Source organism: Cololabis saira, chromosome 21 (assembly GCF_033807715.1).
Source record: "Cololabis saira isolate AMF1-May2022 chromosome 21, fColSai1.1, whole genome shotgun sequence".
Classification (NCBI taxonomy): Eukaryota; Metazoa; Chordata; class Actinopteri; order Beloniformes; family Belonidae; genus Cololabis; species Cololabis saira.
This window is the reverse complement of record NC_084607.1, coordinates 14,664,939-14,725,886: the sequence shown is the minus strand read 5'-3', so window position 1 is coordinate 14,725,886 and position 60,948 is coordinate 14,664,939. Positions and strand designations below refer to the sequence as shown.

The following is a 60,948-nucleotide window of genomic DNA, read 5'->3' as shown; positions in this document are numbered from 1 at the left end:
TTAAAACGACGGCGTACGTTACGCGTACGAACGCGTCGCCGCGCAACCTACGCCGTAGGTTCTGCGTTGGTGTTACGCGGAACCATAAATCATTGGCTCGGCTGTACCTGCTGCGTCCTGACGCGCGGGGGCGCTATGCGTATTTGTGACGGTGAGCGACCTATTTGAAACTAGAGAAGAAGTCCGTGTAGCGCTTGAGTCCCTCAGGTTTGGTCGAGACGGTAAATTTGAACTCTTTTCCAATAAAAAACGCTTTGTTTCGGGCTTCTACAGTCAGTTTCATGAAATGCATTGAAAAATAAAATAAAAGTGGAAGGAAAAAAGAGGTTGACTACCCCTTAATGTTAATTATCGAGCCCGTAAAGTTAGCCAACGTAGCTAAAAGCAGTAGCTCGTTAGCGGTGTTTTGTTGTCAGTTTCTTCTTTTTGTGATGTAATACAAATGTAATAAACAGAACATAGCCTTTCTGTTGATGCTGAACCTTTGATGTGACTATAACTGTTGCAAACTATGCGTTTTTAATTGTCTCTTTTATTCACAGGCTCCTGGAAGTAAAGTAATGTAACCGGCTCACCTGCGGTGAATTGTTTTGACTTGTCTGTCAATAAACATGAATCGTCCAAAACCTACAACTCTCAGGCGGCCCAGTGCTGCCAAATCATCAGGTACAACAACTTTAGAAAAAGAGGTGTAGTAGTATCTTTGCTGGTTGATCATAGAGCCATACCTGTCACGTTTTGGATTTAAAAATATGGGAAATATTCCGCTGCTGTCCCACCAGCTCAACCGAGGTCCAGTATCTTACATTTTAAGACAGATTTACGAGAAATCCAAAATATCTACCTGTCAAACATTAATAAACTACAATTATGTGCTCATAGCCTGATAGGCCGACCTTTGTTGACACTGAAATGCTGTGGACATTCCTATGTATGTAATTCCTATAATAGAGCCTAAATGAAAACACAAGTGAACTAAAGCACATTTATTTATTTTAAATATTTTCAATTTATATACACATTGATTGTTTTCAAGTGAAACATTTACATTTTCTTTTAATTTGTCATTTTCACTCATGTGGCTCTCTGGTATTCACTGACTGATTACACAGATGTTTCTGTCCTGCTCATCTTTGGGAAAGTAAATTCAGTTTTCCATTTTTAGTGATATTAACACAAAGTCTTTGCTTTTTTGGCAGAAATGTCTTCTCTCTCATTACATCCATCCATCTCTGATTTGTTGTTCCGAGTTTGCTCCCGTAGTCACCACTAACCTCGCGAGAGCTGCCACCCCGACTACAGCAGGTGGCAGTTCTCGCGATGTTAGTGACAATTCAGTTTGCAGTTTAAAATTTATTATATTATAAAATGCGAAATTTACGGGAAAATACTAATACGGGAGGATGGCGGGAAAGAGGGTAAAATACGGTAGTTTCCCGGCCAAAACGGGAGACTTGACAGGTATGCATAGAGCCCAGTGTAATTGTGACACTATGTCTGTTTAAGGTCATCCTCCACCTGGAGATTTCATCGCTCTTGGGTCCAAGAGCCAGTCTGGAGAGGCCAAAGCCCCCGCAGTCCTCCTGAAGCCCACCTCCACAGGTTTACCCACTGACCGTAAGAGAGAGGCCTCCTCGTCTCTACCCTCCTCATCGGGCCTGTCCACCCTCACCAAGCGCCCTAAACTGTCCACCACCCCTCCCGTGAGCGCCCTGGCACGACTCAGTGATGCTGCAGCGGTAGACAAGAGGGCGATATCCCCATCCATAAAGGAGCCGTCTGTGGTCCCCATTGAGGGTAAATAAGCAGCTTCTCATCTGTTGTTCTCAAAGAGGTTTTATAAGTTGGACTCCGTCAATGACGGATGCAGAGAGTAACATTTGTCATTGTTGTGATAGTGTCTCCTGCGCTTCTGCTGGATGAGATTGAAGCTGCAGAGTCGGAGGGAAATGATGATCGCATTGAGGGATTACTGTGTGGAGCGGTGAAACAGCTAAAGATGAACAGAGCCAAACCTGACATCACACTGTACCTCAGCCTCATGTTTCTGGCCAAAATCAAGCCCAATGTCTTTGCTACTGAAGGGATTATTGAGGTGAGTTTCCTAATACTTTATGCGCAGATAGCCCAGAAACTAGTTATAATGGCATTTAGTACACATTAATCTTGGTCATCTCGGCCTTACATTTGCTGTAAAGGTGTCAGAAGTGAATCTTTATTGTGTCTTACATATACAATAAAGGGTCTTACATACTGTACAGTTTTAGTATTAAATGAAGTGTGTCTATCCAGCTTTAGTCTTGCTGAGTAAATCTACTATGAACAACAATATGTCTTTATCAAACAAACCTCACAGATGTAAAAATTTAAATACATTTTTCGTTGCGTTCCACCTGTCTATTGTCACAAGGCTTTGTGCAGCCTCTTGCGCCGGGACGCCTCGATCAACTTTAAAGCAAAAGGAAACAGCTTGGTTTCTGTCCTGGCTTGCAACCTGCTCATGGCAGCATATGAGGAGGATGAAAACTGGCCAGAGATCTTCGTCAAAGTAAGAAATTTCATTAAATTTCAGCCCAATTTGATATATTCCTTTGTATAAGCTTTACATTTGTCTGATTTCGTTACAATGTTTCCATCTAAATCTATATTTCAGGTGTACATTGAGGACTCGCTGGGGGAGAGAATCTGGGTGGACAGCTCTCACTGTAAGAACTTTGTTGACAATATCCAGACTGCTTTTGGCACAAAAATGCCTCCAAAGAGCATGCTGCTGCAGGCGGATACTGGCCGCTCCGCTGGAGATCTCAGCGCAGGTTGAGTACTTTCTTAAAGGACAAATGGAAATGGTAGGAGTTGTGATGTCAGACACGAGTGCTTATTGGTTACTGGGCTTTCTAGGTAGCAGCCCTCATCCATCAACTCCAGATGAAGACGACAATCAGACGGAGCTGCTGATAGCAGAAGAGAAACTCAGTCCTGAGGACGAGGGCCAGATCATGCCAAGGTATGAGTATATCTGATCTCCATGTGACAGAACCTGCCGTACATTGTTTGCACGCTTTCTATTTTTGTTTCATTTAGTGTGTCCTTTTATATGATCTGTAGAAAAAATGCTTTGATTTGTTGGATCGTGATGTGTTTTTTCATCCACACTGTAGGTACGAGGAATTAGCAGAGAGTGTGGAGGACTACGTGCTGGACGTACTTAGGGATCAGTTGAACCGCAGGCAGCCGATGGACAACGTGTCCCGAAACCTGCTCCGTCTTCTCACTGCGACATGTGGCTACAAAGAGGCTCGACTCATGGCTGTTCAGAGGCTGGAGATGTGGCTCCAGAACCCAAAGGTGAGCGGTGTTGCACTGAATAACACCAAACAACGGCCAAGTTGGGAGCAGACGGTTCAGACTTTACCTGCTAACGAGTGTTCCTGGATGCAGAGATGATGCAGCGATCAATCGAGCCATTTTTATTGTACAAAGAAGGATACAATAAACAGATGCAGAGCACTGAATAACGAGGAAAAGCTCTGGTTTATTCATAAAGACAATTTCCACTTAACAAAACAAATCCAACCGCAAGCAACTAAGTGAACACATCATAAAAAAGAAAAGAATGCAGCACGCCTCATAAAACTAGCAGTAGCCAACAGCTGTTACATGCTCCAAACACCAGCCTGTTATTCATTTGAAGCTGAGACTTCACATGTTACAGCAGCGTCAGGACGACCACCCTGCAACACAAATACACTGAACCGGCAGCCAAGGAACATCAAAAAACAAAAACAATGCCACTATTTGCAGCCCGTGTGTCAATTTGGTCTTACTTTGGTGTTTCACCATCATAAAGCGTACCTCAATTTTAAACTCGACTCAATTCATGTGGGTCAAAGCTTCTGAGGATAATGAAAATGATTTTAGCCGTCTCGGACTGTTTCTGTTACCGGTAGAATCGTACATTTTGGGAAAACAGATAGTATGCACTCTGAATATGTGATGATTTGTTGGACAGGTTTGTTACGACCTGGTTTTCTTTGTTTATTTTTACACTTCAGCTTTAATCTCACATGTGCTAGGTTATAAACATTTTAATATAGATGTGTCATTGTAGAACAGGAACTTTCAACGCTCTAATTAAGGAAATCCAAACTTTGTGAAACCAATCAGACCCGTGGACATGTGGAGAGTCTATATGCTGTATCTGTAGCTTTAAGTCAGAGAGGAACATCGTCTCTGCTCGCACCTGCCTCACTTGCCAGATTTGAAAACAGGACGAGATCCAGTTTGAGTCACAGAAGTTGACCTGCAGGGCGTCAGAATGGAAGTTCCAGCGGGTCATTTAGTGTGGCAGGAAAGGTGTGGACGTGTAGGTGTATCGCTGTGTAAACACGCTGATTTGAATGGAAGAAGGGTCAGATATTAATCAGGGTTTCCACATGTCGTAAAGTTTGTCTGTAACTTTGTGAGCGGGAGGTCAAATGTAGCCTCACATGGCAAAACAATCCAAAATACAGCTGCTGTTTGTGATCTTAACACATTATTTCCAGATTTCAACACATTATTCTGTTTGAGTGTGTTTGTATTCTTAACATGTTTGCATTGGTGTGTTCAGCTGACTCGGCCGGCCCAGGACCTCCTCATGTCGTTGTGCATGAACTGCAACACACACGGAGCAGATGACATGGAAGTGATCTCCAACCTGATTAAGATTCGACTCAAACCTAAAGTCCTTCTCAACCACTACATGCTGTGTGTCCGGTGTGTAGAGCTGTACTCGCTGTCATGTTCCCATCATCTTATTGCTCAGTTGGTTCATCATTCCTTCTTGAGCTTTGGGTGTTTTTTTTTGTCCTTTTTTTCTCCAGAGAGTTGCTGAACGCGCACAGAGACAACCTGGGAACGACGGTGAAGCTGGTGATCTTCAACGAGCTGTCCAATGCCAGGAATCCCAACAACATGCAGGTCCTGCACACGGTGCTGCAGCACAGCCCCGAGCAGGCACCCAAGGTGAAACGAAACCACATGAAAATGATACGAGTTTTAGGTTTGTTTTCCTTAAAGTTTAAACCAACTTCCCTCTGTTATCTTTGCGTCTGCAGTTCTTGGCGATGGTGTTCCAGGACCTGCTAACAAATAAGGATGATTACCTCCGGGCTTCCCGGGCTCTGCTGAGAGAGATCATCAAACAGACCAAGCACGAGATCAACTTCCAAGTCTTTCTGTTTCGGTTTGATGCAGGAGAGAAAAGAGGCCAGCTACGTGGACATGGAGTTCAAAGTAAAAGGACATGAATAATTCCCAGTTCTGCCTCATTTCGGCTGTTTAGTTCATGTATTTGAACCTGACTCTGAGCCGTTTGGCCTTATCTGCCCCGTAGGAGCGCTTTGTGATCCAGGTGACTGACTTACTCACCGTCTCCATGATGCTGGGCATCACTGCTCAGGTCAAGGAAGCTGGGATTGCCCTGGGACAAAGGAGAGAAGAAAAGTTGGTGTTTTGCATTAGCTTTAAGGATTTGTTTATCCCATGCGTGTGACTGGCTTTGACTGGGACTGAATCTGGTTTTGATTTGTTCAGACCTGGAGGTCCTGAGGTCATTTCAGAATCAGATTGCTTCCATCCAGAGAGACGCCGTGTGGTGGCTTCACACGGTGGTTCCTACCATCAGCAAAGTCGGCGCCAAAGACTACGTTCACTGGTGGGTTTCTGGTAGGGATAGGCGGTATGGACTAAAAAATGTATCACGATAATTTCTGGAATTTATCCCGATAAAGATAAGAATGACGATAAAAAAATACCAATTCAACTCCATCTTTTTAACTATAAATCTATCACCACATTCAGTCTTTGGAGCCCCCCAAATCACTGCTCTAAAAGATACTAAATACTACTGAACGTCATCAATGGGAATTTATCATTTGTTCTTTCTTTCTTTCTTTCTTTCTTTCTTTCTTCTTTCTTTCTTTCTTTCTTTCTTTCTTTCTTTCTTTCTTTCTTTCTTTCTTTCTTTCTTTCTTCTTTCTTTCTTTCTTTCTTTCTTTCTTTCTTTCTTTCTTTCTTTCTTTCTTTCTTTCTTTCTTTCTTTCTTTCTTTCTTTCTTTCTGGCTCATCTTTCTTTCTTTCTGGCTCATCTTTCTTTCTTTCTGGCTCATTTCCTTCCTTCCTTCCTTCCTTCCTTCCTTCCTTCCTTCCTTCCTTCCTTCCTTCCTTCCTTCACATACGTTGTGCGTCGATTTAACTCAGAACCATAAATCAGCTTTACACAAAAATGTCATCAACGGGAATTTATCGTTTTTACCGCAAGATGACAAATTCTTACCGTGGGGAATTTTTTTGACGGTATATCGTGAACAGTAAAATATCGCCCATTCCTAGTTTCTGGACTTAGTTTATTCCCCGAACTGTACCTGGTAGTTGTGTTTCTGTTGCTGATCTTCTTTGTGTCTGCAGCCTTCACAAAGTGCTGTTCACCGAGCAGCCAGAGACGTACTACAAGTGGGACAACTGGCCTCCGGAGAGCGATAGAAAGTGAGCCTCTCTCCAGCTTTCAGTCATAGCTACTGTTGCCCGATCTGATTTGGTTTTCTGCTCCCCAGTTTCTTCCTTCGCCTCTGCTCCGAGGTGCCCCTGCTGGAGGACACGCTCATGCGCATCCTGGTCATCGGGCTTTCACGCGATTTGCCCCTGGGCCCAGCGGACGCCATGGAGCTGGCGGATCATTTGGTCAAGAGGGCTGCCGGGGTTCACTCCGACGGTGTGTAAAGATCCACTTTGACCGTTAATGTTTACTATTAAAGTTAAAGATGTTTATTTAAGCCTCTTTCAGAATGTTTGGACATTTCCTAAACAGTCATACTTCAGTTTAATGAGCTTCCTGAAGTCATCCCAGAGGAAACTTTTCATTCACATTTCATCCTTGCAAGTTAGGTAAATAATGCCAGGCAAGTATGAACAAATGAAATATGGTTTGTCTTAACCAGATCTAGAGGTCCTGAAGGTGGAGCGGATCCAGCTCATTGATGCCGTGTTGAATCTGTGTACATACCACCATCCAGAGAACATCCAGCTGCCAACAGGGTTCGTTACTAGCTTTAAATACCTTTTTGAAAAACACAGATGGATCATGGAGACTAAAATAACAAATAACTCTCATTCTTTAAGGTACCAACCTCCAAATTTGGCAATCTCCACTCTCTATTGGAAGGCATGGCTCTTGTTGCTTGTGGTGGCTGCCTTTAATCCTCAGAAGATAGGTACAACAAGCACTTTTCCATACATATAAAAGCATGGGATGAGCAGTTATGCATGTATCTTAAGTGTATATTCTTTTCTGACATGTTTTCTTCTTCAGGTTTGGCTGCCTGGGACGGCTATCCTACGCTGAAAATGCTGATGGAAATGGTTATGACAAAGTAGGTTCTGGGGAAGAGTATAGATTAAGCAGTTCTGACTTGAACAGCAGCTAACACACGTGTCCCTGCCTTCCTAGTAACTATAGTTACCCTCCTTGCACCATTACTGACGAGGACACGAAGACGGAGATGATCAACAGGGAGCTGCAGATCTCTCAGAGGGAGAAACAGGAGATTTTGGCTTTTGAGAGCCACTTGGCCGCTGCCTCCACCAAACAGACCATCACAGAGAGCAACAGCTTGCTGTTGTCTCAGCTCACCAGTCTGGACCCACAGTGAGACCTTTTTTTTTTTTAAAGCAACAATATGTATTCTTTCAATGTTTCTGATGGCAGCAGTATTAACGGGCGTTGCTGGGATTTAGGGGTCCTCCCGGCGGCCTCCTCCTCAGGTCCAGGAGCAGGTCAAAACCCTCAACCAGTCTCTGCGTCTGGGTCACCTCCTCTGTCGCAGCCGCAATCCAGACTTCCTTCTCAACATCATCCAGAGACAGGTGATGGCAGTTCACGCTAATGTTCAACCCTCAAGTCTAAAACCGTAGATCAGAAATGTCCATGTATTGCTTTGGCAGACTGAATAGAGCATCACTTCTTGTAGGTGTTTCAGCCCCGGTGTTCCGCACTTTTGTTCAGAAATGTTAAGATATTTCTGCATCTCTATGTCCCTTGAAAGTAACATCCAGTAAATTGCCTTTTTAAAAGAGAGATTATACTTCAACAAACACGTTTGTCTTTCCCTGGTGCTCGAAATACCAGGCCAATAAGTTGCATAACTTTTCCTTGATATCAAAATACCTTTTTGTTAAAAAAAACAAAAAAAAACGAATTCTCTTTGTGGATTCTTTAACCATAATTCCTTTTCCATCTTTGACAGGCTTCCTCTCAGTCCATGCCATGGTTGGCTGACTTGGTCCAGTCCAGCGAGGGGTCCTTGGATGTACTTCCAGTCCAGTGTTTGTGTGAATTCCTTCTGCATGATGCTGCTGATGACAACCTGCCAGTAGAGGATGATGATGAAGGAGAGAGCAAAGAGCAGAAGGCCAAGAAGAGACAAGTACTTCTGATCATTCTTTTCTTTGTATCAAATGACTGAGTGCCAGATCTATGCACATTATCTTACACGTAATGCATCTAGGTACAGAAAAGGACTTGCAGACTCTTGACGATTCCTCATTTATAACCTGCTTACGTTAGAGGCAGCAGAAGCAAAGACAGCTACTTGGACGGCTCCAGGATCTTCTCTTGGGTCCTAAAGCAGACGAGCAGACCACGTGTGAAGTGCTGGACTACTTCCTGCGTCGCCTCAGCTCTTCTCAGGTGGCGTCAAGAGTTCTCGCTATGAAGGTACTGTAACTGAAAGATTAAAAAAAAAATGGGGGGGGGGGTTTATTAAGTTTCTTGCAGATACATGAAAGTTAATGTATGGTGCATATTTGTTCAAAGGGTTTGTCGCTGGTGCTGACTGAAGGAGGCCTGAAAGACGGAGAGGAGCGAGACCAGCCCATGGAGGAGGATTCTGCAGACGCTGAACTGTTGCCGGGATACCAGTGGCTGCTGCAAGACCTGCCCAAGCTCCCGCTGTTCGACAGCGTGCGCGGGATGACGTCCACCGCCCTGCAGCAGGTGAGTCCGTCTCAACAAGCAGCCGTCAGCGATGGGGATTTTAATTTAAACATAAACTCTGTCTACTTCCTTAAAGGCCATTCACATGGAAACGGACCCACAGACGATCAGTGCCTATCTCATCTACCTTTCCCAGCATGCACCAGTGGAGGAGCAGGCTTCCCATAACGACCTAGCTCTGGTAACCGCAGCAAGAGACTGAGATTTGAGTGAATACGCTCGTCTTTATCCTCTGCTCACATTTGTCCTGCCGACCTGACCTTTGCTCTGCAGGACATCGCCCGGCTGATCGTGGAGCGCTCCACCATCATGAACAGCCTGTTTTGCAAACACTCCTGCAGACCTGAGTCGGACGCCGTGCTCTCTGCTTTCCTCACCATCTTTTCCTCCTACATCAGGAGGATGAGGAAGACCAAGGAGGGCGAGGATCTGTACAGCTGGGTGAGCACCGGCGAGACTCTTAACGCTAACGGCTGAAATGACATTTGCACTGGTTGTTTTGCTGATTTATTCATTTCTCCTTCACAGTCCGAATCTCAAGACCAGGTTTTTCTGCGTTGGACTACAGGAGAGACGGCCACGATGCACATCCTTGTGGTCCATGCCATGGTCATCTTGCTGACTTTGGGGCCTCCCAAAGGTCGTCCCGTTGACTCTTAAGTTCAGAGTTTAGGTTGTCAAACGGACTATGCATGTTTAACACTTTGTATTTTTACAGGAGAGAGTGATTTCTACAGTCTCTTGGACATTTGGTTTCCTGACAAGAAGCCTCTCCCCACCGCCTTCCTCGTGGACACGTCTGAGGAGGCTCTTCTGCTGCCCGACTGGTTGAAGCTCCGGATGATCCGATCAGAAGTGTCTCGATTGGTTGATGCAGGTAAAACATCTCGATATACACACAAATATGTGCAAGTTTTTCTTTCTTTCTTCCTTTTTAATGGGCCAACTTGTATGTTTTCTTAAGCTTTGCAAGACCTGGAGCCTCAGCAGCTGCTGCTGTTTGTTCAGTCCTTTGGCATTCCGGTCTCCAGTATGAGTAAACTTCTCCAGTATCTGGATCAAGCCGTTTCTCACGATCCACAGGCGCTGGAGGAAAATATCATGGACAAACGTAGGAATTCCTTTAAAATATTGTTCTTTTCAAGCCTTAAGAAAGCTTTTAATTTAGTTTGAAGCCTTCATAATACGTCTTACTGAGTATTTCTTCTTCTGCAGACTACATGGCTCACTTGGTTGAGGTGCAACATGAGCGCGGCGCCACTGGGGGGCACACTTTCCATGGTTTACTCAGCTCTTCCATTCCTTCAGGCAGAGGTCTGACTTTATTATCCAAAAAGTTTTATAGACACACTCATTAGATTTTATTTATTTTTTCAGACTTTAACTGCATTAAAATGTGTTATTTGCACATAAATCTGACACGTCTGACAGATTCGTCTGAAACCAGCAAGGTCACAGTTACAATGGAAACATCTCATAGCTCCGTGAAGATGAGAGCAGCCGCCCAGCTTCCCATAGTTGGGCCTGAGGATGATCTCACCGGCATGCTGCTCCAGGTATTGTTTACATTTTGAAAAAATCATCGCATGAATCAGACTTTTGGTGGAAAATTTTAGTTTTGTGCCAAACTGATTCTTTTTTTTTTGTTTTTTTTTTTAACTTCCCCAGATTTTCCCCTTAAAAGTGGACCCTCGCTGGCCCGGCCCCCCTCCCACTCAGCTCTCGCTGGCCCTGCAGCAGTCCCTGGCAAAAGAACTGATGCGGGCCAAGCAGGGTCAGATTCAGCAGGGGGGTCTGGCCTTCCGTCTGCTGCAGGCCATCGCGGCCCTGCTCACGTCGGCCCACGCAGGGCCCATCGTCATGTCCATGCACCGCAGCCACGCGCTCTCCTGCCCGCTGATGCGCCAGCTTCACCTCTACCAGGTGACACACGCTAAAAAGCATCGCATCATCTTTATTTCACTCCACAAAGCAGTTAAATATAAGATCTCTGCCTCTTGCTTTCCCTTCCAGCGTCTCGTGTCCCAGGACATTCCTTTTTCTTCACTGTTCATCAAAGTCATTGTCGAGATGTTAATCTGGTTGGACAACCCGACCGTGGAGGCAGGACCACTGAAGACCCTGCTCAAATCCTTCGCTGGTCAGAGCTCTCACAAACACAGGCACAGTGACGGTGAGGCCCCGACTACCGTACGTTTCTCACACGCTGGTTGGAGTCGTTCTCACATGAATAATTAGCGATGATGCTCTCTGCTCTGCAGTGCGTACAGGTTTCATCCACCTCGCCGAGGCGTTGGCATATCGCAGAGACACTGAAGTGCCACTAAGAGGCATCATAGCGATGCTGAAAGCCGGAGAAAGATGTAACGCAGAAGCTGAGCTCATTGGCAAAGGTAATAATGGGGTCATGCCCACTGAATTCTGGCTGAACTAAAATTTGATGCAATGTAACGAAGACTCCCCAACGTAATAATCCTGCTCGTGTTCCTCGCCTAGTAACTGTTAAATGTCTCTGATCACTTGGGTCTTTTAATTACAGTGAAGTTATGTTAATGGTCCTTTGAGATGCAGCCTATCAAAGTGATTTATTAACCCAATATCAGGCAAATCACTCGACAGTGGCAGCAATCTATGACTGGAACAACATACTAAGTTACAGAAGCTGCTGCCACACTTAAAGTCTCGTCGTGTTTCAGTGTTACAAGGGCTGATGGAGGTGAAGTCCCCGTACTTGGAGGAGCTTCTGTCTCTGCTGATGACAGTCAGCACTCAGAATGGGACGGCCGGCCCTGTTGCCATGGTGATATCGCTGCTCCTTCTGGAAAGCGAGGAGCTAGCTGTGAAAAAGGAAGTGGATTTGAAGAGGTAAGCGCCGCCGCTCCGTTTCTCCTTCAACTCATGCAGGCAACATTTACATCCGAGCGAAGTGACAAACACGGCGGGCCGAGACGGAAATAGCAAAACGGAGGCCGCCGCCTGTGCCTGCGTACTTGTAAGCTCTTATTGGATTTCCTTCTTGGAGGTTTAATCTGTGCTGCGCAAGCTTTGAAAACCACGGGAAACGGTGTTTACATCCATCCTGCCGGTGCAGGCAGGCAGGTGCATGCAGAGACGCTGCTAAACATATCAAGCAGTGTTTGATCTCAGGAAGATCGTGAGACAGTTGCAGCACTTTATATGTAGAATCCCATCTGTAAATAGTGTAGAAATTGCATTTACGCTTCATTTTTGCACGATTTTTAGGAGCTGGAATTGGCATTGAAGGCCAGGCACTTGGTTAATGTTGTTGAAATGTTTATTTCAGTGTAATGAACAATTATATTAATGTGCAAACCTCAAAAGACCCTGAGTTAATTAGGTTGTTTGAAATTAGGTATATTTTGAATAAATGAATGGTTTATTTCGGACAGAATACATTGAGACATTTACATGTTCATTTTACAAATAAAATAAAAGGTAAATAGAAATGTCCGAAAAAGGAGTAGGCTGAAGCCAAGGGCTTATTATAGCCTATCCTGTGCAGTGTATATCATTCACACAATATGGCATCCGGTGGATGATAATACACAAATAAGAAAAGAAATATATAAAAAGATAACAAAGAGAAACTGTCATTGCATTATATTATATAAAAATAGTAATACCAATAATGCAAAAAGGGGTATATAGTGGTGCTATTTTCATGATAATCTATAATAGGCTATACCAACATAATTAACAGATTTCTTTATAACTGTTTATCGTTTTATATTTAAACATTTTTTTGAAAACATAAATTGAGGTACTTTTCTATCGAAGTAACGCATCAGACGTACCTTTGACAGTGGTCCTGAAGTAACCAGGTCGGGACTGAGCTCGGGGCTCCTGGTTGATTGGCTGGAGCATCTTGACCCTGAAGTTACGTCTGTGTGCTCGGACCTTCAGCAGAAGCTGCTGTTTTCCCTCAACAAGGTAAGATAAGCATCGTCCCAAGTCTTTGTCTCGTATCACATAGGAGTAGGTGACATTCGTGATCGTCCTGACTGCGTATCTGTTCCAGGCACGAGGCACCCCGGCCTACAGACCTTATCTCTTGGCCCTGCTGACCCATCAGTCCAACTGGTCCACGCTGCTGCAGTGCATCAGCGCTCTCCTCAACAAACACAGAGACTACAAGTACATCATTGCATCCAAATCGTCTTCACATTTTAGACTTGATGGGTGTTTTTACAAAGTGATCTAAATGTTTTTTTTGACTGTTTATTCTGTCTAGACTAGATCCATCTTCAGCCTTGGACTTCCTGTGGGCGTGCAGCCACATTCCTCGTATCTGGCAGGGCCGCGACCAGAAGATCCCTCAAGTAAGAGGAGCACGTCCCGTAAATAATAATACCAAAGTGGAAAGTCTGCCGATGCTGACGGATGTTTTCATGTTGAACCGCGCAGAAGAAAACGGAGAAGTTCGTCCTGCGACTCAGCTCCGAGGAGCTCATCAGTCTGGTGGACCTGATGCTGTCGGAGTCGGAGCTCAACAGCGGAGACTCGGCCCACAACGACAAAAGCGGTCTGGACCAGGCCTCCTGCTCCCTCATCCAGTCCAGGCTGCCCCTCCTTCGCTCCTACTGCGACGGAGCGCTAGAAAACATCAAGAAAGTCTCAGAATACCTCATCAGCTGCACAAAAAAGTGGGAAGACAGGTAAGGTTGGAAGCAAACTCTCTCTCTGTCTCTCTGGTTTTCAGGTTTTCTCCTCTCTTAAATGCATTATTCAGATGCTTCAATGAAACTGTCTTCTACCTTTGTTACCAACCGAAGTGTGTATGGCAGTAGGTGTTTGTGATTTAGTGTGATTTAGTTGCCAGTTTGCCGCAAAACAAGAGAGCAACTGTAAAAGGCTGGAAACAAGGCAGCTGGATTTCCTTTTTTTCTTGCTGCTTCATCATTGACGCAATTATTTTCCCTCTAAGGAGATTAAATGTATTAATCAGTTACAGTTGGTTTCTGACAAGCCTCTTTGGCCGAACACTTGAGCGGTTTCATCTGCGATGACTTGGTCTTCCCCACAACCAGCCGGCAGGCGCTTGATTTGGTCGCCACCCGGGTTCCGAGCGTGTTCCTGACCGAGCGCTAAGATGGATTGTGTGGTGCTCATTTGTATCAGTGACTAACGTTATTTATGTGATCCTGCTTTTCAGTCACAACATGCTGAACTCTCAGCTTTGTTTCAGACTCGGGGATTACCGTTAATCATGCGGCTCGGTTGTGAGCCGGGCCACTTTAGTGTTTTGGACGCGTTCCGACCCACCCTAGTGAGACATTAGTGGTGTTCATTGTCCGTCTGAGATGGGTGTTAGGTTTCTTCTTATAAGCTTGTTCACATGTGTGTCGTCAGCGTCGTCTTTGCCTCTCATTCAGCAGATCGACACGTGACGTTAGGAAACGTAAAGTGTTCTTCCCGTTGTTCTAAATACACCTCGCTCTGGCATCACAACACCGTCCTCTGCTGAAAGTAGTTTGAATGTTTCCAAACCTGCTGGATTTGTCATTAACTGCCTTTTTTTGTATTAAGGGTGAAAGTGGGGAAAAAAAAAAAAAAAAAAAATTTCGATTTAAAGTGTTAAGGAATTTCATCGATACACAGTTAAGCCCAGAAATATTTAGAAGATGACGCAGTTCTCTACAAAATTATGGTATTTCCACTTTAAAAGCTGCAACCATTTTAGGCAATGTAACTCAATGTTCAAGAGACTGAAGGTATTTGGACCAAGGGACATCATTGTAAAGGACAAAACTGAAGCTCATGGACGTCACCATTCTTGAGTTTTCTGCTTGGAGATGCTTTGCCAGGTCTTCACTGCATCCACCTCCTGCTGCTCGTCCAGTTTTGTCCTCAATCCAAGACGTTTTATCGGGTTGATATCAGGCAACTGAAGACCGTTAAAGAATATTCAGTGTCTTTACTTTGTGTTATTGTATGATGATGAGGGTCTTATGCACGTGCACTGTGAGGGTTTCAGTGTCGCTCGCCTCGTGCACCTCAGGATTCACCTCGCTGCTTCTGCCAGCAGTCACGTTGTCAATAAACATTTCACTGGCACTTGTACTCTATATTCCCCTGCCGTGGTATTGTTCGACACACCTAAGGTTTTTCCTGTCTCTTTAGATTTATGTTGTTTTTTTTCGGTCTGAACATGATCAACTTTACTTACATTTACATCTCCCTGAACGTCACACGGGGCGATATAACCCCAACTTAATATCACGATAAATTGGGCGGTTTTACCTCGATAACGATAAATGTACGGCCGGTAACTCCAGACAGAAGCTCTGAGTTGAGAGCTCAGTGCACAGTAGCGTGCCGTGACTCGTTTGTACGATGGGCTGTTGGAGTTATCGTGCGCTGAAGTTAATTTCTCAGCTTGAGAAAGGCCGTGTGTGGCGTGAGAGTGTGTGAACTTGTTGAAATGCACGAGTCTCACATTAGACAGCCCTGTTATGTCAGCCGCTTCTTCGTTTGAACCATCAGGCATTTTCCCTTCTCGTTCAGACTGGATGGGTGGAGTCACGTGATTACAGACTCGCCGTGTTAAAGGGGAATGAAACTAGCCTATCAGCACACAGTCAAAACATACAAAAAGACGTTTATTTTATTTCTTTAATCAAAACGCTGAATTTACCGACATGAGAAAATTGACGTTGAATGTCGGTAACGGTTTTCGGTTTATCCCCCAGGCCGACTTCACACTGAGGTGTCCAGTTAAACAGCTGTACTTTTCTGGCTTTTATGGCTATAATTCTTAAATAGCAAGTACCATATTTCGGTGAACCCTCTTAAATTTGAGTTGAAAGTCTGCTTTTCTCAGTTAACATCCATTGTGGCAAAATTATTGTCCCAATACTTCTGGGCCTAACTGGATTAGTCGGATTCATGCCGTTCTACATTGAGGCATTTTATTGCGTAAGGTATTTTAGAAATAAATGTGTATACATTTGCAGTTCTGCGCCATGTACTCTCCCAGGTAAATTCCCCTCCTTAAGCTTGTCGTATTTAGTTCGGTTCGGTTTACCACAGTGCTCAGACAGTCCCTCTTGACAAATTGTATATTTCTTTCTAATTAGTCCAAATACAGAAAGTTATGTTTTTCTCTTCTTCAGATAGACTTTGGCTAAATCGCACAAGATTTTCCTTCTCAGTGCAGATGAACTTTTTCGACTTCCCCTGTCAGGCACAATGCTGCGGACCAGGGAAAACTCGATAATTAGGTCTATTGGTGTGAAATTAAAACCAGCAGAAGTCGTCTGTGCTGTGATCTCTTTAAAAGCTCAGTGTATTATAATGAAGGCAAGAGGATTAAGGCTGGAGCTCTAAACTTGACCGTGTTGTGAATTCCTGCTCTGACTGAGCTGTCAGAGATCAGGGTGCAACTCTTTGTGGAGGCAAACCCTCCTTTCATGAATGTGTCTCTGCTTATTAAAACACTTTAATGAGGAAACTTTGGCCAAGGTCAAGAAAAATTAGCTTCAGAATTACAATATTTTAAGTACTGCTAAGCTTTCTGGTAAAGTGGTTGCGAGTGAAAGCATCAGCAGGATAAAAAAAACACGTTGAAGGCAAAGAGTTCCGGCCTTGAGTTGAATAAACATTTGAGTTAGGCATTCTTCCTGCTGTCAGATAAGATGCTGTTTATTCCAATTACACACAAACTGTTGAACAAACGGCAAACTACTTTTGCTCAAGGTCGCCCGGATCTTCTTAAAGTATCTTCGTAATAAACTCCTCATTTAGGGGGGATGCGTCATGCGAGTCTGACAAAAGCCTTAGCCGGTAAGAGGATTTTATAAAAACCACACAGACTTGATCTGAATTACATTGGTTTATATTTATGTACTTTCATAAATGTTTCTTCAAGACATAAACAATAAAGAAAGGCTTTTTTTGCCCCCTAATCTCTGATTACATATTGGCTCTTGTGATGGCTGGTGGAAAAGATGAATGAAAGCAAAATTGAGAAAAAATTAGAGCAGTTTCTTTTCTGAAACTGCTTTTTAGTGTCAGTGGGACAATAGAATAAAGCTCACAGGACTGGATCAGCTTTGGTGTGGTTACTATGGCAGCATAAAACCGGTCAATAAGCCAGAGTTATTATACTCTGGACTTCTGGCTTCAGGACGGACAGTTGAACTGTAATGAGATTTAGAAAGTGACTGGCGTGCTCGCTTGTCCCCTAACCCTGGCGGACAGAATACTTGACTCTTGTTGGTGTTTGCTGTCAGTGCGATGAGCAAGCGGTGCCAGAACCTGCTGCTGCAGATCTACCTGCACTTCCCAGAGGTCATCATGCACGTCGCCCTTCCTGAAGGAACATTCAGCAGCGGAGGGGCCGCCGACGTCAGCAGCTGCAAGGTAAACGCGCCTTCCTGGCTTCAGAGGTCACAAATATACGACTGAAATATACATTTACATACATACATATACATACACACAAACACACACAAACACACACACACACACACACATACACACACACACACACACACACACACACACACACACACACACACACACATATATATATATATATATATACATGACTGTCTCAGAAAATTTGAATATTGTGATTTTCAGTAATGCAATTACAAAAACAAAAATGTCATACATTCTGGATTCATTACAAATCAACGGAAATATTGCAAGCCTTTTATTATTTTAATATTGTTGATTATGGCTTACAGCTTAAGAAAACTCAAATATCCTATCTCAAAAAATTATAATATTCTGGGAATCTTAATCTTAAGCTGTAAACCATGATCAGCAATATTAAAATAATAAAAGGCTTGCAATATTTCAGTTGATTTGTAATGAATCCAGAATGTATGACATTTTTGTTTTTGTAATTGCATTACAGAAAATAAAGAACTTTATCACAATATTCAAATTTTCTGAGACAGTCCTGTATACACACACACACACACATATATATATATATATATATATATATATATATATATATATATATACTGTTTCTTTGGTATAATTGTAAACATTTCTTTCACTTCCCACTAAGATTTTCATATACTTCATGTGCTCTAAGTACAAATCTTGCCTCACAGTCAGGTGTTTGACTTCACTCGTACTCTAGTTCATACTCTAGTAAATATTAGAAATGGTTTCTTTTTCATCTTAAACTCCAGGAAGATACAACTTCTGGCCGACTAGATTTATCGGTTTGACACAACGTTTTAGGAGTTGGCGAGTAAAGTCTAATTACAGACAGATGACTGCTTTCCTAAATTATCTGTCTATGCAGACGGCAGCATTTTGGTTATTTACGTAAAGACTAAAATGTGTCTGAGAACATGTATTCATCGAAATGTGTAATTGACGTCAGAAATGTTTGAAAATAGACCTTGAAAGTGCTTGAATGTGGCCTGGGAAAAGCCGTACAGGCCTTGATGCTGGATGGCTTTCTGTTTCTCAGCTCGATGTCCTCGTCCATCGCCTGGTCACGCTGCTCGCAGACCCCGGAGACTCCAAGTCCGCCGAGGGCCGCGCGTCCGACGCTAATCTGGCGTGCAGGAAGCTCGCCGTGTCACACCCTGTCCTTTTACTCCGGTGAGTTTAGAAAACAGTGAACAACTGGATGTTACAAGGTTTCCTTTTTGGTTTACACTTTCCAACGAGTTGAATCTCAATGTCTTTCTTTTTTCTTCTTCCAGACACCTGCCCATGATTTCAGGACTCCTACATGGCCGCATTCACCTAAACCTGCACGAGTTCCGGCAGCAAAACCACATGACGTTCTTCAGCAACGTTCTGGCCATCCTGCAGCTGCTGCAGCCGCTGGTTTTCCACAGCGAGCACCAGAGGGCGCTTCAGGACTGTCTTCTGTCCTTCATGAAAGTCCTCCAGGTGCAGCTCGCAAGCTTCCAAGGCTACAGAGGAGTAAGCATCAACTCAAGCAGACATGACAATGTTTTCATGAGCAACAAGGCCAAGTTGAACAGTTGTGCACATCTTGTTTTGCAGAACTTTCAGAGGAGTCGGTCTCCACTCTTCTTCATTAATAAGTTTCTGCAGTTCACACAGAAGTACATCACCCACAACGCGGCGGCCGCCATTCCTTACCTGCAGAAACACTCTGACATCTTGCAGTAAGTGGGAAGAGCATCTGTTGCTTTAACAAGTTGAAGAAATCATTCTACAGCTGTATTTTTTGTTCAGAACTAAAGAGTTATTTTGTTTGTGTATCTTCTTAGGAATTTGTGTGCAGAAAACCCAGACCTCGTCCAGCTGAAATCTCTGCTAGCTGGACTCACTTTGCCTGTAAGAAGATCCTCTACGGATGTTTCAGCAGAAGAAAGAGATGGTAAGTCCAGCTGCTGTTTGCTGTCAATCCTCTGAGCACATGATTACGTCTAGTTTACAACATGTACATTTCAGGTAGTTGTGTATATTTAGCACAAACTTACTTGCAGATGCTTGATTTAGTTTTTTGATTAACCAAAGTAATTCTTTCTGCTTTTTTTTGCTTTTCAGATGACTTGTCGACTGGTACTTTACCACTGGTCAACATATCTACCTCGATTTCACTAACGCCTGCAGACATGACGATGTACTTGAAAAAGATGTCCAAAGGAGAAGCAGTGGAAGGTAAAGTCAGAGGCTGTTAAAAGTTCCTGATTGAATCTCTACGTTTATAACTGAATACCTTATGTGGATTCCTTTTGGTAAGTGACCTTAAACTGCTTTTTCTGCAACTCCACAGTGTTCTAGTAACGGTCCTACTTTTACTGGTCATGTTGCAGTACCAGTTTATGTCAACAGGTGGTGCAGTTGAACCATTTAGTGAGATTTAACCTCTAACCTCAACTGTGAGACACAGAATGACTTTTACCATATCAAATTAATTGTATTGTGCAAAAAAAAAGTTAAAACTAAAAATGTTTTTAGCAACAATCAGATATTAGGAGGAGCTGATAAAGCACCAGAGAAGAAGAGATTCTGTGGGTGCTGGGATATGCTAAAAAGGAGCGAGTAAAATATAAAAAAGGGTTTTTGCAGTGTGTTTTAACCTTAAGAAAACAAGCTGCTGCTGCTGCAGTTTCACCTCTGTTCGAACTGTTTTATCTGTAATGACTAATTTGCTGGTTTCCTCATCTGCTGCAGACGTGTTAGAAGTGTTGACAGAAGTGGATGACAGGTCAAAGAGGAGCCCAGAAATCATACAGTACTTCATTGTGAGTCACGATCGGCGGTCACAAGAAAAAGTGGAGAGTGGTGCATGTGCTTGTGTCAGCCATCAGTCACCGCCTTGTCTCGCTGTTTGCAGAACGACCTGCAGAGACTCATGACGTCGTCGGAGGAGCTGTGTCGGAACATGGCCTTCAGCCTGGCCCTGCGCTGCATCCAGAACAACCCCTGGTAGGCTCTACATCACACATCGCACACTCCTAATTAGACGGCTGCTTCTGATTATCTAGTTCTCATTATGTAAGCATGCATGTTGTGTTGTTTTGTCTGTAGCTTGGCAACAGACTTCCTGCCGACGTTCATGTACTGTATGGGCAGCGGTAACTTTGATGTGGTGCAGACTGCTCTGAGGAATCTTCCAGAGTATGTTCTTCTCTGTCAAGGTGAGAAGCAACTTCCTTGTTGAAGCTGATGTACTGAAAAGCTGTTATTTAAGTCACATGACCATGCATTTAAGTTTTTAACCTGTGGATGTTACAAATGTACATACAGTAATACATTCACAAAAAATCCATAACCGCTTTGTTTAATGTGCTCTTCCCTCTGTGCAGAACATGCAGACATCCTGCTCCACAAGGCGTTGTTAGTGGGCATCTACGGACAAATCGACACCAGCACAATGATCGCCGAGTCCATGAAGGTCCTCCACATGGAGGCAACGACGTAACGGCGGCTCCACTACCGACTGAAAACAGTATCATCCCTCCTCTCCATCCCAGAGCTCTGTTATTAAGATATTTTTCTTTTAATTTCTCTTCCGTTCAAGCACGGCTCTAATTTGATCATTGCAGATTAACAAAGTCACTCCTCAGCGATGCAGATTAAAAACTCTCCACTGAGCCGTTATCGCATCCAGTAATGTAATCATTTCTGGATAATTCAGACGTTTCACAGAATGCGTTAAAATACCCCCCAAAGAAGTTCTTAAAATTAAAATGTAATGTGATTGTAATGTTGTGACCAATACTGTATACCACATTGTCACGGGTATAAATAATTTTGAATTGGTGATGTAATAATTCATCTATAAAGGATGAAAAAGAAAAAAGAACCATAACTGGATCAGTTCCGTTGTTTTCACTCAACACATCAGAAGAGGAAAAACATTATATACGTGCAAAATGGAAAACTGATACTTTGTAATTTTTCAAATTACTTAATAATAAGAGTGAATTTGAATTTAAGACGGATGTGTTTGCATTTCTGTGGTTAGTAATTAAAAACAAATATGGTTTTACTTCAAATCTGTACTTGATACTGGTTTGGCTTCCTTTATTTTCTCTTTTTATGAACTATTAGTTAATTAATTATTGACTTTCTATACCAGTGAAATGGAATAGCCGGGCCAGCCACGCTCTTTCCCTTGGAGGAATAAGTCTGGCACCTTCACCCACCGCAGCCATTTTCAGTGGTACAAAACTACCGAACTAGTTTTATGTGATGGCCCTTACAGGAGCCACAGTTCAATACTGCCATCACATGTTAGGTTTGATTTGGTTTGCTTGTATCCCTGTCCAACGGCCTCCAGAGGCAGTTTCCTCAGAGATCAGACACATCCAGAGCAACCAGACTTAGTCTTTATATCTGAGAGGGAAGGAATCAGTCGGGCTCAGTGCATCTCATGTTACATTTGTTGGTTACTTCTTCCATCCTCATCACAGCACTGAGGTATTCCTATTAATAGTCTTGCAGTCTTGCTATTTCTTGTCCTTTTTTGTTTTTAATTTGAAATGTTTCATTGTAAAAATTGGATGGTTTTCTGCTCTGGATTCCTTGACTATGTTGACTTTGAATGGCAGGAACCGATAAAACATTAAAACCAAGAAGCCAAAAGAAAAGTGTAACGCATACATTGTTGTGAAATCCCTGTACCCATAAGCCACGTGAGTTTAGTCATTAATGAGAGAAGTTTTCCGTCTCCATTCCTCGTGTGACAGACGGAAAAGTGCTTCAGCGGTTCGGTTTCACCGCCTGGTCGCTCAGCAGGAGAATCTGAAATCGGCTCCGTGTTGAAGGTGTAAAACCCATAATTACCTTTCAGGGTAATGTTTAAGCACCTCAAATAACAGCCGCGGCGAACAGGTTTCATTTGGTTCCTATAATTCTGGGATTGTGATAACACAGAGGCGGCGCACTGGGAAAGTGCGAGTTGTTTTGCCCAGATGAGACATCGGAAGAACCTGATGTCATGAGGAAGGTAAACACTCTGGGAAGTGGATGTCCATTGATGGTAAGCGGAGCCTGGCGGGGATCTGCGGCCCGACAGGTCTCTGAGGGCGGGATGCGGGCTGAGCGCCGCTGGTGGGAGCAGCTGTCACTCCGCTATTATCATGTCTTTCAGAAAAATGTATCCTAAAAAAAAAAGGAAACGTCACTAAAAAGCAAAAGTTAACCCAAACCTCCACTTTAAGGTGTTTTTTTTCCTTCTTTTACTACTACTACTACTTCACTTTATTAATTTGTCCCTTGAAGGGCGATTAGGTTTGCAGCAGATATAATCATTCATCATACATTCATCATACAGCCACGTTCAGATATTAAAAACATACATGATGCGTGCAGAGAAAAACTACATCGGATGCACCAAGCTCATAGCCCACAGAACAAAAAGGAGAGAGAACACTAAAAAGGGAGACTTTTCCAACAACACAAGTGGCAGCATGGACCAAGTTCAAAAACCACAGTGCCACAATTACTACTACTACTGTCATTTAGCAGACGCTTTTATCCAAAGCGACTTACAACTGAGAGAACAACACAAGCACAAAATCACACAGGAGGTCCAGCTGGTCAGACTGCTGGGAGTCCAGTTGGACACAGGTGTAGTAACCAGTAGGATGATATAATAAAGCAGTAACCAATGATATAATAAAAGTACATGAAATTAAATAATAATAAAATAAAAAGAATTGCGTTCGAGTGAGTGCCTTAACAAATTAACCTTAAATCTAACAGCCTACACATTGCTATTTTATTAATGTGCTGTTCCCTACCTTCACATCAGCTCATTCAGGAGGCCTGTTTGATTGTTTAGTCATATGCTGTAATAGTTTAGCATGTAGTCCTCAGACAGGCCATGTATGATGGAAATGATGATAGTTAACATGTGGGGTTACATTGGCATCAGAATCAGAATCATGTTTTTTGGTCGAGTCAGGTCAAACAAGACATGGAATTTGACTGTTATTTTTGCTCACTGAACAGTAAATGTGAGTTGCATTCTGATTGGAGCATCAGTGTAGGATGGCGTTTGTAGACTCGTGTCTATCTGTGGTGTTACTCTTAGATGGTTGCTTGTCTTACGTGTATTTGTAGTAGAGTGTTGAGCGTGTACTTCAGCAATACGTTCATGTAAATCTATTGTCTATTGTCTTTATAACCATAGTACATTTCCCTTTTTTACCGTAAAATGTGGGAGGAGGAGGGAACTTCAAGTGTGGTCACCCTGGGGAACCACACTGAGTTAATCCGGGTCTGAGTTGGACACAGGTGCTGTCACACCAGTGCTAGAATATGTATGTGTATATATATATATATATATATATATAATTATTATTATTATTATTATTTTTTCCCTTTATAAGAAAGCTACGTCTAAAAAGTGTGTGCAGCTTACTAGATGCAGAAGTGCTCCTCAAATGCTCCTTTTAACCAGTTTTATTTTACTTATTTGGAAAACAAAAGATATCAGGGATGTATGGGCTGGGTTGTGACAGTCCTAATCTTCCAAGATCTACACAGTTTGAATAAATGAATGTCTTTGCAACCATTAAATTAAAATGTAATGTGATTGTAATGTTGTGACAAATACTGTATATCACATTGTCACGGATATAAATAATTTTGAATTGGTGATGTAATAATTAATCTATAAAAGATGAAAAAAAACAAAAAAGACATAACTGGATCAGTTCCGTTGTTTTCACTCAACACATCAGAAGAGGAAAAACATGATATACTGGCAAAATGGAAAACTTTTTGTAATGATTGAAATTAGTTAATAATAGGAGTGCATTTGAATTTAAGACGGATCTGTTTGCATTTCTGTGGTTAGTAATTAAAAACAAATATGGTTTTACTTCATATCTGCACTTGACACTGGTTTGGCTTCCTGATGGCGAGACAAGCCCACACCGGTCAGTGGGAGCAGCTGTCACTCCGTTATTATCATGTCTTTTTAATCTAAAAGAAAAGGAATCACGCCACTCAAACGCAAAAGTTCACCCAAAACTTCCACTTTTTTTTTTTTTTTTTTAAACCAGTTTTGTTTTACTTATTTGAAAAACAAAAGGTATCAGAGATGTATGGACTGGGTTGTGACAGTCCTAATCTTCCAAGATCTACACAGTTTGAATAAATGAATGTCTTTGCAACCTTGTAAATCCCCTTAATGAATTCACACATCCACTCCTAATTAACTTGTTCATATATGTAAATCCAGTCATGTCTTTCCCATCATGCACCGTATCTGCTCGTCCCTCAATGCTCCCTCTGTTTGATGTGTTAATTGCACCTGTATGGTGTCCTATAACTGGCCAATAGCTCTGTTTACGGCGATCAATCAACTAACTACACAAGTCTTAGCAGCTTGTGCTCTTGGTCGGGCGCCAGCATCTTATTGGCTGGGCGGCGGTGAGGCGGAACAGAGATGAGTGACAGCTAACGAGGAAGCAGTGGTGGTGGAGGTGGAGGAGGCCAGGCCACTGACAAGTTAACAGCTTCTGACTTTATTCATCTCGCCAGGCTGGATTGCCCTGAAACGCAGCTGCTAAGATGTAGCCGCGCCTTTGTCCGCGCTCGACATGTTCGTTCAAGGCATTAAATATTTTCATGTTGCACTTTTCACGAGGTGACCAGGATAAGTGATGAGGTATTCATGTGCTGTCAGACATTTCCGATTAAGGACTTGCATAATTTCAAACACAGACAATGGTTAAAGGAGAACTTTTTAACCCTGGTCGTCGTGGCCCTTCACAAACAAAGGGCTGAGATGGGGCCTCGGGGCTGATTTTGGGGACTTGGAAAACTTCTTCCAGCAGTATCAGGTTTAGCTTCAGACCATAAGGAGGGGGCCCTACTAACGCTGGGAACTACTGGACCGACGTATCCATCACATGCATATAAACCTCTAACGTTTGGTTGTTTTTCAGGTGTTTTCCTGACGATACTCGTTTCTGTTCTTGATTAAACGACGTGAATGTTTGAAGTCGAGTTCAGGACCGTCTGGGTTCCTGGCCGTGTGGGAACGGACAGTGAATGAGCAGCGAGCAGGAATGTGACCAGCAGAAGGGCCTCTGATGTGCTGCTACCTGCCCGTACACATCTGTCTGCTCTTCGTCTTCCTCTCAATGGCACCCTCGTCTTAGATCATCTCCTCTTACTCCACGCTTGAGTTGCACTTGGCTTGCATGAGGAAAAAAAAGAAGCGGACCAGCTCTCGCCTCTCTTCTCGCTGGCACTTTGATGTCTCAAGTGTGATTGCTCTTGGATTGTCGCCGCTTTCCCTTGAAGGTTTTGACATGAAAAGCAGGCTGGGCTCTCAGGTTTATCCCTCGGCCAGTGATCCAGGACTAAAACAATCAACCTGCTCACTATGGGATACTATTACCAGGGAGAGTGAGGCACCAGGCATAGGGGCTTCCTCAGCCATGAAATACACTTTTTGTTCAAGATACAAACATTTTAGGTGTGTTGATTGAATTATACCAATCCTAGTTCACACTAATAGATTTTTTTTGTGCTCACAGTTGACACTGAAATCATTATTCTAGCAGCCAGAAAATGCTACATTGATGTGTTTGAGCAGAGGTTGACAAAATGATCCAACATTTGCAATGTATTAAAAAGAAATGAGACTAGTAATTGCAGTTAAGATTGACCCAGTCCGATAAGTATGATAATGTGACATGTCATTAACAGCGGAGGCGTAAGTGACAACCCTTAAGCCTCACTTATACTTTCATTAAATATTGAATATGTGCTCATTGCTGTTCAAGCCTGCGAATTACGCCACACAGATAAATTCCCATGACAGCAGAGCTGATGATAATCATCCATCTTTGCATGACATTTGGCAGAAGTCTTGTTTTATGAGCTGAAGTGCCATAGTAGTGGATGAGAAAGAATAATAATAATGTGCTTTGTTCAGATCTTATCACACATAGGCCAGAAAGTTAATCCACTTCAGCCGTGTCTATCAGCGTTGAGAGGAGGGGGAAAGAATCCAGATCATTACATTTAAAAATCATCCGTGTTTTTTTCTTGAAACAGATTATGAGCGTTTGTTTTTTTTCATAACTATGAAACTGTGGTTCACACTTTCTGCTCAAAACCCAACAGCAGACAGACGCTTGACAAACTTTTGTATGTGGAATGGTGGGGCGTCTTTGTTGCACCCCTGTACCTCTTTGGCAGGTATGAGGCAGCGCAAAGTAGCGACAGGCATGGAGACACATGGAACATCAGCATCGTGGGATCTCAGTGTGACATAACCCTACAGCCTCCAAGTGGATGACAAAATGAATAAATTAACAATGAACAAACAACAATTAACTCCCTTCCTCATACTAGTTCCAGCAAGTCCCCTTGTATAACCAGAGTTTTCTAAATGAAGCCCCTACAGGGGACAACGGGGGATCACAGCTCAGATCCAAACAGAGACATGGGCCATTTGTTTGTATTCAGTTAGACTCGCAAGCCTTTTTAACACCTCAGATCTAGATCTAGGCTGTAAATGGAGCAAACGTCATTATGGTATGTTTGCTTATGAACAATCTTAGATGTGGGCCGAGTCTGAGGATGGTCACGCACAAGCAGAGACACTGATACAGCAGCTGTATCTCCACCGCACGGCTCCGGCACAACATGCTCTAAATCCTGAGTGAGCAAGAGACAGAGTTTACAGAAATGGTTGGGGGTTTTTTGTAATTGTAACCCCTCCAAGTGAGGTAACACTCAATCTGAGCAAACAAAAGTCTTATCTGTGCTTAAATTGCCACTTTTTAGTTGTGTTGTGCTAGGCTAATTCACAGTTACCTACATAGAAAGCCTGAGAGTTTTTTTTTGTTTTTTTTTTAACTCTAGCCATCCTGTAGTAAAGTTGGGGGGCTCAACTCTGGACAACGTCAGATGAAGAGCAACACAAAGACAGCATGTCACTAACCGCTAGCTGTCCGACTGTAGAAACGCTGGAACGTTTTTAAATTCAAGCCCTCTGACAGCAGAATAGATTTGCAAGAATAATATTTGCTCACCACAAAAAAATCTTTCAAAATACAATGGATGTGCTTTAAACAAAACAACAAAAAACAACTAATTATTGTGTCCATAAAGTTGCTCACCAATGATTAAGTCAAAAACATTTCATCAACACTTGCTTCTTTTCATTCATCACTGACTCGGTCAGTTAGGCAACTCAGTTCGCTGGTTAAGTTCATGGCTCTTTTTTACACACTTCTGTGAACTTGTGATACATCCTTTCAGTTTCATCCATTTAGTTCTACAGGAACTTTAATCTCTTACGCAGTTTCAAAACACGTCTTTCTGCTGTTTTTCAGAGTGCAAGTTGCCTTGTGTGCATCCAACAACTTCAACTCGTGGTGGATTTTCTAGAGAACTCGTAGGCTGTGCTAGCATCGTGTCCTGGCTAGAATAGCGTAAATAATATGCATGTTTTAAAAAAAACACACTTATTTGAGTTGTTTCACTATGTAATGAAATTGTATTACTACTGTAAGCTGTAAGATCAAGTACATTTACATGAAGCAATAAACGTTTATATAATTAGGGGTGTAGGCTTGTCATTGGTGGCGGATCAGCCAATGGCGAGCCAGCATCACTTGCTCGTCAGTCATCGTCATGCTGAAGCTTAGCTGAGCGGCAGCTAGTGCTGATTTGTATGATTACGCCAGTAAAGCAACATTTGAACTGGGATATTTTGCTTAAAACGTTTTATAGCAGCATCGCAGCGACTCCAGCGTGGATCGGTGGACGAGAGCTGGTAGCCACGGCTAACTTTGACAAAAGGTGGGCTTGCTGGGCCTGTTCGGCACGCCCAGTCGGGTACTGGTTGCCAAGCACTATGAGGAAAAGGAGGCCTCAAAACCCTCCTCAGAAAACCTATTGGTGACATCACAGCGACTCTGTCCAGCCAGTCTATTGTAGAAACAAGGCATTACGCTCTGAAACTAAGTCAGAATAATGGCTTGGTGTTAGAAAGAGCGGGCTTTGGGATTAAATACAGCCTAAATATCGTGGCAGGGTTTTATCTGAGTATGATGAGTATCTAAAAACATTTAAAGTGATTCCCCACTTGCCAGAGCTATATATGACCAACTAAATCTGCCATCATCTACCATTTAACTGAGGACTGTGAACATTTTGTCTGTGGATGTAACGCCGTCGAGAAAAAACCTCTTCACAAGGCTGGGGCTTTAAGCAAGAGCCAAAAGCTCACATTTTGGGTTGGTTTCAAGTGTAGCTATATTTTTGAAAGTTTTCAATGACTAAGTGCAAGCTCAAACAAGTCATTTCAAGCTTGAAGACCTGTGAGGGGCATGTCATTAATGACTCGCTAAACCCACGGATAAATGCAAAGGCTGTGTCTGCAGGTGACGGTTCCACAGCGAAATGATGATTGTCATGTTCGCCGTGGATCTCCAGCGCTGCCTTGTCATCCGGGGAGCAGAAATACCAACACAGGCTGGCATTAGCCATTAACATTGTTGTCTTAATGCCTCCTTCAATTATCCACGAGCAGCTCTTTTGAGCAACTGCTGTCAAAACCTCCCCCACTGGTTTTCACCAATTTTGTCCCTGATTATCCGGATCAATGGGCATTAAAGGATCCAGGCACAGACAAACAGAGTAGTTTGGGAGTGGGGGAAAAGGGGTCTGCTTTCAGACAGAGCAGAAATCCCTGTAACTACCTGTGTGCCAGGAACACACGGAGGTGGCGAGTCAGTCATCAGTCCCACCGCACATGGTGTTTATTCAGCCACGGCTCAAAACAGGCACCATCCTTTTATTTTCCTTCACATCCTTCTTTCAGTCTGTCCCTAAACCATATTTATCAAAAATGCTGATTGAAAATGGCTACAAAAGGTCCTTTTAGTCAGCTGCATGTGAAATTATTTTTAATTGTTAAATATAAATTTTAGGGGAATTCAAATGTAGTTATAATAACCTTTTCCCTGAAGCTAAAGGATTTGGCTTCCAATTTAATAATGGTTTAATTGGCTTTGATTAAATCAGGACCACAAAATCTTCTTTTTTTTTTTTTTGCTTTACCCAAATATCAGCTTTCATTCTCGACTGAAGCTTTAAAGAAATCCAAATTTGCTTAACGCCTAATCCCGACCTCCTTATTACCTCCTGCAGGGCTCTAATTCCGTGTTTGAACAGGTGCGGATGAAAAGGCCACACAGGTGACGGAGCCTCGGTCAGGATGACCATCCTGTGACTCAGCGGCGCTCGGACCTGCTCCCTCCTGCAGGACGTCTGCGACCTGATCAAAGCCCCTCCACCTGCCCCGTCGGGTGGTGACAACACGGACAGCTGCGTCTCCACCACCACCTGAACCCGTGAGCTGTCAGGGAGGCGGCCTGTCGTGTCTGTATTAATTGACGCACCTGGGTTTAATTCAGGCAGACATTTCTGCTGCTCGTATCATCAGAGATCCATCAGCGTTGCACAACAGCTGGCTTAGTCAGAGGAAAAACAATCTTCCTCCCTTCACTGTTAATGTGTTGATATGTAAGGAGGGTGAAAAATCCTTTGGGTGCTTGGTAACAACCGCAAATCAGAGGTTCCTCCTTTGAGCCGACCCGGTTACAGACAATGGAAAAGCATTTTCATAATGTCATCACAATTTAGTAGCAGTTAGGGGTTCATCTTTTGTCCCTCTCTTCACTTGCAAGTCTTATATCCCAAAATGTGTTTACTTTCTGCACAGTACAAGATGTTGCACAGGCGTGTGAACAAAGTCCTGTCATGCGTTTCATCAGTGCAAACATTACAAGTTGGAAGGAGGATATACATCCCAGCGGCTCTGCGTCGCTGTCCTGCTGTTTAAGGAGGAATTGAGAAGGTAAATACAAGTTTTTGTGGAAAAGTTTGAATGCTTATTATACTTACATGACGGGTTAATGCTTAGATTATATTAACATCCTATAGAACATCTTTAACTGTTTAGTCTTTATATGATTCTTTTGTACAAGTCCGTTTACAGCTATTCCTGATGCGATTTATATGGTGAATGTGACTACAGTTCTTATCTCGCACTCAGGCATGTACATTAATGATGTATATTAATGAAAATAATGCTTTTGGTCAATACACCAAATACTTGTTGCTTTAACTGAGGATTTGTAGCAACTCTGCTATTTGTCATTATAGTTGTAAATGTTGGAAAATACATAAAAGAAAACAGAAGTTCACCGTAAGCCGAAGATTAGATCAACAGCAAAGCAAGCATCCGGTTATTAGCAGGAATTAGAAAGAGTGTGTTTGTCCTGGGACCTGCTGTTCAGGCTGCCTCTCTGTTTGCTTTTGTCCCACAACTATTTGAGCGGCGCAACTGTTTTCATCACGTCTCCGTTACAGTGATTTGTTCTCACAACAGCGTCAAACTGGTCAGGCAAGGGAGTTCAGAGAGCTTCAAAAGAACGTCCTCGCTGATATCTCCGAAGATGTTGCCACTTGTCCTGGACAGGCAGAAAGAAAGAAGAGCTGGGAGCACTTATGTTTGATCTCAGAAATAGATAACTGGATGGATGTGATTAGGAAAACTTAACGATAAGTACAATAAAGGCTGAAACAATAATGCTTTGAGTTATAGGTTTATTGTCTCACTTACTTCCAGTTACTGAGAAACAGTCCCAAAGATCTGTCTGTGTAAATGTCATGTGACCAGGTGAGAAGGGGAGGGGGGGCAGACTAAGGTGAGACCACCTCCAGCACTCAAGTCTTACCTTTTCTTTTCAGGCAACACCTTCTACCTGCGCTGAGCGCCTCAACTGCATTCAGCCACTCCAGCGACCAGGTGGATGCATCTTCTCTGCGGTACTGGATATATATCACCCTGGCCCTTTTCTGAGGACCGTCCCTTGAACATTGGACTCTTACTCCTGTGGACATGTTTAGCCCAGGCCAACTGGTATCCACCTTCCTCCCAGTTTTCCATTCACCTCACTTTTTTCCTGCATTTCCAACCAGACTGGGCTCTCCACCTCAGATCCTCATCCCGGGGCCCTTCATTAGCTACGACTCCCTGAGGAATTATCTGCAGCCAGAGCCATGCAAGGAGGCTTTGCTGTTGGCCACACAGGCGGTTGGGACGGGGCTGCTCTCAGAGGGCATAGGTGAGTTCAAACCTGGGCCGCGCTGGCAACCAGAAAGGGGACTGATTGGACGATATTGGACTTGTTGACATGTAGCCCAGCCAACCTGGCAGCCACAGCCTTTAAGACAGGCTGTGAGCACCATCTGACTGCAGCGTAAATGTTTACAAAAGACTAACAGCTCGTAACTAACAATCAATTATCAAGCAGTGTTAAAATGGGTCTAATGATTGCCACGCTAATTATCCAATCTAGAGCCATTAGTTCCCTGTCACCCGTTGGCGATTGTCTAATTGGTGCTCGCGCGGTGCTTTCCAGATGAACAGAGGCCAGTGAAGCAGCGGCGTGCACGAGCCAACTACAGCAGCTGGCAGCTGGAGGAGCTGGAGAAGGCTTTCGAGACCACCCACTACCCAGACATCTTCCTGAGAGAAGCCCTGGCCCTCAGACTGGATCTGATCGAGGCCAGAGTCCAGGTCGGGTTCTCACCGAGCCGCTCAAACATCAGTACTGCAGCCTGTCTCTTCATGCAAACAAACATACTTCAGCTCAGTTTTACTTACAGATCTAGACTTACAGAAGTACTTTGCAGAACAAAAGCAAAAGTTAAGACAGGAACCAGCATGAAAATGAAACAAAAGGTCTAAAAGAATAACAGATAAGAGATAAGAGAATAACAGATTAGGGAAATTCAATTAAAAATGGGAAAAGATTAATATATATATATACATACACATACATATATATGTATACATACAAAGTTCTTAATAAATAATGTAGTGCCCAAAAAGGTTAGTGTGAATGTTCATAGAAGCAAAAGTTGTTTGTTTTTAACACCCAGACTGGTAACTGGTTTCATGTGAGGGGAGACAGATATCTCTTTATGGGAATGGACAGAAATATGTAATTATGTGTTTCAAAATAAAATACCCTGCTCTTAAGTGTCAAAATAAACTGTAAAATTCTGTTGAATTCAATACAATTCAATAATATTTTATCAATACCCAAAGAAACATAACGTAAAATACAGCATTAATTGTATTATTTAAAATACAGCAGTATCTATATACAGTATATCCAGATGAAATAATGAATATTTGTTTTAAAATACTTTTCAAATGGAGTTTTTATAATTAATGGACAGAGAAACCAGAAATAAATCTAATCATATCTAAATCTCATATAGACCTAGGACACATGGAAAAGCAACTAGTCCCTGATTAAACAATGTATTTTTTGAGTAAAGTGTGTGCTCAGGCTCTTATAAATCTGAATAATGTTATTATTGTGCACATGGTCTGATTTATGAAAATGATAAATATGCATTAACATTAACACCTGAACTGATGTGATATTTTACAGTACAGTTATGCAATTTAAATCATAGCTGAAAACGCATGTGTGTCCACTACCTCAAATATGCAAATATGGCCCAAGTTAGTGTTTTATTTATTCATTAACTTTATGAATAAGTGAAATAATGAAGACAAAATCCACTTAAAATGAGCAAAAGTGCTAAGGACTGGAATGACTTACTGCACCTTTAATACCGTCAGACATGGACTTGAACTGCAGGTGTGATGAGAAGGTATAGCTGCCCAGCATCAACAATGTTCCCTCATGATGCTCCATCAAAGTTTCTGGAGATGATGCTAATGTTTTACAGACTTGAACCAGTTCAACTTCGTTATCTCCCCAGCTTTTCACTCTCTCATCTCTCTACTCGAGGTGTAGCGCGTCACGATGGTCCTCCGCCTCCACAGTTGTTATGACAGAATAGACAGACAGACCTTGAAGCAAGCATTTTAAAATATCTCCACACAATTATTTTTTCCCATTAGCAAACTTGTTTGGTGGCATAGCAGCTTGAATGAAACACTTTTAGACTTCCTTACTGCTACTTTGGCGTTTTTCTTCCGTGTATTTTACGTGTTAAATCCAACTTAGAAACACTGTTCTTTATTTTCCTTACAGCTGCTTCTCAGCTAACGTTAGCCTTAGCACATCAAGCTTAACGTTGGCATTCCTGGTCCTTGAGGGCTGGTGTCCTACAGGTTTTAGATGTTTCCCTGCTTCATTGCACCATGACACAAGTGACTGTGTCATTAACAGAATTGTGCAGACCTGGATGACAAGCTGATGACGATGATTAATTATAATCAGGTGTGTTAAAGCAGTGAAACATCTAAAACATGCAGGACACCGGCCCCCGAGGACCAGGAATGCCCACCCCCTGATCGAAATCGTGTTACAACGTAACATTTTGGATTAAAAAATACATCAAATTAAGCGTGGCCTTTTAAAAAACACCCAGACTGAGTTGAAATGGTGAAGAAAGTATCATTTGTTTGATGAGTAGTTGGCGGTGTACCTGCGCTGGAGCAATTTTCTAGTGATCTGTCGGAGCAAGTTGTGAACGACAGCAGCTCCATGCATCACTTTACTTTACTGTCATCTCTCCCCATAAAATATCTTATTATATCTTGATATTACAAAAAAACAAAGCACTGAAGCATTTTTACACACGATTTTAAGCATTTTTTAGAATTCCTCTCAAATTTGAAATGTATGACGTAAATACTTGATTTCATGCAATTCAATATCCATATTTACAAATTCAGAATGCTTGAAATACAAAGGGAAAAAAAAAACTTTATCTTAATGGAAGTACTTGATTGTTATATTAATATCTATATATGTATTTATCCCCTGGTTCCCCTTTAACAAACTAAAAGCTAACTAAAAACAAATCTTTAGCTCCGAATCTGATCACTATTACGGAAGATTTTTACAGTGAATCTAGATTTTCCCTCCTTTTTATTTACCATCTTGTTTATTTTCTTTGCAGGTTTGGTTTCAAAACCGTCGAGCCAAAATGAGGCGGCAGCTGAAGCTGCAGGGCCAGTTTGCACTTTCTCATGTGAAACGAGACAATGAGGAAAGTTCTGAGAAAGTCAGCAAAACTTTAAACCGAACAGAATCCCCTGACAGGGAGCAGTGGGAGGCGCAGCAGGAAGGAGAGAGCCCCGGCTGGACAAAGGATCCAACGCCGGCGCTGAGTGTGCGTAAGCAGCCCGTGACCCAGGGCTTTGGGAGGTGGGAGCGGTCGGAGGGGCCGAGCTCAGAGGAGCTACGCTCCTGCAGCATCGCCAAGCTGCGCGCCAAAGCCAGAGAGCACGAAGCCGAGATCCACAGCACTGTAAACATGTCAGGAGGTGACTTCCAGCCACAAACACAGGAAACTGATGCAGAGCACAATGACTGATCACTTTCCTTCTTCCTGTTTTCCCTAAAAATAATGATAAAATAAATATATACATTATAGAAAGATTTAGAAGATTATTTTGTTACTTTGCTTTCATTACTTGTCTCTATATATTCTGTGTGACTTTATGTCAAGCTACAAAAGACATATATGTCCATTCCTTCTAACGTCCTTGTAATTTCTGTTTAAGGTAGATCTTTTGAAGGTTTAGTGGTTAATTTGCGTCACCATTTTTCAAGTTGGATGCAAATACAAACTCTGTAATTCCTTCTTTTTTTTTTAACGCCGGTCTCATATGCAATATGCAAACTGCTCATGTTTCTCTTCAGTTCATTTCAAATGTGGCTGATGTTATCTTCAGCGACTGAATGGAGGGGCGCTATCAGATAACGATGACAAATGACACATGTTGACATCTTCAGGACAGCTAAAATGGGATACAGTCCAGTCATTTGTGAATGTTTTCACTAATCACATCGTCGACCTCTTGGGTTACAGTCAGACAGAGCCAGGATGTCTGCATGCAGCCGCACGTCCTCACAGGAAACAATGGAACTAGCTGAAAGAGGAAATCATGAAAAATGGCCCGACAGTTTGCGGACTGCATGACAAGTCACATGACTGTTCTTCTTTTCTGACTGAGGTGTCATGCTCCAAAATGTACCTGTTTTTATTGGCATTAGTCCAGATTTGATAAACAGTTGTCTAAGGCGACGAGAACAAATAATCAGGAAATGCAATGGATAATGAAACGATAAAAGTGTTATTTCCTTGTTGTGAATCACATTTATCTTGAACCATTTTATAGTTTTGTGTGTGTTACATTTAAAAACTGCACACAGTATTTTGAATAAAGCTTATAATGTTCTGTAAAAAATAAAATGATGTGTATATTGTATATAAATGTGACTTAATATCTATTAAATCCTGAACAAAGTTTCCATTTACTATAATCTTTTGCAACAGTCTGGGGTAATACTGCCCCCTTCTGGCCATAAACATGTCCCCAGACAAGAGATCTGGGTCTTTACTGACTATTTCTTTGAAAAAAAGAAAAGAAAGAAAAAAGTTATGCAGTCAAACATTTCCTATTTGCTCTTCACAACACTTTGCAAACCACTTGATGCTTCCATTTTCAGCGTGGGACAATAAACAATTCAGCAGTATCTGTGACCCGTTTTAATGAACCAGGTCAGCGCGGGTCGCTTGCATCTCAAAGACTCATTTTCAGCTCTGGTCTCACACTAATTACACTCCCCGTGTCAGAGGTTCCAACACTCACTGATGAGGTCAGTGGGCTCCATTATTTATTTATTTTTTCAATAGGAATACTTTTCAAAACGGGTCAGAGAGGCACATTGAGCTGTTTCGTGTTCAGATGTTGCAGTTTTTCACAATCAGTTTGTCACATGAAAGCTGTGGAGAAGTTAACATGTTTGTGGGATGCTGTGATATGTGCTAATTGGGTCAGAATGTTTATATGATTTGGCCTCAATTAGACAAAGAGACGAGTGACGAAAAAAAAATGCATGTTACAGATTCTGTAAGTTACTTTCACGTATACACAGATCAGCCATAACGTTGAGCAGATCCTTTTAGGACAAAAAGAAAAGAAAAAAACATCAAACAAACATCCGAAGCTGCCATGGAGTGTCTGATAATAGACTGTTTGAGCCCAGTGGGCTGTGGAGTCTCCGTCATCAGACATTTGGATCTAATCAGGTGGATATGTGGCTCAGTTTAGGCAGCCAAACTCTCTGAACCCAAATGTGGGCCAAAGAAAACTAAAGATATGGGACCATTTTGGGCCAAACATTCCCTGCTACCTGTGGTAAGATTTCCATGGATTGAGATTACTTCCCACCAATGCCATCAGGCCCCATATTTAAAGAATTTGGAGACCAAATGCACTGAAAAAAATAAATCTAAGCGCATGTAAATATAACATATTTACATCTGTGATATTAACAATTAAAACTGAAGTGTGTTGCTTTATATGAATACATCTAGTTTTGAACTTAATCTGCATTTGTTCAGAAAACAAGACATTGTGCATTTTTTCCTTAACAAGCAGTATTTATGTAATTCAAGGCAATCTTTTCATTTACACACAAACAACAAGCAATGATCTTGTTGTATTTACCTTTCCTTTAACAATTTTAATCTATTGGGCAGATTGACCAACGTTTAGATGAAACATGCTTTATTTGTTTAAGTAGAACACCACAGTAAAAAATATCTTGCTTGATCTACTTTAAAAAAAATTAAGGCAACTTTTTGTGCATGAGATTTTTATGTAGATCAAGAAAGACTAGTCTTTGTATAAACTATTAGATTTTTAGTATGTACAAAATTCATTTTCAAGTAAAGTCAACTTAATTTCACAATTAAGTTGACTGTACTTGCAAAATGTATCATTTACATACAAAATATTAAGTAGTTTATACAAAGACTAGTCTTTCTTGATCTACATAATAATCTCATGCAAAAAGTTGATTTATTTTTTTTAAGTAGATCAAGCACAATATTTGTATCAGTGTGTGTTCTTTTGGCACTTCTTTAAACATATGAGCAAAAATGTCATCCATGCGACAGGATGCACTTTTTTTTCACCACAGCAGAATACTACTGTACATTTTAACCTGTCGATGGTTTTTATTGTTATTAAGATCTATCTGCAAATATCATCCGTGTGCATGAATATTCCAGGCGCCCTGTCCCGCTTTTAAAGGTTTTAATCAAGTGTGGACGACGACGAATCAGCGTCCGCCGTTAATCAGTGGTCAGAAGGCTGATTTATGGTCCCGCGTTACACCAACGCAGAGCCTACGCCGTACCGTACGGCGTAAGCACTGCGTCGATTTAACGCAGAACCATAATTCAGGCTAGAGGAGGAAACAGGACGCAGCTGCGCCGCAGTTCACGGCCGAGAGCCCGAGCACACGCGTCTGTTCCCCTCTCCTCATCCTCCTCTCCTCGTCCTCTTCCCTCCTGATCGCATGGCGGCCATCAAGGCGCTGGAGCTGTGGTGCCGCGGCCAGTGCGAGGGCTACCGGGACGTGGCCATCACCAACATGACCTCGTCCTTCAGGAGCGGCCTGGCGTTCTGCGCGCTCATCCACAGATGCAGACCCGACCTCATGTGAGTCGCATTAACTCCCAGCTCCTACCCGGGACTTGTTGAGCTGTCTTCTCTTATCTTGCTGCTGTTTGATCAAAGTATCTTTGTGAATTAGTCTGTTTTATACCCGAAAAAGAGGGATCATGCTTTTAAAACTGAGACTTTTTTTATTTATAATGAATTTGAAGAGGTTTTCACTTACTGTATGTCCTACCTTTCTCTGTCTTTTGTGTTTTTTCCAGAGACTATGACTCACTCAGAAAAGAGGATGTGTTTGAGAACAACAAACTGGTAAGATGGAGAGTTGTCTTTTGTCTTGTAGAGAGGAACACACATAATGGAGCAAAAATAGACATTTATTAACCCTGGATGGAACTGGCAGCAAATGCTCCATTTGTTCACTGCAAAAAAACTCAAAATCTTAACAAGAATATTTGTCTTATTTCTAGTTAAAATGTCTCATTTTTAGTCAAAAAAATATCATTACACTTAAAAACAAGACTCATCTCTGGAAAAAACAACAATTTTCACCTGTTTCAAGTAGATTGTCACCTAAAATAAGTAGAAAGATCTGCCAGTGGAACAAGATATTTTTGCTTGTAATGAGAAGATAAATCTTGTCCCACTGGCAGATTTTTCTACTTATTTCAAGTGAAAATTTACTTGAAACAGGTGAAAATTGTCAAATAACAAGTTATCTTTCTGGTAATGACTCTTGTTTTTAGTGTAATTAGATTTTTTGACAAAAAATGAGACATTTTAACTAGAAATAAGACAAATATTCCTGGTAAGATTTTGAGTTTTTGCAGTGTTCTGGTCCTGTTTGATCTCTTTATAATTTCAGATGTGATTAAACCTCCTGTAACTTTTTTTTGTGGTCCACTTTGAGTCATTCACATGTTAACCTCTGCATGACACGAGCAGCGCAGCAGGGACTTGTCCATTATTTAGTCCCCTCTCATCTGCAGAGGGCTACATGTATGACTTCCTCTGTCCTGCATGATGCTGGTAGTATCAAACAAACCTGAACCCCGGGGGTGGGGGGTGCTGCTCTGCAGCTCATCCATTTTGAATGAGGCTTGCTGTCATCCGCCACTCGATCCACACGGTGACTGATGAACACGCTCTGAATGCTGTGCCAGACGAGCATATTTGGGGCCGGAGAGCAGCGTGTTTGGTCAGGTTTAAGTTTTGAACCGCTGCTGGAGACGGTCCCTGTTCGGAAACGTGAGAACGCTGTAATTCACACCTTTCTATATTTCATGACTCGCATCATGTGTCTTTACAGGTGGTTATTCGCCCAGCTGAAAATGTGTTCGGCTTTGAGGCAAAACCAGCTTTTGTGCTCCGTTTTTAGCACACTTGGTCTTCTGTTTTTAAATTTAATGGAGGTGTCCCAGCTGATTCGAAACAATGCCCTGATATCCTCCTCCCTCCATCCTCCTCTTATCCTGCAAGCTCTCAGGAAGTCTATTTATTATACAGCCCCTTCTCAACTGTGACACAACAATGCTGCCAGTTTATTTAAAGTAAATGACATTTTTACACATTTAAGGCCCAACAATATGTTTTATATGCCAAAATAGCCCCAACACACACACTATCAGATATCATTCTTTGCAGCACTGCTGCTTAAAAGTGCACAATTTTCCTTCTCAAGGCTTTCCAGATTGCCGAGGAGGAGTTGGGCATCCCAGCTTTGTTGGACGCAGAAGACATGGTGGCTTTAAGGGTCCCAGACAGGCTGAGCATCTTGACGTACGTCTCCCAGTACTACAACTACTTCAAAGGACGGCCTCCCAGTGAGTACACGTGCTTTAGGAGTCGTTGGGAATTCCAAAGCCGTATTTGAAATATTCATTCTTGTCCCACTTTTATCAGTTGAGAAATATCTGGCATATATATGAGCTCAAGAAGAAGTTATTTGTTCTCTTTTTATGGCATTGCATATTTGACATTAATCGTGTGTAACTTGTGTTCAGTGGGAGGTGTGAAGAGGCCAGCAGAGGGCTCCAAGGAGGAGCCGTCGGAGAAGAAAAATCTCCCAGTGGTTGCCAAAACCTTTGTGTCCAAAACCGCCACGGAGAAGCGTTCGGCTCCCACTCTCCCAACCCAACACTCACCCAGGCTGGCCAGAGCTGCTGCTCAGGTCTCGCAACACACTATCAGGCAGTAGTAATTATGTGTTTGCAGCTCATAATTGTTTTACACTGCAACCCTCATCAGAGCTCAAGGAGAGTTGTTTTGTTTGTTGCAGCGTCATCTCATTTGATTCTTTTCTGTTTTGCAGGAGGTGGGTTTAATCAACAACGGCAACAAAAGCGGGACTCTCACTAGCAAATGTGTTGCATGTAACAGTCACGTTCATCTGGTGCAGAGGCACTTTGTGGAAGGCAAGCTTTATCACAGAAGCTGCTTCAAGTAAGAAGTTTTAGATATTTCTAGTACTTGTTTATTGTGCTGGTCTTTTGTTCCATTAATAAAGTGAACTCTCATCAGATGCTGCGAGTGCGCCAGTGTGCTTCATGTGGGAGGCTACAAACCTGGGAGGAATCCCGACACATTTGTGTGTAAAACCCACCCGAGCGGTTCTGACACTCCCTCTGCTGATGCTGGGGTCAGAAATGGTCTCGCTACTCCAGCGGTGCGATCAAAGAGCGCCCAGCTCGCACCGAGACCCTCTTCAGTGCTGTCGTCCCCGATCAAGGCGGCGCTAAAGCCGGCGAGTCCCCCTCCTCCTTCACGGGCCTGGACGGCTTCAGCGCAGAAAACTCAGGAAGCCCGGCAGAAGTTTTTCCAGGTTACGCAGCAAACTACAGAAACCCCAACGGGTACCAGGAAGCATTTGGAGCCCTTAGAGAGGCCAAAGGTGCTGCTGAGTCCTGATCGTGGCAGAGGAAGACTGACTGGAGAGAAACCGGCAGAGAAAAACAGCAACAACAACAACAAACGCCCGTTCACCATCCGATCTGCAGGGACCAGGTGAGCGCTGCAGTCTGTCGCCGGAAGTATCAACTTGTAGGTTTTGAAAGGTGGGTGGAGTTTAAGAAGTTTTGTCTCTCTGCAGGTTTTGTGACGAGCCCAGCCCAGTTGGCAGCTCTGGATTAAGAGTGGATAAATGCAGCCAAGTCGCAGCAGGAAGCAGTGCAGCTCAACCCACCAGCAGCCACATAAACAAGAGGAAGCCACCATGTCTGAAGACCATCAACAAAGACGACCCAAGGCCAACAGTTGTACATAACACTGCCAAAGGCAAGCTCCTGATCCAGCGCTTGACATCTAGCCAACCCCCCACTGCCACCACAACTCTGTCCGCCTCACATTTTCATAGAAGACAAAAGCTCTTTTGTCATTTTTGCTCCATTTATACAGTCTGGCATGCTGTTGGCTGTCATTTTATTCTCAGTGTTGCGCTAATGAACTTTCATTGAACTGTCATTCTCCTCCAGTAGATGTGAGACCGGTTGACGGTAGGTTTGAAGACATGCACCCAGTTATTAGTGGTTTTATTGTGGCTTTAAAACAGTTTTAGCTTTTCTTTATTTTTCCCCCCCCGTTAAAGACATCCTGACTTGGAAAGTAGTCCCCTTAATGTTTGAAACAGGTTCCTCAAAGGATATCTCTTTTGAGGAAATTTTATCTTTTTTCGCCACGGGTCGGTTGACAGAAATCAATATACGTAATACATTTCAATAATGTTAAATCTACAGAAAATTAGACTGTTTTGTGTAATCATGATTTTATTTTTTATTAGTAGTCCAGAATGGGAAAACTGAACATCTGTTCTGAAAAGGTGTTTCCACACCAAAGACGATGCAAATGAATGATTTCAAATAAGCGTGAAGTACCACGGTCAGTTTAAAGAACAGTTGTGATGCTTGTGTCAAGCTTGAAGGATGATAAATATAATTTGAGACCCAACTGCTCAGAGCAAAAGCAAGGCAAATGTTTAAAGTAGGGCTGGGGATCGATTCAAATGTCAAGAATTGATTCCGATTCTTAAGATTCAGAATCGATTATCAAGATTTGATTCGATTCCGATATTGATTTGGGTTAGTGTTGTTAAAACTGTTTTTTGAGCTGTTGCATGAATTATATGACTGTAGTTCTGCAACATATTAATACTAGTATTATAATGAGATTAAACAGCAAGTATTGGCAGCTAATGATGCTGTAAGGACCAATCAGCTCCCAGAATGCTGATAGAACTGCTTTCAGAAACATCATGTGGGTCAGAATTACCAAACAGATCCAGGGCAGCAAACGGAGACGGATGAAATCGGTTTTATTTTTTCCCACATTCCGTTTTTATTTGTTCCATTTTCGGTCTATTTTGGTTTTTAATTTTTAATCATTTCGTTTTTAGCATTTTTTGCAAATCAATCAATCATCTTTATTATCGACCGTAGTCAGCAGGGAAAGAGGGTAAAGGAAAACATACAATACAACAAACACAAAACATACATGATAATATAAATACACATCAAGCTAACAAATAAAAACACAATTAAAATAAATAAAAGCAATAAAAACTATAAAAGGCATGCGTACCAATGTAACCCCAAGACAGTATATAAAGTAATGAAATATAGACAATTTATGCAATTATAACCTAACACTTTAATGTTTTCATACCTTTAAACATATTTAAATGCAAAAACAACATGGCACCAGTTATTCTCGTGCCCAACAAAACATTCCTTTTTTGGGGATAAACAAAAAAATAACCAAAAGTTGTAATGTAATGATGGAAAAAAAAAAAATCGATCTTTAGACATATGAATCGATTTTTAGGAATTAATATGAGAATCGATTTAGAATTGGGAAATCAATTTTTTCAACACAGGCCTAGTCTAAGGCGTTGCAATCTTTTTTCCCTTCAGCTTTTAAAACGTTGAAAAGAACCTTAACCTTCCTACAGATTTGCAAACAGCTGTGGGTCTTTGGTTCATGTATTCTGTACAGAAGTGTCCGTTTAAAATTGAACTTTTCCTGCCACTTGCTCGTCAGCAGAGGGTTTAGAAGGAGTTTCAGTTGACTGCAGTCTGCAATTTCACCACTAGATGTCACTAAATTGTACAAAGTGCTTTGGGGTTTTTTCAGTTCTTGGTAGAAAATCTTTGCTTTATTCATAATTTAATGAATAAAAAGTGATGCCTGTGAGTTTAGCTACATTTTTTATCACTTGTTCTTTCTGCAGATCCGATCTACCGCGAGTGGCAAATGAAGGGCGAGCCTGTGAAAACTGAGCAAAGACCAAAGTAAATATGCATGCGTTTTGTTTTTTGGTCACAAAGTATTTATCTTGAAGTACAAGGGTTAGACAAGTGTATAAAATGTGTTGATGGATGTGTTTTTCAGTATGACTGACCTCTCAGCTTATCCACTCCCCAGACCGCGGCCTCTTCGTGTTTCCATCCCTGTCTTGGTTGACTGGCTCAGAGTGCATCCGCTAGCTCTGTCTCCCATCTTAACAAGTCCCAAGGCCTGACCTTTTCTGACTTTAACACTAGATTTTTCCAACACTTCCTTTTCCCCATCACTTTTTAACATTACAAACTTTAAGGTGAGGTTGTCTCTAATTAACCATTTCATTCTTCATAGTCTGTCTGCGTATTCTGGTAGCTAAATAATGCACCCTTTATGGCATTTTAAGTGGCTTATTTTGTTTCTTACTCAGATATGCTGAGCCTGAAGTCTTCACTGAGAAACAGGCACCAGGATTCATGGCCACAGCTCCCTGTAACGTCTCTATTAGTACAACATGGCCTCCCTCGGCTCCAACACCTGCTGTTCCTGTAGTTGGCTTCGCTCCGTTTGATCCTGCACGCTTAAAGGAAGTCGATCCCCAAGAACCACTTCCTGCATCTGAAAATCTTGGTGAGGTTCTTCAATGTATTATAAAGAGGATAATTTGTCTGCCAGTTTGGTAAATTCTTGAGTCCTGGATGTCAAAATTAATCATGACTTGCTCCAAGAATCTGTCTTTGCGGTAAAATGGTTTTACCGCTTTATATTTTATATTTTAACCAATTTCTAAGTATATTATCTAAAATGGTGAGTTTGTGTTGGAGTTTTCATAGTAAAGTTGAAGCACGTCAGTGAGAGCTGCACCAAATGATTACAGAAAATAAAAATGCTTAATTTGTGTCATAAGTAGGTTTTTTTTTTTTAAGGTTGTTTGTTTTTTTTCCCAAGTCTGTAGGAAGAGACCCAGATTAGATCTGGCTTTTAAAATCCCTCTTGACTGATATGATCACAAGTGAACAGTCCTAAGTACTTGTGAAAACCAGAGGCCTTTTATAAGAACTGGCCAACCCTCCTGTAATGAAATCTGCTTTTGAAGCCTTTTCCCCTGTACAGGGTTGCAAACGGACCACTGAGCAGGTTTTGGCAACTGGCTGGACTACGTTCACCTTATTTCAGTTATACATTTCAGCTTTGCTGGCTTGGCTTATGTTAGGCTATGATGCTAATTAATATTACTCAACATCGATTCAGACCAAATGTTTCCAAATATCCTTATTTTAAGTATCTCTACCAAAATGACATTTGAAACCAGCTCTGCTGAAGCCGAGTAAAGAAACGGCAACAAAAGTTGGAATATTGGCGCTTGAGATCTGATCACTTGAATCGCATTTCTGTTTTGAAGCTCTTCTTGCGTGTTTGGTTGTTTTCTCATTGTTTAGTGCAGATCTGCCTCTTGCAGGTAAAGGAAACTTTGCATTTTGTCTTTGCAGGGAGAAATCACGTGCTTTCTCAAAGGCATTAAGGGCGGTAGTGAGATCTCATCACAAGTATTCACTTGATGTGGGTGTAGGCCCACGGGTGTGAACAGCGGCACTTTTTGACCATGATCATATCGCTAATGACGGATGCCAGTTTGGAAACTTTGTTTTCCATCGACGTTTAATGTGAAGAACAAAAGAAAAATCAATATTTATACTCAAAACCATGAATGTAAACCTCACGACAGCGCCAGATAGGACCCTAAATGGGTCGTAAGATTGATTCTTTAAGGATGTTGATGGATGTTTATGTTGTATTTAAAATGTCCTTCCTGTTTTTTATTCAGGATTTAAACGTGGAAGCTGCTCACCTACAAAATCCCCACCCAGACTGACAACTGATCAGTCCGCTGGCTCTTTGACAGTCAAACCCGTAAACCCGTCAGGTTGGTTCCCACCTCCCTGTGAAAAGGCCGTCAGAGCCACTCGGACATGGCCTCAGTCATGTTGTGGTTTTCTAATGTACTTTTTTTTCCTGAGAATTTATTATGTGAAGTCATGTGACAATGTTTTTGTAAGAAGCTGCTTTGAGAGGACAATCTAATCCTGTTTTATCTACCTCTTAGCTGCTAAAAAGGGAAAGTATTTGTCACCCACCGCCGCCTTCAGGACTGAAATGAGGTCACCCTCTGTAAGTCCCCTCCATTAAGTCTCTTAAGAGATTAATTAAGAGCTCTGCACATATGCTTTAATATGGCTGGAGTGCGAATTTCCAAAATTTGACTGAAGTTGTTTTACATCAGGTGAAGTCTCATCATATTCCAGCGGAGCAGATTGAGAAGGAGCTGCGTGACATTGAGACAAACTTGGCTCAGTTGGAGAAGGAGGGCGTTGAGCTGGAGAAGATGCTCCGCAGCTGCGAAGAAGGTTAGCCTCACTTCCTCCTTCCTGCTAAACTCACCTTTTTCTTTTAAAGATGTTAAGATTTTGATCGTCGGTAGACTCTCAGCGCTGTTGCAGATTTCCATGCGCCGCACTGATAGAGTTGCCTCCTAAGGCTGGCAGGAACAGTTTTACAGTCTACACGTGCACCTTCTTTCCCACGTCACTTATCAGAGGGGGAAAAAAGCTCTGAAGCAGTGTGGAAGACTGCCTTTGACGAAGGCTTGTACTTAATGGTTATGACTTTGAGGCATGACGCGTCAGTGCCGCAGTCAAATGTAGCTCCTTTTCCAGCGTGTAATATCCAGACAAATATTATTATAGTGGACTACTGACTCCATCGCTGAGTTGTGTCCTGGTTACCTCCGTCAGCTGGAGGTTGTGTGTGTGTGTGTGTGTATGGGGGGAATTACCTGCCTTTTCTATTACACTCTCTGCTGCCAAATGAGGTGAGAGGCACGGCCGGCCCATCAGGATGTTGCTTCTCCTTTGAGCTAGTGGGACTGGCGGGCCTGATTGCTTTGCTCAAGGTCAACATGACTTGGGTACAGTAATATATATTCTAGTCGACTGCTTAGACTTTTTTTTTCTTTTTTTTTTTTTCTCTCCGTCCCCCTCGACATGCTGCCCAGGATCTCCAAGCATTCAATCACTTGGCCAGAATTTAACGTCAGTTTCACCACCTTAGAGATCGTCTGCTTCCCAACTGGAGTTTGTCAGAACTAAACTCTGGCTCTGGATCACTTAAAGCAGCACAGAGGAGAGGTTTTCCATGCTTTGAATTATCGATTTTTTTTTTTCAGTTTCATCTGAGGAATGTGCGCTTATTTTTAGGAAGTATTGTGTAGCTCTCATGGACCTCTTTACTATCATCCAACGCCAACCGAAGTCACTTTGGACTCCCGTCAATCAGCTACGACTGCGCCTCGCTGTGCGGCGCTATGTCGCACATCAGGGCCGAATGAAGTCAGAGATTTAAGGAGGTGATGCCGGAAGAGAAACCGGACGGGACGACACGCTGAAAGTGACGAAAGTTCCTGTGTGCTTCTTTTTCAAGGAAAATTGTTTTTAGATCACACTTATTTTCCTTAAAACAATTAAATCTACAACTTTGTCCTTTTTTTACATGGTATAGCAGAAAAAAGCTATTTTTCTCTTTAACATGCATCGAGACAAACTAATAAAATGCTATCTAGAGCCGGCGATGTTTGTTTTCAGGTCCTAATTCTACCCTTGCACCGGTCCAAGGTAAAGCCCCGATCAGCTTGGTGGTTCCACAGATCATCTTTATTGTTTTTCACTGCGGTGTGTCAGAGAGAGTAACAGAATCTGCTTGGAAAACCATTTGAGCCTCACCAATCTCCCGTCACACACATCCAGCACGTGGAACAGAATAACCCACGCAGACGCGTGAGAGAAGCTGCTGACGGGTTTGACTGAAGGAAAGTCATATTCTGTTCTGAAGTGCGAGCCGGAGATGCTCTGACATGCAGTTTAGAGGTGCCAACCGTCTGAATCAGTAACACTTCTGGCTTTGCCCAAAACAAGAGAAACTTGTCCCCAGAAGGCGAGTCATGTTTAACCTTCCTCGACAGATTTCTCAAACGCCACACAGCAGCCGAATGATCTAAGACTCAATCTGTAAATGGCAGTTCATATGTAAAATGTATAAATTAACAAACTATCACTGTGAAAGATGATTCTTGAATTCATCTTAAACCTTGTGAGCGAGTGCAGAGCAGCCGTTCTATGTAAATGTTTTCCGAACATTTTGAGCTTCACTTCCTCGTGTCGGACTGGTTTAAATGACTCACTTGTACCTGCCGTCCAGAGCAGATAACAAGGCACATTTTGGGAATCTTAAGAGGCATTGAATATCTTTTTATTTAAAGTAGTTGCCTCATAAACAGTGTACACATCAGTGATTGTACATGTCACACTAACTGAGGAATATGTGATGAACAAAGTCTCTCTTAAGGTTGTGTTTTTGTGTGGACCTGCTTGCAGAAGGAGAAGGGGACGTATTGATGGACCCACTGATGGTCGACTGGTTTAACCTCATTCAAAAAAAGCAGATCTACATAAGAAAGGAATCGGAGCTTGTATATATGTGAGTACGACTCATTTTGTAGCATAAAATAGTAATTAAACAACCAATCAGTATTAAACTTTTGATGGTAATACATGTCCGTCTCAGAGCCCGGACTCAGGAGCTGGAGCAGCAACAACCGGGTGTGGAGGGAGAACTCCGCAGGCTGCTGGACAAGCCAGGTGAGGGAAACAAAACGCCCCACAAACAAACCACCCTGCCATCCCTCCACACACATTAACTCCCTCGTTGTGGTTCCACAGATCATTTAAAGTCCAGAGATGAGCGACAGCGGGAGAAGAAGCTGCTGCAGCGGCTGATGGACATCGTGGACGGCAGAAATGCGATTGTGGAGGGTCTTGACGAGGACAGGCTGAGGTAACGCAAATCATCCTGGAATTGATTTTTACATGAGTGATAATTATCTCCTAACTTTGCGAGTCATTTCATGAGGACAAAATTCCTAACTGGAGTTTTCATGCTTTAGGGAAGTGGAAGAGGACCAACAACTGAATAAGATGATGCAAAATCTTGGTGAGCACTACTGTACATTTTTAAAATGTCCTAAAAGTGGCAGAAAGTTTTGTTTTTAAGCGGTTCTTCATAATTTTGAAAACATTTTCTAATACACTGCATTTTCTTTGGGAAACAGGTGTGAAGAAAGGCAAAAATAAGAGAAAATCCTCCATCTCAAAACTGTTCAGGCGAAGAAGTAAGAGACGAGTTGAATGATGCGTAGGGGAATTTAAAAAAAAAAAGTGTTTATTACAATTTCTTAAAAAAAAAATAAAGGTTTTATATTTAACTACTGTAGTATATAGTGTGATGATGAAATTGTAAATGAGCAAGGGTGAAAAATGGCCGTTAAATATTTTGGTTTCTTATTCACCTCTCGTTCTTTTGGTGATATTGGATTCAGTTTGTTTATTTTTTTTCACGCAATGTTTTTCCTTAAAAATGTTTCACTGTTTTAAAACAAATGTTCATATATGCAACTGTGATTTTTATTTCAAAAGAGTTTCATTTGGGTAAAATACTGCATTTTAAAGAAATTCCAATTTTAAGAAATGCTATATTCATGGGCAGAATGAAAAGATTGAGTTTATTTTTAACCGTTTGGGATGCGTTTGGTCAAACAAGTGGACTTCTGGTTCAAAACAACCACGCCGGCTGAGTTACGCAGAGAACACTGGCTGTTTCACGTGCAAATAGAAAAGAGTACAACTGTCTAATCCTTCACCCGGCTCCATCCAGAGTGTCATTATTTGGGTATTTTATTTGAATAATGGATTTGAACAAATTCAGCAGCCTTGGCGCTGGAGTTGGGGAGTCCGGAGTGTGAAACGGGGGCGCACGTGTTGAGCTGCTGCACTCCTGGCTCCTCTCGCACCGTACTGTAGGTGGCAGCCTGGGCATGCCGCATTACAAGGCAGGAACTCAGAAATCCAATTTGCCACAGCACAGACAGTTAATTTCTTTGCTAATTTTATAAATGCTGCCAAAATGTTCAGCTGTGCTGATGCAATAATGTTATGTGAAAGAGGATTAAGTAGAGCAGTAGCTTATAACTGGGGAGGGCTTATAAACTATAGGTTGTATTGAGCCCTTTATCTTCAAACCAGGTTTAATTAAACGTTACTCTTTACTAATATCTGCATCAGAATGGCTCCATACCTGAGTTATTAAAATGTTCAAACGACATGTGGAGTCGCTCATGTGTGAAAAAGGCTTTGCGGCGTGTTTGTGAGGAATTTACTGTAATGTTGCATCTTAGAAGTGTTATTGAATGGTATGCTCTGTATTTATAGTCATTTTAAAACTGGAAATCTGTTGTTCATTAAATCCTTCAAAGATTAGTGTGTGAGAGCTTGTATGATTTACTTCCTTTTGCGCGCATCTCTCCATTTGCAGATCCTCAAACTTCACCAGCCGTCGATTTAGCAACGGCCCGGATCAGACATTGCTTAGCTGAGCGCTGATCAGAGCCACATCTATGTACTTTTGAAAGCTTTTCTTTCTTTTTTTTTTTTTATTTAAGAATTCACTGACATCAATATATTCCAAACAACACATCCGTCACTTTGAGATGCATGAAATCGTGATCATGAACTTGGAACACAATCTTTCTAGCTGAGCAGAGTTGGAGAGGATGCGGGTACAAAATGCCACGCGTGATGTGGGTGACAGTCGAGACCGAATGTGTGATATTAGAGTTAATTAAAGCTTTGCGCCCCATCTACTGCAAATGCTTGCACTTCTGCAATTAAGAATCAAAGGCGAGGGCTTAGTGTCAGGGGGGTGTCTAATACATGGGTTTTAACAGGAATGGGACCTGATTTGCCAAGCTCCTAGCGACAAGCATTAACAACAGCCTCAAATTAGAGGGACATTAATATTCATAAGTAAAACAATTCATCCTGTGAATGTGCGGTGAAATGGAATCCTCCGAGGTGAGCTCTTGTGTCCAGGCTGCCATCGTTCATTAAAATATGCCATTACCCATGAAGTGCTTAATCTTTATGAAAGGGTGGTAAAAATCAGTTTGAACTGCTTTCATAAAAAGGTGGAAACTTGAATACCGTTCAGCACCTTGCTTACTGTTAATCCGGCACATTTTCTTATTTGTGATGTTAAACAACATGGACCTCTGTTTAATTAGCTGAACTGTATCAGATTCCTGAAAATGGGGAGGGAAAGTAGAGAGAAATATGCAATGTATAATATTTGCCTAACGATATTAGTGTGACTGCTTTCTGATGATTTATCTGTTTTACTCTGCTTCTTGCAGCCCAATATAAACTCTGTGTGTGTATGTTACATCTTATTTCAGCCTCTGCCAGAGTCTCTGCCACTAGCCTGTAATTATGATCCTCAAGGTAATTTTATCAGGCTCATTAGCTCTGATGAGTAAACGAGAAGCGTGCTTCTAATTTATTGGCCATCCAGGCTGGAAATTTTATTCTCATCAGAGAGATCATAATATTTATATAGAAACAGAGCTGTAGTGCATACCCAATACTCGGTTACAGACTTTCTGTATCACTCAAAATCACTAATTGCGTCCTGTATGGATAGTTGCGCTAGAAATTGTTTCCATAAGTGTCATTTTGCAGAGCGGGCCGCGGAAGCATCCTTCTTTTGATTCAGTCTATTGTTCGCGTTCTTCCGACTCTTGTGAGTTTATCTTGCTGCACAAAATTAGATTCTCGCACCTCTGCAAACAAAATTGCATTGTTTTGTTCCCTGTTCAGAGGAGATTATCCATTTTCTGTGTCAGACTGTGTTAAGGGAGCGCTGTAAATATGCTCACAATTTCCAGTGTGTAGAAATTTGCATTGAGGGGAAATTATGCATGCTGGCTAGTGGAAATGAAATGTATAAAGTGCATGACTGGTAGACTTGACAAGTGCAGCTTTCATCCATCTCAAATGAATAATTTTCACTTCCCTTAAACATCCTTAATCCAACCATGTTATCAGCGGGCGTGCAGGATTCTGCCAGACTTTCTCCTTAACGGCGCAGCAACTTTCAACTTGCCAGAGATTCTGCTCTGCAGTTGCTTACCACATGGTCTTAGGGACTTGCTCTTATCCTTCCCTGCTGGTTTTGTGGATCAGTAAAATTCCTTCAAAACACAATATATACATAACGCAAGCTTTAATAGATAGCAGAATGTCTCACTCTACCCTCCTCTGTGCTGCCTCAGAGGTCGACTTAAAGCGCGGTATTTTACCTCTGATTCACGGTGGCAGAGAACTCGCAGGATGGCGTCTAAAAAAAAAAAAAAAACCTATTTGCTCAGTGGCCCTTTGTCCTGCATTTCAAAATTCAGTGACAGACCCTTCCATGCTCGTATAATGTGGTTTGGATTTTCATATGGCTGTAAAGGGATAGAGAGGGATATTCATGGTAAATTATTCATTTGCAGCACATATTCAGCATTTCTAGACGTTTTCTTGTCTTCTTTGCTGAAATATACACTTGCAATGATGCTCTATTCCAGAAAACACCCCGCTCAACGCCCCAATCCTTTTAATTCATGCACTCGAAGCGTGTTTAAGAAAAAGAGACTACCGCAGATAAACAATGAAATGTATAATTGGTGTTTATGCTGCTAATCCATGTGATAGCCTCTAATATGAAGGGTTACCTGGCTATTTTCAATATCCACTCTCTCAGAAGCCTCAGTTTGCGATAAGAATATTAACCTCATCAATTTCAGGTAACTTTCAACGCTTTAACATCTTGTCTTAAAGACCTACGTGTTAGCAGGAGTCTCAGCCCTGGCATTTAGTGACATTTTAAGCCTTTTAACAGAATCCAGACAGGGATTTGCCGTTTCCACCAAAGGAAAATAATTTATATCCTCCTTTCTGAGAAACTGTGGGGAGAGGGATTAAATGCACCAGAGAGATTTGTATGTGGTGCAAGTAAAACAATATTGTGACTCAGTTAATACATTTCCTTCCGTCTACTTTCATGCTTTCAGGAACTCAGGAGCTGTTTCTCATCCGGCTGAAGTTGGCTTTGATGCTTTTCTTGTTTAATTTTCTCATATTTGAGCTTTTAAGTGTATAGGCCAGAGATGACAATGTTGTGCACCTGAACCTCCTCCTTTCGGCTTTGCGAGACAAGAGTCTGAGGTAGCAGAGAGTCTGACCAAGACAAATTATTTAGAATTTCCTTCCCCAACGCTGATAAAACATAGCCCAACCTTAAAATGCAGTTGAAACATAATGATGTCATTTCAGTTCTGAGAAACGGTTTGCAACACAAAAGGGGCTTTTCTGCATGTTGGTTTGTGGACTGTGTCTGTGTGGTGTGCGTGATGGCTGCTGTGTAGTGGAGACATGCAGGGCTCTGTTCTCTCCGTGGGCAGGCGGCTTTGATGCACTGCCTCTCTTATCTCGTGCCTGCTAAGGTTAATGAAGTGGTGGCACTTTTGGAGGAAGTAGAAATGGGATGAGTAGCAAAGACCAGAGGAAGCTTGGAGATGAAACGTCCAGCTCTTAGCGGCTGTAAGTGGCAATTTTTGCTGAATTACATAGACAATAAGAAAAGGCTTGTCATCCTCTTAAACACAAGTCTTCTGGATCAGGAATGGTTGATTGCATCTCTTTCAGCCTGGTTCATATGGAATTACATTAGCATTTAGGCATCACTTGTAACTTAATCTGTTAAATGTCTCCTTATAAAACCAAGTTAGTGTCTTCCTGTACAAAATTTAAAGCAACATTCCTAGTTAACATATGTTATTAGACAGTAAGGAGTCTAAACTATCATCGAAGGCCGTGAATCGAATAAAATATGTTTCCAGCAAAATGTGTTGTAATAAATGTTGTTATAATAAATGCTATTTTAAGCTTCTGAAGAGACTTGAAAATGGGATTTCACTTCAGAGATGGGATGGATAGGGTTTCTACAGACAAAATGAGGTCATTTGAACTTTAAAAGTATATAAAAATGACTGTTTGTTTGTACCAGGTGCTTCCATCATGTTTTAAGTTGTGCAAGTCAACTAATGATGTCACATAAAATACTAACGGATGCAAACGGAGGAGAGTTCATAACCTTTACTTTTAACCTATTTTATCATGAATATATAAGTACAAGTTCTGTGGGCTGTTTTTACGTTTTGGACCATAAGTGTCTGCATATGTAAACTGATTCACCGAGGAACATTGCAGCACTTTGAAAACATAAAAGTTGTCTTGTAAAAATGCTAAACAGTATGTTTCCCTCCCTTGAGCGTCAGATCGTTCCTAATTTGAATCAGTATGGTTTTCAGCAGGGTGTATCCTCCTCTGGTCCTCTCAAGGACTTCTGAAAACCTGCTGTGCCTTTGACGGTGGCAACAAGTCCCACTTAAGATGGGGGGTTATTTTATTTGTAAAGTGCTGTGGACGATGTCTCGTGGTCACATATTAAACAAAGGGCAAAAATACCACCCTAATACAAATATAATAACAGCTGATGTACTACTAATGCTCTGTATTCCTCAGCTTTTTGGTTTTAATATTCCAATTCCCTTTGCATCTATAAGAGCTAATAGGTAAACAGTCCTGAATGGAAGAAATGAGGCAGGTCTACATGCCAATGAATTAGCATATAGATGAGTTCATCTCATACAAATTGTGCTCTTTTGGCCAGAACTCCCCGTGCTGAGCAAAGATCATGTATGTAAAGTATGCATGCAGAAAATGTAAATTAATCCATTTCAATCATCATTCAATCTAATAAGATTTTTTTTTTCTTTCGCCCTCTCTATCCACTCCCTCGTTTGTCCCTCGTTGCTCCAACATCCCGATATATTGAGAGGGCGGTCACACTATTCCCCCAAGCAGCTTAATTGTTTAACAGAATTAAAGAGGGGAAACTAACTTACAAACAAACAAAAAAAATGAAACCAATGTCAATTACATTTCGCGTCATTGCTTGTAGGTCAGACAAAGACTGAAATCAGCTTAACATAAATGAAAACACCTCAGTGTTTTTCTGAAAAACGCATCATGCTTTCATTTTCTAAAGCAGAAATTTCATAAAAGGAGAGTCATTGACCGTATGTTTTGTGTTTGATCCTCATTATTGTAATTCCATAAACAAACACCGCCTCTGTGAAACATAACTATTTTATTACGTAGCTCATGTTAATAAGCTAAAAGAAGCTTATAGAATTGGGTCAGCTAATTAAGCAATTATCTTATTTCAGCTCTGTGGTCAGGCTGTCGCTAATCTATGGTATTGTGAGCCGGGATCTGCCAAAAACCGAGAGGCTTGTGTGTCTTTGCCTCCCATCCCGTCTGACAAAGGATCATGTTTGAAGCCTTTCCTTCGTCTCAGCAGAAAGGCAGAAGACTTGTCTCCGCTCGCTAATGCTCACGTTTCTCATGCAAATCCTCTGCAGTGAATGGGTTGTTTATTGTCAAGTCAAGATACTGAGACATTTATGTTGTTGTTCGAGTGTTTGCTCCCTGCATCTGTAGCTGTGTTAACACACGTGAAATCCCAGCGAGATTAAAGTTCGATAGCATTTAAGCTGCGGTGACTGTTGGTGGCTTTTAGCCGAGCCCACCACGTGTCTTCATGTCAATCATCTGCCAAGAGTTAAAGTTAGTCATTTGTGACAGGGGAGAGGTAAAGTGAGTCAAGTTTATTTAATATCCTCACACTTTTCTGTGTAGTAAGCCTTCTCTGCAACAAAAGGGTTATTTGATGTCGTTTGATGCAATTTTCTACAAGGAAGTAAACCAACTAGTCTTTTCAGGTGTTTTTAAAAGCAGTTTGAAAGTGCAAAAACGTTTTCCCCTGCTGAATATTTCATAGTTTGAACCAAGTTACTGTGGCGTAAATGCGTGACATTGTTTGCGTACATGTCACCTGACAAGTCATCGTATTCGTTCGAGCTCCACTGTGAAATAATTGTGGGGGATGTTTTTGGTGGTGATTCCAAAATGTTGCATTGTGGGAGCGATTTGAATTTGACTCTTGTAAGGACCTTCCACGAGAAATAGCCTGGGACCAGATTCTAACTGTGTCAAAAAGAAATGTCAGTGTGACCATCTTGTAGTGTACTGCTGCATTCACCTCACCTTCAGCCAACATTAATGCAGAACCAATTTGTGTGACACTGGTGCTATAAAGGTAAACTTGCAAAACAAAATGATCCAGAGAATCTAGTTGAGGTGTGTCAGCAGAAACCTTGTCTGTGTTTCCTCTTCATGAACTCAGCAAGGAGAAGGTAGCGTTGCCAAACGGACCTGCCATGTGTCATAGCCAATTGTCGGAAGATATTGAATTTTTCTGTGCCGGTTTTACATAGTGTGGCGTGCACCACAAAATACGGTTCTGTCTCTGAGAATCAAGGTGTTGTAAGGGCCAAGTCAAAGTTCAGGCTTCAACTTGACTGAAATGCTGTGGTGAGACTTTCAGAAGGTGTGCATCAACGAATACCCACAAACCCCAAAGAGGTGTCTTAATGGCGTAAGGAAGTGGTGTTTGTGCCTGTCTCCAGCAGGGGGCCCTGGGTGGCCCTGTGAGATCTGGGTTGTTGGTGTGTGTTTCTGCTGTTGGGACCTCCCCTGTGGCGGGGGCCTTCCTGGACTTGTACTGGGGTGGTCTGCCCTGGCTCCTGGATCCAGGGCTTGGGGTGGCCTGGGGAGGGGGCTCTTGGCACAGTTGCTACTGGTAGCACCATAGCTGTGGAGCAGCTTTTTGCCCCCCTAAACGTGCCCCAAAAGTCACCAAATTTTGCACGCAAGCCAGGCCTGGCGAAAAATTTGATATTTAATGGTTTGCATTAATGGGCGTGGCCTAATGGCTCAACAGCGCCCCCTAGAAAACTTTGTGCCTCAAGCCCCACAATACAGTTTGACGTACATGCACGAAAATCAGTACACACCTGTCTCATGTCGCAACTTAAAGAAAAGTCTCTGGGCGCCATGGCCGAAACCGAACAGGAAGTCGGCCATTTGTAATTCATCGTGTAATTTTGGGGCAATTTATGCCATTTCTTCGGCCGTTAATGCGGCCCGAACCGCAACGTGCACCCAGGTGTGTTATACATCAAAATGTGCGGCTCGAACCTGCGACGATGCGCATGACTTTTCTCAGTCAAAAGCGTTACCCTGGCGACGATAGACGCCAAAAAGCGCGCCCCCCCCCCTTCATCTGATTGGACCATATTTGATAGTTCCTACTTTCTGCCATAACTTTTGAATGGTTTGACATAAAGACTCGTGGGTGGTGTCATCGGACTCGGTTTTGACTCCTTCACTTTAATTAGTGCAAATTAGCCCCGCCCCTTCTTCTGATTGGTCGATATTTGATAGTCCCCACTTTCTGCCATAACTTTTGAATGGTTTGATATAGAGAGTCGTGGGTGGTGTCATCCGCTAAATGTCCAGGCCTGAAGAATCTACATGCAAGTCATACAAGCGCTTCCACTGCAGCACGCCTGAACGTGCACAAGGGTGTGAGGGCCCATTCATCGCCGCTTGCAGCTTTAATTATCAGTGTTATTACCAATATTATTATTTTGAATGTCATTGTTATTTTTTAACTGTCGTTACCATTATTGTCCTCACATTTTAGGTTGGTACCCTTGGGAATGTGTATTAATACTCATGTATGCAAAGTTTGTATATATTTCTATGCATGTTTGTATGCATATTCATGTACAGGTGTACATGTATTAATGTGTACAAGTACACATTAATACTTCTTCTATTAATATTAGTAGATGGAGAATGTCATATAAACATTTAGTAGAAAGTTAACATGATTGATTTAATTTGTTTAGATAAAACATTTATAGATGTTTGGATATAAACCACATGAAATAGATTTACACCCAAATGTATGTGTAGATAAGTATCTATACTTAAAATCAGAAAGATAATATGAAATATACATTTGTTTGGGGGGGACAGCTGGGGATTTATACATAACTGCAAATTCTTTTAAACCAGTTACTAACCTATCAGTTAAAACATGTCTGTCTGTATATGTTTACATGGGTGTATATGTTAATGTATTTCCCCTATTTATTTATTTTTTAATTATTTATGTATTACTAGTATTGATATTAGTGAGTAAAAATAGTAGTTTGTTTATTATTGGCTCAAATTGGTACATTTTTATGTTTTATGAGTATGTATGTTAAGGTGTGCTCTTAAGTGTACATACTTCCACCTTTACGCGCACACCTATACTATCATTACTTGAATCTGTAATACTTAATTTTATGTCCCTTCCCAACATGTACACTACACACACACATGCACACATAAGCAAACACCTGCACACCTTCATGCCTATATGTGTGTGTGTGTGTGTGTGTGTGTGTGTGTGTGTGTGTGTGTGTGTGTGCACACACATACATACACACTAATTTGAGTATTATGAAGAAAGATTTTTGCTTTCTTTTGTTATTTGTACTTCAACTATATGCACAGTTCTGTCTCATGTTGCATGTCTTTTATTACTCTCTCTGTAATAATCCACCTCACATTCACATAGATCACAACACATCCCAGTGCACACACTGCACCTCTCACTGTCTAATCTAGTTCTCTGTCCTGTCCTTTCATGTTTCGCATCAGTAGTTTTTGTCCTCTGACACAATCAGTATTCCATCTCTTTAGTAAAGTGTATCTGATCTGTCTGTCAAAGAGGACACATTCACTCTCATGCTCACCTAGCATAAAAACTAATAACTGCTGCAAGCTTAAAATGCATATATGCTGGTAAAAAGGTTTTTGGTCAATTAACACGATAATTTACACACACACACACACACACACACACACACACACACACACACACAGACAAAAGAAAGGAAAAATGCCTTTCCATGTAACATATTGTCTAAAATCATGAGGTATGTTGTGTTCACTCTCATAATAAGCTATGTTATACTTTTTCATGCCTTATTTTTAGCCTCTAATATTCTAGCCAATTAGTATTTCCTTCACATAGATACAGTTGTGCTCAAAAATCTTCATTATACTGTTTACAAAATGATACACGTGGAGTGGAGGCAGGGTGTGCAAACAATGGAACTGAATGAGATGTGACGAGACGCTTCATATTCTACTGCTAATATCTGTTTATAGGCATTTGGACTGGTCATTAGCTGTTTGATGGCAGAAGAAATTAGATTTACCTTTCATAAGCTGATGTAGCATATCTTAGAAAGAAATCTATAGTGAACATTATTACAAATATTTTTACCTCTGTATGTGGTTTGCACTTGTAGCTTCAAAATAATGCATATATATAGCACCACAAAAATATGAAATATTCTGGCTGCAAATGCAATCTGAGCATCATGACCGCTATTTGCACAGATGAATGAAGGATAAGTTTGTCACTTGTTGTGCTGCTCCAGAAGTCCAATATATTTCTAAACAACAGTTTTCTAATCACATTTTGATGAGAGAAATGAATGAGATGCTCACTTAATTGAAGGAAAAGGCTTGAAATGCATTGTTAACGGGTCAGAGAGACACCATTTACGGTCAAAATGATGATGTGCAAGGTGTGGAAATGCATTTCCAATCTCCTCGGCTTGAGCCCATCAGTTTCCATTCAGAAGTGTGTGCACTTGTTCATTAAGCTTATGCCTATCATCAACTGGTGCACTCATTCTATCAGGCAGATATGGCAGGGATAAAACGATGTGAAGGATGGAAATTCAAACAACCATTCTCATTTGCAAAGGTCATTAAAGCCTGGCATACATTAGAAAATCTGCTAATTATGAAATGGCTTAACTCCACATTCAGTGGGATTATGTCTGCTCATTTAGAGTATGTTGATCCCCTCCCTTACTCGCCACAAGACAGTTGATGTATGGGACTTGTGGCACAGAACTAATGTTCCCAGTGCTTGTCGGTCATCTCAACTGACTATAAGAAGTACATAAATGAGGCTGTCTTGTCCTGAATGAGGATCTGCATCAACACTCCAAGACAAAGTTTTACAGTTGCTGGGAACATTTGTTGCACTGCTGTACGACTCAGTTGCTCGTTCTCTTGATTTTATGCCAACACTGTCTGAAGCCCTTACGCTCAATAATCCTAAATGCAACATATTAGTAAAATACAGATCTTCAGCCTAAAGTACCTATTATTACAGCAAGATATTACAGTCTGGGGAGGGTTATAAAGCTGTATTATCATAGCTTAATCGATGTGCAGTAGTTATATAATTCATAAGGGGGAAATATTCAAGGAAATTGCCAAAAATCCCAGGAAAGGATGTCCAAGTAAGTTCCAGTAAGTCTCAGACTCTAATAGTCCTAGTTGACATGTTAAATGCTAGTTTATGGCAGAAATAAATGGAAGAATGCAGATATAATGTGGCCTGTTTGGATAAGCTGCTTTGAGAAGGTGTCTTCTCCCTGACCGAAGTAGAAATGTTTAACCATAATTCACAGTGGTGTATATGGTAAACAGAAACAACAGAGGTAGCACATCAGCACAGACAACTCATGCCAAGTGTCAAGCACAGTGGAGGAGGAGTGATCATTTGGGGTTGTTTTGCAGCTGTAGGCACCTTGCAATCATCGAGTAAACAAAGTATTCTGTAGTCAAATGTGAGGTTATCTCTCTGACAGCTAAATTTTGGTTGTAAAACAGTAGAGACTGCAGCAATTTTGCAACAGAATGGTTAAAAAACAATGCAATCCAAGTGTCGTAATAACCTAAAGCCCTAAACTAGAACGCAGAATTTTAAGACAACTGTAAGTGGGTCCAAAATTCCCAACGATATAAGAGACCGAGCTGTCCAGGACCAGATTATTATTTTTACTGCATCATGGTCTTTAAATTCTTAGAATTTAGACATCACTTTCTTTTTAACAATTTCATTTGGTTCAACGTAGTAGTAGTTTATTTGGTCGATCAGTTTCCATTGATAAATACATGGCATTTAATTTCCTTTTGTAGGAAAGAAATAATAAAAAAAGAAGTAAGGAATAAACTGACCAAAAGGTGTAGGCTGAAGCCTAAGCTTATTGTGCCTACCCTTTTTAACTTTGTTTGCTTCATAGTTGATACTATTACAACCAGGACAAACAACAACCAGCTAATTCATGAAACAAAACTATGCAGAAGCACATTTTTTAAGACAACTAAACATCTGATTCATAGCATTTTCTTAATAATATCACAGACAATTTTTTGCCAGAGACGATTATTTAAAAAAGCCTTTAAAAAGTTTGTGAATTTACAAAAACATACATGCCTTCCAACATAACAGTACCAGTATGTTCTGAACTCATCGGTGTGTGTTTTACACGCTCATAATAATCCAGTGGGGCACCTTTTGAACACTGAGTATTTTCTTGTAAAAAAAACAAAGGAGTAAAGGCATCTTACCAGAGAACAAAGGCAGCCTCGGCCTGTGTGTTTTGCTATCCAAGCCTCTTTGCTTTGTGCTGTGGTAGCCATGTCAACTGTACGTGCACGAGTCCCTTCATGGCAGTCTGGATGAGGTAAACTTTCAGATTTAGCCGTGATCTGGTTTTCAGGTGACAGAGAGCCCTAAAAGCTGCAGAAGGAGCTGTTTAGCTTTTGATTCAAATCATATTTGTTTTGTGCTAAAAAGCCAGTCGAGCCTCACTGATTTTCCTAGGTTTATTTCCTTAAAATTCATGTGTGGAAATACAGCGTGAAGGTTAGTCACACCTTGTAGTAAAAGT

General features: G+C 41.7%; 3 protein-coding genes across 3 annotated transcripts; all 3 read left to right on the top strand.

Moving 5' to 3' along the window:
- The first annotated feature begins 541 nt into the window (after positions 1-541).
- ints1 (integrator complex subunit 1) lies at positions 542-22,075 on the top strand. The gene is given in 49 exon segments (XM_061711337.1): positions 542-666; positions 1,507-1,797; positions 1,899-2,095; positions 2,411-2,548; positions 2,654-2,813; positions 2,899-3,004; positions 3,159-3,345; positions 4,610-4,755; positions 4,863-5,004; positions 5,097-5,210; positions 5,212-5,274; positions 5,375-5,461; positions 5,463-5,484; positions 5,575-5,695; positions 6,448-6,525; positions 6,594-6,751; positions 6,978-7,074; positions 7,159-7,250; positions 7,349-7,409; positions 7,487-7,683; positions 7,772-7,902; positions 8,283-8,462; positions 8,603-8,752; positions 8,852-9,031; positions 9,108-9,212; positions 9,305-9,472; positions 9,560-9,671; positions 9,750-9,908; positions 9,996-10,142; positions 10,247-10,345; positions 10,463-10,587; positions 10,700-10,954; positions 11,045-11,204; positions 11,293-11,424; positions 11,728-11,896; positions 12,856-12,982; positions 13,071-13,186; positions 13,284-13,371; positions 13,457-13,707; positions 17,284-17,413; positions 18,489-18,622; positions 18,727-18,952; positions 19,037-19,161; positions 19,267-19,376; positions 19,547-19,660; positions 20,177-20,247; positions 20,340-20,431; positions 20,534-20,643; positions 20,812-22,075. Coding segments are annotated over 49 exon segments (6,594 nt in total). The 5' UTR covers positions 542-611; the 3' UTR covers positions 20,928-22,075.
- A 6,773-nt stretch (positions 22,076-28,848) lies between these two features.
- si:dkey-43p13.5 (visual system homeobox 2) lies at positions 28,849-35,728 on the top strand. Its single transcript, XM_061712612.1, has 8 exons — positions 28,849-28,869; positions 29,639-29,662; positions 29,754-29,819; positions 30,244-30,347; positions 31,244-31,321; positions 31,475-31,620; positions 31,918-32,075; positions 34,448-35,728. The coding sequence occupies exons 1-8, from the start codon at positions 28,849-28,851 to the stop codon at positions 34,862-34,864; spliced, it is 1,014 nt and encodes a 337-aa protein (XP_061568596.1). The 3' UTR covers positions 34,865-35,728.
- Positions 35,729-37,799: 2,071 nt separating this feature from the next.
- On the top strand, positions 37,800-49,582 carry micall2a (mical-like 2a). Its single transcript, XM_061712611.1, has 18 exons — positions 37,800-38,006; positions 38,228-38,276; positions 39,646-39,787; positions 39,968-40,134; positions 40,276-40,406; positions 40,485-40,967; positions 41,053-41,237; positions 43,186-43,246; positions 43,380-43,470; positions 44,726-44,765; positions 45,061-45,159; positions 45,340-45,404; positions 45,517-45,640; positions 47,663-47,765; positions 47,853-47,926; positions 48,008-48,122; positions 48,232-48,278; positions 48,397-49,582. Exons 1-18 carry the CDS (start codon positions 37,864-37,866, stop codon positions 48,474-48,476), a joined length of 2,199 nt encoding a protein of 732 aa, XP_061568595.1. The 5' UTR covers positions 37,800-37,863; the 3' UTR covers positions 48,477-49,582.
- The last annotated feature ends 11,366 nt before the right edge of the window (positions 49,583-60,948 follow it).

Excerpts from the sequence above, each read along its gene's own strand:
- si:dkey-43p13.5 (XM_061712612.1), top strand. The coding sequence starts at position 28,849 with ATGCAAAGGCTGTGTCTGCAG. Across the intron at positions 29,663-29,753 it reads CTAATTCCGTGTTTGAACAG|GACGTCTGCGACCTGATCAA; the intron begins GTGCGGATGAAA and ends TCCCTCCTGCAG. Across the intron at positions 31,322-31,474 it reads GTGGATGCATCTTCTCTGCG|ACTGGGCTCTCCACCTCAGA; the intron begins GTACTGGATATA and ends ATTTCCAACCAG.
- micall2a (XM_061712611.1), top strand. The coding sequence starts at position 37,864 with ATGGCGGCCATCAAGGCGCTGGAGCTGTGGTGCCGCGGCCAGTGCGAG. Across the intron at positions 40,135-40,275 it reads TGGCCAGAGCTGCTGCTCAG|GAGGTGGGTTTAATCAACAA; the intron begins GTCTCGCAACAC and ends TCTGTTTTGCAG. Across the intron at positions 45,160-45,339 it reads CAAACCCGTAAACCCGTCAG|CTGCTAAAAAGGGAAAGTAT; the intron begins GTTGGTTCCCAC and ends TCTACCTCTTAG.